The sequence below is a fragment of the Haemaphysalis longicornis genome, unplaced genomic scaffold (genome assembly GCF_048455015.1).
Source record: "Haemaphysalis longicornis isolate Haplotype H1 unplaced genomic scaffold, Haemaphysalis longicornis Haplotype H1 scaffold_1, whole genome shotgun sequence".
Lineage (NCBI taxonomy): Eukaryota > Metazoa > Arthropoda > Arachnida > Ixodida > Ixodidae > Haemaphysalis > Haemaphysalis longicornis.
This window is the reverse complement of record NW_027526203.1, coordinates 80800733-80872821: the sequence shown is the minus strand read 5'-3', so window position 1 is coordinate 80872821 and position 72089 is coordinate 80800733. Positions and strand designations below refer to the sequence as shown.

General features: G+C 48.0%; 1 non-coding gene across 1 annotated transcript; it reads right to left on the bottom strand.

Annotated features, from left to right (window-relative positions):
* Nucleotides 1-41427: 41427 nt before the first annotated feature.
* Nucleotides 41428-41500, bottom strand: Trnaa-ggc (transfer RNA alanine (anticodon GGC)). The gene has a single exon. It is a non-coding gene; the product is annotated as a tRNA-Ala (tRNA).
* Between the last annotated feature and the right edge of the window lie 30589 nt (nt 41501-72089).

Sequence of the window (72089 nt, the reverse complement as noted above, 5' to 3'; positions counted from 1 at the left end):
TGGCAGCTCTCGAGAAGACCATTGTACTCTAAGAAGTACACAAGTCTCCTGTTTATCATCTTCTCGAAGAGCTTACACAGGCAGCTTGTCAGGGCAATGGGGCGATAACTGGCAGGAGAGGAAGGGTCCTTCCCTTCCTTTAGGACAGCCACTACTATGGCCTCCCTCCAAGAGCGAGGAATGTGCCCCGAAAGCCATATTTTATTGTATAGGTGTAAGAGTGTTTCAAGAGTGTCTGGGTGTAGGTGCTGTATTATGGTGTATGTAATCTTATCTGCGCCTGGAGCTGAAGGTTTGCACGTGCTCAGGGCAGCCCTCAACTCATAGAGAGTGAATTCAGAATTGTAAGAAGTTTTTGATTTGTCTTTGTCGTGTAAGGGCTTTTTTCTGCAGATGTTTTGTGTTTCATGAAAGTTTTTGTGTAGTGTGCTGAACTAGACACGTGTTCGAAGTGTTGTGCAAGTGTGTTAGCCTGGTCTTCCAGTGTGTCCCCTGTTGTGCTAACCAGGGGCAGGCTGTGTGTCTGTTGTCCTTTGAGCTTGCGTATACGTGTCCAGACTTTGTGTGTGTCTGTGTATGAATTAATGGATGTCAAGAAGGTGTGCCAACTCTCTCGTTTTGCCTCACGGCGCACACGTTTTCCAAACGCCTTGGCCCGTTTGAACAAAATAAGGTTACCCGACGTGGGGTACCGACGAAGGATACCCCACGCCTTGTTCTGGGCCTCTCGCGCCCGCCTACAGTCCTCATTCCACCACGGCCTCCTCTGGTTGCACGGGGCACCAGAGGCGTGGGGAATGGACTTTCCGGCGGCGTCGAGGATGTGCGCTGTGAGCAGTTGGGTAGCTTCTTCAACGTGTAGGTGTCCTATGGATGTGTGGTGTAGTTTCGATGTCTCTGTAAATGTGTTCCAGTTAGCTCGTGCTTCATTGAACCTATTATGAGAAGATGAACTGCTTGGGCCTTTACCTATGTATGTTACTGACGTGGGGAGGTGGTCACTGCCATATGGGTCAGTGCCCACTCCCCACTCAAGACATGGAAAGAGAATTGCGGAACCAATAGCCAAGTCAAGATTTCAGCATGTATTGTGTCCTATGTTACGGTATGTAGGCTGTTTCTTGTTGAAAAGGCATGCTCCAGAGGACGTTAAAAACTTCTCTATCAGGCGACCTCGGGCATCCGTGCGAGAAGAGCCCCAAAGAGAATTGTGTGCATTGAAGTCGCCTGTTAAGATATACGGTTCAGGAAGCTGGTCGACCAGCGCCTCAAAGTCAGAGCTCAGAAGTGCAAGATCAGGAGAGATGTAGATTGAGCATACCGTTATCAACCTATTAAAAATTATTGTGCGGACGGCTACAGCCTCAAGGACAGTGTTCAAGGTGACAGGGTGGCATGCTAAGGATTTGCGGGCGATTACGGCCACACCGCCAGAAGAGTGTGTGCAGCCATCCCTGTCTTTCCTGTATACCAGGTAACTATTCAAGAAATTTGTGTGTTTGGAATTCAGATGTGTTTCGTGGACACACATTAAACTTGGCTGGTTGGCATGCAGAATCTCATGCACGTCGTCAAGATTATTCAGAAGGCCTCTGCAGTTCCATTGAACTACGTTTTCTCTTCCCATTATTATGTGTTCAGAGCTACTGGAGTGTGACTATTTATGTAGGGTCTTTCGGGGCTTGGACTCTTGGGAGGGGTTTTAGGGCTTTCTCTACTGACCTGGACGTCGCAGCCCGTTCCTTCCGCTGCGATGAAAGCCGGAAGGGCTCGACGTCCATGTCGTCATCTGAAGGCAAGGGGGTGCCCAGCGGACTGGGCCCCCTTGACGTCGTACCCTTTCGGGCGTTCCTTGCCTGCGCTGGCAGTGCCGAAGGCGTGGGGAGCACGACAGGTGGCACAGGCAGCGAGGCAGGGGAGGGCGTCGCTGCGACTGCCTCCGTCTCCATCTCGTCCGGGCCCTCGCGTGTGCTTCGGGCCGGTAGAGAGGGGGAAAAGGTGGGTGCAGCAGCATCCCCACCGGACGTGGATGCCACCACAGCCGCTGCTGGCTCAGCGAGCGGTGCGGAGGCGGGTTGGGCTGCCAGAGGCAACCCAGGGGGGGGGGGGGGGGGGGGGGCGGGGGCGGGACCAAGTCCGACTCGCGGTACTGGGTCCCCGCCGAAACCAGACGCCGCTCCGCCCCCCGGCGAGCTGCGTCGGCGTACCTCCCCAGAGGGAAAGAGGCGAACCTCTTCCGCGCCTCTGGGAAAGTGGTGTTTTCAGTGACCTTGATGTTAATGATTTTCTTTTCTAATTGAAACTTTTCGCATTTTCTGGAGTAGGCCGCATGTGGACCCTGGCAGTTTACACAAAGAAGTTGTTGCACGTTGCAGTTTTTGGCCGGGTGATCGTGCTGGGCGCATTTTGCGCAGGTAAGTCGGCCGCGACAGGTGTTTGTGCCGTGCCCGAACCGTTGGCACTTGAAGCAGCGCCGTGAGTGCGGGATGTAAGGCCGGACTGAACAACGGATGTAACCTGCGTTGATGAATTCAGGAAGGGTCGCCTTGTTGAAGGTTAGGATGAGGTGCTTGGACGGTATTTGTTTATCGTCTCTGCGGATGGTTATGCGCCTGACCGCTGTTACGCCCTGACTACGAAGGCCCTCCAGCAGGTCAGCTTCAGATTCATTGATTAGGTCATATTCGGAAATCACGCCCTGGTAGCTGTTTAGGCTGCGGTGGGGCGTGACTCGGATGGCCAGATCGGCGATGCGGGTTTGTGCAAGTAGTTTATCAGCCTGATCCTGGCTACTGACTTCAACAATGATATCACCGGTTCTTTGTTTTTTGGCTTTATATGATTCGCCGATGACACCTTCAAGAAATTTGGAGACGAGAAATACTGACTTTGAAGCAAGAGGGTTCAACTGGTCAACTGATTCTATTACTAAGAAGCGAGAGTAGTTGTGCGGTTTCGGAATACTCAAGTCGGGAAGTGGTGGAAAGGAAACTTCGGTGCGGCCCCTCTTCGGGGGCAGATAACGTTTGGGGGGGGGGGGGTTGGAAAATGCCATATGATACATTGGAAAGCAGGGAGACCGGGGTACTTTCTCCTTTGACCTTACCCTGGTAGTCAAAGAGGTCCCGGAGCTCCCTGCCTGGTAGACAGGCAGGGAGCCCATCGGCCGGAGCTTGACCAAGGCTCCGACGGCCACCGTTCACGGCTTCTAACCCTTCACCTTTCAACTTCTAGCCACGGTAGGTGACAGCTTAAGTATGGGGGGCTCGGGGTACGCGGTGTCGCCACTCACCGTCACCAAGATTACTCAAGGTGCCCCGTGCGGGGAGAGACGCAGAGTCGTTTTAGAAGTTCCACCTGCACAATGAACCGAATAAGAAATTGACGGAGAGAAACCTTGCGCATCCCAAAAACATTAAAAGCATGCAGGAAATAAAAGGCGTCTACTATAAATACTACACATTTTGGTAAATAATAAGGAAGCGATGTGGAGACAATCTTTTTGAATTATGTAGCACAAAGGAAACGAAAAAAATATACTCGGAATTCTCAAGTGAAAAGCCTGAGAAAAACATTTTCGATAAAACGGCTTCGATGAAACGACCGTCTATAAAACGACGTTCGATAAAACAACTTCGATAAAACGGCGTTCGATAGACCGCCTCGGCATTCCCTGAACTGGTACCATGCGCCGGCCAGATGCATACTACCTGCTGCCGTGTCATACGCGTGAACCTGCCTGTTTTCTTTCTTTTCATGACTTGTTTGACCTTGTCTTCCTTTTTTCCCCGCTCTTTGTATACCAATGTACACTCATTTCCTGTCGAAACTGCCTTTCTTACTGCTTTTGGGCGCGACCCTTGCCTCCCAACAACAGAAGCCAAGTGTCTCATGTTTCAATGACCTTACCCTGATTCTTAGAACGGGTGTGAACGGGCTGATGTTCGCCCTTTGTGCATGGGCATATCTTCTTTGGACCTTCTTCGTTCCGCGTGACTAATTGTTTTGCCCTTGTCAGACACGTGCATGGGAATATCTTGTTTTGACCCCTCTTTCACACCTGTTGCCACGGGGGAGGGGGGAAATACCTTGTTAATTTTTTCTGTTTGGTTCTTCTCTCTTTCGTTCCCATGTTCGTACCGCGTGACTGTGTGTTCTTATTATCAATTTTATAATTTTTTTCCTTTTCCGCTCTCTCTTCATTTTTTTGCTACCCACCAACCATGATCCAATTGTACACACTCTCCCTTCTCTGACCTTGCCCTCGCCCTTGCTACATTTTCTGTATATATATAACTGTGAAACGAACTTATTCTGTACTCTGAAGAAAGGAAGTCCTCTTCCTGAAACGTCAGTAAACTTATTTCTTTTTTCTACGTCTTTCTCGTGTGTCTCTGTCTCTACTAACCTTATTTTTTCGCGCTCTGTGTGAGTTTTTATCTTTCCAGACTATATATATATATATATATATATATATATATATATATATATATTGTAATGAAGATATCATGGCCACTTCCTTAAATGGGTGTGTGCCGTGCACGTCTCGCGTCAGACGATGTATGTACTTGGATATGGGACAATCCACCACAAGTGGGTATGTGCTTGAATCTGCGCTAGACAGCACCATCGAGAGCGCTGTGCGCGAGACTGGTGCCCCGACCCGAGAGCTCGCTTGGACGCGTTTGGACTCCGCGATAGTCAGGCCTTGCTTTGCCTTCCTGCCAATAAACCCCACTATATTTTGGTGAAGGTCGTACACCATATAAGGTCCCCAACCTGGAATTACGCAGCAAGCGAGTGCTTACACCCGCAGCTGGACGAATCGACGAGGAAATGGCGTCGCCGCAGCCCGCGCCCATCATGTGCTCCGGTGTTCTGCCCCAACGCGAACCTCCCCACTTCAGCGGCAAGGACGATACCGACGCAGAGGACTGGTTGTCCTCCTACGAAAGGGTGAGCGTTCATAATAAATGGGATGACGCCATGAAGCTCAACAACGTCGACTTGTATCTGGACGAATTAACCCGCATGTGGTTCCGTAACCATACAACCGATGCGCGAACTTGGTCGGATTTCAAGGCCCGATTCTTGGCGGCGTTCGCTCGAGCCGCTGTCCGCAAGCTTCACGCTGAGCAACGCCTACGCACGCGAGCCCAGCAAGAAAATGAGACATACACAAGCTATATAGAAGACGTCGTGGACCTGTGCAGGCGAGTGAATCCTGAGATGCCCGAGTGCGATAAAATCAAGCACATTTTAAAGGGCATTGAGGACTATGCCTTCCAGATGCTGCTGGGAAAGAACCCGCAGACTGTGAGCGAGGTTACAAATTTGTGCCTCAGCTACGACGAACTGCGAAAGCAGCGCGTTTTCACACGCCAGCGTCCGTCGCCGAATGATGGCTTATCTCGAGGGTCGCTATCGTCTTTAACCTGGCCTCCCGACCTTTCGTGCCTTTTGCCCCACATTGAGCAGTTCGTACGCGAAGAAGTTACGCGGCAGCTGTCCCTGCTCCCCTGTGCTTCTGAGCCTGCGTGTCCTTTGCCTGCGAATGTGCGCCGCCTAGTCCGAGAGCAGGTTGCTGAGACGCTCCCTTCAATCGGCCAACCGACGCCTGTGCCCGCGCCTGTGACTTCCGCCGCAGCAGCCCCGTTTGCTTCGCCTTCCATATAGTGGGGTTTATTGGCAGGAAGGCAAAGCAAGGCCTGACTATCGCGGAGTCCAAACGCGTCCAAGCGAGCTCTCGGGTCGGGGCACCAGTCTCGCGCACAGCGCTCTCGATGGGGCTGTCTAGCGCAGATTCAAGCACATACCCACTTGTGGTGGATTGTCCCATATCCAAGTACATACATCGTCTGACGCGAGACGTGCACGGCACACACCCATTTAAGGAAGTGGCCATGATATCTTCATTACAATCACCCCCCGGCAAAGAGAGGAGCCATCCTGGCGACTCAAGGGGATGCGACGACGAGGGGGTCATAGTAGGGCTTCATACGCTGGACGTGCACTGTTTCGCGCCCTCGGCGACGAAGATCGGTCGTGGCAGCGATCGGCTCAACTACGTAATTGACGGGGGACGTTTTCTCAAGAACTCTGTAGGGTCCATGGTAGTTAGCTTGGAGTTTCGGCGAAAGACCGGGCGTCTTGGACGGTATCCACAGCCACACGAGAGATCCGGTGGCATAGGTAGGCGAGGTGGCTGAAGCGTCATGACGAGATTTTTGGCGCCCTTGATCCGCAGCGGTAAAGGATCGAGCCAGTTGACGGCACTCTTCGGCATGCTTAGCTATCTCGGAAATGGGCCTGCACTCGGAGGCGTCGGGTCGGTAGGGCAGTATGGTGTCTAGGGTGCCGGAAGGCTCACGCCCATAAAGTAGAAAGAAGGGCGAGAAGCCCGTCGTCGTCTGTGTGGCCGTATTATACGCATACGTGACAAATGGCAGAACTAAGTCCCAGTTGGAATGATCCGAAGAAACATACATTGAAAGCATGTCGCCAAGCGTGCGGTTAAATCTTTCAGTCAACCCATTGGTTTGCGGGTGATACGCTGTAGTTTTTCTGTGAACAACTTGGCACTGGGTCAGCAGGGCTTGTATTACGTCCGACAAAAAGACGCGTCCTCTGTCGCTCAAAAGCTCCCTGGGCGCACCGTGGCGTAAAACAAACCTCTGAAGGAGGAATTGTGACACGTCATGGGCTGTAACGGTGGGGAGTGCGGCTGTTTCCGCATACCTAGTCAGGTGATCCACTGCAACAATAATCCAACGGTTGCCTGCAGTTGTGGTGGGGAGGGGCCCGTAGATGTCGATTCCAACGCGATCGAAAGGGCGCGCGGGGCTTGGTAGTGGCTGCAGAGGTCCTGTAGGATGTTGCGGCGGAGACTTGCGGCGCTGGCATTCGGGACACGAGCGGATGTACTTCGTAACAAACGTGTACATCCCGCGCCAATAGTAACGGATGCGCAGCCGCTGATATGTTTTTAGGACGCCAGCATGGGCGCATTGCGCATCAGCGTGGTAGGACGAACAGATTGCAGAACGCAAATGACGGGGAATAACTAGCAGCCATTTGCGGCCCTCGGCGATATAGTTGCGCCGATACAGAAGGTCGTCACGAACAACACAGTGTGAGGCCTGGCGACGCAGTGCACGGGACGCCGAAACGGTGGACGGACTCGACAGGTAGTGCAGTATGGACGCGATCCAGGGGTCTTTTCGCTGCTCTGCGGCCATGTCGTGTATGTCAAGTGACGCCAGGGCGCAGTCCGTCGAGGAAATGCAGTCATTTTCCGACTCGACGGGACACCGAGAAAGGGCATCAGCGTCCGTGTGTCTGCGGCCGGACCGATACACAACGCGAATGTCGTACTCTTGGATGCGAAGAGCCCAACGACCAAGTCTGCCGGACGGGTCTTTCAGTGACGAAAGCCAACACAGCGCGTGATGGTCCGTGACAACATTAAACGGGCGTCCATAAAGGTAGGGGCGGAATTTGTGAATCGCCCAAATGATCGCCAAACATTCTTTTTCCGTCACTGAGTAATTTCTCTCCGCCTTTGTGAGAGTACGGCTGGCATAAGCAATTACGGACTCCTGGGCGCCTTCTCTGCGTTGTGCGAGCACAGCGCCGAGACCGACACCACTGGCATCAGTGTGCACCTCAGTTGGCAGGAGGGGGTCGAAATGTCGCAGTATTGGGGGCGACGTAAGCAAACGCCGTAAAGATACGAAAGCTTCTTCACAGGCAGGCGACCAGTCGACAGGTTCTTTACTGGATCCACTGAGGAGTTTCGTCAAAGGTTCGATTATGGTGGCAAAGTTCCGTACGAAACGCCGGAAATAGGAACATAATCCGATGAAACTTCGGAGGTCTTTAATCGTGGTTGGTTTCGGAAATTGGGCGACTGCGCGAAGCTTCTCCGAGTCGGGAAGGATGCCATCTTTTGATACGACAATATATATATATATGGTGAATTATGCCCGGGCACGACGAGGCCAGAGGAAACTCTGGTGGAGGTCGGAAGCGATTCTGACGTGCAAATCGATCGTGCGATCCGGGTATAGGGGCGAAAGACCAATCGAACCATCTAGTAGCTGGTTCCCTCCGAAGTTTCCCTCAGGATAGCTGGCGCTCGATGGGAAGCAGTCGCACCTGGTAAAGCGAAGAATGGGTTATATATATATATATATATATATATATATATATATATATATATATATATATATATATATATATATATATATATATATATATTGCCGCGAACCATACATTGGGTTTGTTTATTTGTGTTTTGCTTTTACCGCCCGGCTGTGCCGGTCTGTGTTATCTCTGCGCCAAGGAAAGCGCGTGTTCAATTCTTTCTTTCTGTGCCGCATGTGTTATCTGTTGTGATAGGGAGAGCATTCCGATCTAACGTGAACAGCCCAGAATAATCTTCTTGGGTCTACTATGTTCTCGATGCGAATCGACGTTTCGAGAACCACGCGCGCCAAAAGATAAAAAGCCTGCGGTGCGGACGTCGGGGCATTCGATTCTGCGACGCTCGCTGACGCAAGTCACTTTGTTGACCGCTGCTTCGCCGCCTCTGTATTCTTTTGAGTTGTTAGGGGAGCACAAGTTCGCTCCAATAAACTTGTTTCTCCTGCAAGACAACTGCGTCGTCCTTGGCTTCGTGACATCTGGTGGAGGTGCTGGGTACGCACCCTTCATGCCCACTACAACCTCAAGAAGCCGCCAAGCCAGTCCAACAAGAGCCAGCCCCCGCCTGCAAGATTTACCACCCGAGTTCGGTTTGATGCCAGAAGGGCCCAAGAAAAAGAACGCTGCAACCAACACCATGGTGCAAGAAAGAACATCGCCAATCGTCCTGCAGCAGCCCCGGGAACCGCCATCGTTCCGGGGAGCCCCAGCTGAAGACCCCGAAGAATGGTTGGAGAAGCTGGAGCGCGTCCGCATCTTCAACAGGTGGGACGACGAAGAAACTTTCCGGCATGTCTTCTTTTACTTAGAAGATGCTGCTCGAACTTGGTTCGAGAACCATGAGAGTTCTTTGACCGACTGGACTCACTTCAAAAGGGAGTTCCTGAAGACATTCACTACCGTTGTGAGAAAAGAGCGAGCTGCGCTTTTGCTTGAAACTCGGACACAACACCCCAACGAAGGGGTCGTGATCTTCGTTGAGGAGATGAAGCAATTATTTCGCCGCGCGGACCCCGAAATGACGGAAGAAAAGAAGTTACGCTTCTTGATGCGCGGTGTGAAGGAGGAGCTGTTTGCTGGACTTGTCCGCAACCCGCCCGAAACCATCGCTGAATTCGTGACCGAAGCCAGCACGATTGAGAAGGCTCTCGAAATGCGTGCTAAGCAGTATGACCGGAACTTTGTTGGCGCGGCCAGTGCGAACTACATCGACAACATGCGGGTTCCGGCTGATAGCATACGCGAGGCTATCCGCGAAATAGTGAGGGAGGAGCTGCGGAAACTGCTCCCGACGCCGCCGCAACCACAAGTCGCTTCTCTTACCGACGTCATTAGAGAAGAAGTGCAGCAAGCGCTGGGAACTTCAACGACGCCAGTAGCACCTCGCGAGCCGCAAGCCATGACCTACGCGGCTGCTGTACATCGCCCTCGCCCACCTGCACCCTATCGTCACGAGGCTCCGTACCGTCGTCCCCTCTCGCCGGCCCGACCACCTGCGGCGCAACCCCCTGCCCCAAGGAAGACCGACGTGTGGCGAACGTCCGACAATCGTCCGCTGTGCTACCACTGCGGAGAGGCCGACCACGTCTACCGTCGCTGCCCCTACAGGAGGCTCGGTTTGCGAGGGTTCTCCGTCGACGCACCCCGCCCCCGAAGTGGCCAGCACCCATCGGAGATCGAAGAGTACCTGTCCAACACCAGCCGTCGACCAGCCCGTTTCAACCGTTCGCCGTCACCCTACCCATACCAGTCGCCGAACCGCCGTAGCAATGCTGAGTTCTCACGTGGAAGGTCCCCCAGCCCACGCGGGGGAAACTAAAAGCAGCAACTTCTGGAGGTAAAGTTGCACGATCGCGGAAAAATGAAAACCCTCCAACGACGCAACGACTCGCGGAAGACAGTGACTCACAACATGCCCTCATCCCGACGACCCGACCCAGACCTGACGAGACTCCCGTACACGACGAGACGTCCGCTGAGAAGACGATGACAACGACGACGCACAGTGCCCGACCGTCAACACGCACAAGCCGAGATGCGACGCCCCGACGCACCCGGAACTCGAGGAAGGCGGCATCCGACGTCAAGGTGTCCATCGACGGCTTTGACGTAGTCGCCCTCGTAGACACAGGAGCCGACTATTCGGTAATGAGCGGACCATTTGCGTCTAAACTGAAGAAAGTTATGACCAGATGGGACGGTCCGCACATACGCACAGCAGGAGGCCACCTCGTGACGCCAAGTGGAATGTGCACATCGCGCGTCACCATAGACGGCACAACGTACCCTGCGGCGTTCGTCGTTCTGCCTAACTGCTCCCGCGACGTGATTCTCGGAATTGACTTTTTGACGGACAACGGCGCAATAATTGATCTGCAGACCAAGTCGATAACATTTTCCTCCGATCACTCCACGACGCCGCAACCGAACCCCGATCACCGTGCTGCTGCCGACGATCACATCACCCTGCCACCCCGCGCAAGCTTGATGATCGCCGTCTACTGTGAGGATGCTGCTTCTGACATCGACGCTATCGTAGAGAGTGATCGAAGGTTGCTTCTCGACCGCGGCGTCTCCGTCGCAAGAGGCATTGCGCACTTTAAGCAACGCCAATCTCACGTTTTGGTCACTAATTTCACCGAAGAGTACCAGCATTTAAACAAGGGAGCCGCAATTGCGTTCCTCGAAGAAACGCAAGAAGCAAGTGATGTGATCGCAGTCGCCGACTTTGAACGCACACCCGTAGAAACCTTCAAGCTCCCGCAGCCATTCGACATGAATCCGGCGCTACCGCAAGAACAACGGAAAAAATTATTGGCTTTGCTGCGTCGCTACAGCGAATGTTTTTCGTCGAGCGCAAAACTACGTCAGACCTCTCTAGCGAAGCACCGAATAATAACCGAAGATGGAGCCCGACCTACCAGACAGTCACCGTACCGCGTCTCTTCACACGAACGGCAAGCCATCCGGACTCAAGTCGACGACATGCTGAGCGAGGACATTATACAGCCATCGAAAAGCCCCTGGGCTGCGCCCGTCGTACTCGTAAAGAAAAAAGACGGCACATTAAGGTTTTGCGTTGACTACCGGCGACTGAACAAAATCACGAAAAAGGACGTGTACCCCCTTCCCCGAATCGACGACGCCCTCGACCACCTCTGCCACGCGAAGTACTTCTCATCGATGGACCTGAAGACCGGCTACTGGCAAATCGAAGTGGACGAGAGAGACCGAGAGAAGACTGCATTTATAACCCCAGACGGCCTATACGAGTTCAAGGTGATGCCGTTTGGGCTGTGCACAGCACCAGCGACGTTTCAAAGAGTCATGGACACTGTGCTAGCTGGCCTTAAGTGGCACACCTGCCTCGTATACCTCGACGACGTAGTGGTATTCGCCCGGACTTTCGACGAACACCTTGCAAGGTTGGAGTCTGTACTCGAGGCCATTCGTACGTCGGGGTTGACGCTAAAGCCTGAAAAGTGCCGTTTCGCATGCGGGGAACTGAAGTTCTTGGGCCACGTCGTCAACGCCGCGGGAGTCCTACCTGACCCGGCAAAAACTTCAGCGATTGCGAACTTCCCAAGGCCGAAAGACAAGAAGGGCGTGCGAAGATTTCTCGGGCTGTGCGCATACTACCGGCGCTTCGTGGCAAACTTCGCACGCATTGCAGAGCCACTCACGCGCTTGACGAAAGATAGCACCCCTTTCAGCTGGGAAAACGACCAAGAAAAAGCATTCTGCGAGCTGCAAATACGCCTGCAAAGCCCGCCCGTGCTCGCTCATTTCGACGAAAATGCCGAAACGGAAATGCACACGGACGCCAGTGATATCGGCTTGGGTGCCGTCCTTGTCCAAAAGCAAAGCGGCTGCGAAAGGGTAATCGCCTATGCCAGCCGTGGTCTGTCGAAGGAGGAGAAAAACTATTCTGCCTCTGAGAAAGAGTGCCTGGCTATTATATGGGCGATTTCAAAATTTCGCCCATACGTGTATGGAAGGCCATTCAAGGTTGTAACAGACCACCATGCGCTGTGTTGGCTCGCCAATTTGAAGGACCCCTCTGGCCGTCTTGGGCGGTGGAGCTTGCGCCTGCAGGAGTTCGACGTTACCGTCGTTTATAAATCCGGCAGGAAACACTCCGACGCCGACTGCCTGTCCCGCGCCCCCGTCGACCCACCACAAGACTCTGATGAAGACAGCGCGTTCTGCGGGATCGTGACGGAGAGCGACCTAGCCGCCCAGCAGCGTGCCGACCCCGACTTACGCGTCATAATCGAGTACCTCGAGGGATGCAACGTTGCCGTTCCTAGGACCTTCAAACGCAGCTTACCAGCATTCAGCCTGAGAAACTCCGTCCTTGTGAAGAAGAATTTCTGCCCCGGAACAAGAGCGAATTACCTCCTCGTCATCCCCGCGGACCTTCGTGACGAAATTTTGGAAGCGTGCCACGACGACCCGTCTTCCGGACATCTGGGCACAGCCCGCACTATACGCCTCGAGCGCGGCCTGTAGGGGCGCCACTGAAATCCCCCTAGCGGCCCGTTTCGAAAGCAGGAGCGGGAGTCCCCGGCCCGCTCCCCCCTGTCGCCGTTGCTTTTGGGGCTCGTTCAAGACAGCGATTTACCGTTTGTCCCCGTTCGAAATACCGAATAACGTGGAGCAGGCACTCTGTTTGCAAGCCTGGTGGGTTCACGAGAGTATAAACGTTTATGACGCGATTTTAGAAAGATCTATATGAGCGCCGGGCGTGTGTCACAGGCCAGCGTCCCGAAGCGAGCATTTGCATGCAGCTGATTGCAATTCCGCTGCCCTGAAATTTAGTGGCAGTGTCTCTGTAAGCAGTGTTTCCTCCGATGGTCATGTTGCAGCTATACCCACTATGATGTAAATCAACTTTGTGCACTACAAAATCTAGCGGAGCACTCATACCTGACAGCACGCAAGTTACGCCTGCCAATACCACATATCAGATATTACTCAGTACCCTGAACAAGCCAATGCGGCATAAATTTCGCAAACATTGTACCAAAGAAGTACGATGGATAATGCAAAATTACACTCCGGAGTCAGCACACGACGACAAATTTAATGCTGGGTCGTCTTGTCCCGAGGTGAGCGCTCGCAAAGATTCATCTGTTACATTTATCCTCCACGAGAAGCGCGAAGATGGGCTTATAGAGTAATCCGCGACCGCGACCAAACGCTCTTCGAAACATCGTCGTATGACACAGGGAGACTGCAGAATCTAGCATAAACCGAAATCAGAGACCCTTATCATATACGACACTCTTCAAACGAGCCCGTGTGTACGAGATTTCGGCGCACGTTAAGGATCTTCAGGTGGTCAAAATTAATCCGGAGCCCTCCACTACGGCGTGCCTCATCGTCTCCGTTGCGTCGGCGTGTTAAACCCTGCAATCAATCAATCAACTCTTTCAACGACACCTCGTATTTCTTGTGAACTGCCTACCCTGTATTCTTCGAAAAATGCGTCCGCCGAGTGATCAGCCGATCGTTGAAGGCGAAAAACAAACGAAAAGTGAACACGCAGCTTGTGTGTGTGATTACTAAAACGTTCATTCGTTGATTTCGCTCCGCATTTGTAAACAAACGATAGTTGAGCGCCCTCCTCCTCACCCCCCCCCCCATGCCTAGCGAAATATCAGTGCATTTCGCATCTAGTTGGTCTGGTAAATACTACCTTGCTCAAACAAACGTCTTTAGCATTTCAGAAGCTGCTCTCGTTTTTTGTTTTTTTTTCCCGTACGACTATTCTTTTTATTCCTGACTTGCAGACCATTCATTTTCCCGTGGTTTCATTAACATATACCTTGGTTCTTACTATACGGCATGAGTGGGCACATATCTGACAATGCACAGCCTTTGAGTGTACTTAACATTTTCGCGTGGCTTATATTCCCATAAAAGGCACAAGTTTCTCTCAGCTATTAAGTTATCACATCCCCGAAATATATTTTTCTACGACGTACATAATCGAAGCAAAGCCGCATTTGTTGTTTGCGCTGAAAAACGAACCAACCTCTTACAGTGCCAATGTCAGGTCTAAACGAGGTGACAATAAATAGAATTCACTTGTTCTGACGTGTTCGAAGGCGACAGCGGTGATATGCTGCTGCCGTCGCCGACGACCGCAAGAGCGGCCAAGAAGCGCGCAGAACCGCCTCCCCGGGTAGCTCTTGTTGGCGTTCGAGCGCTCTACCAAGACGCAGCTGTTTTTTTAAGCGCCCTAAACGTTCAGTTAGCTTACAGACGTCACCATAACAAGTTATTTAGTGCTCGGAAAGGCAAAGAGAAGCGAAAGAGAACCAAAACACTGCATGACCACCTATCAGCCACGCAGCGCTAATCCCACAAACGCCGCGGAGAAGCGGCGGCAGGCGGCGCAGCGATCGCGAATCTCGAGGCGTATTGGAAAAATCAAGGCGAGGTACTACTGGCCCGGCCTTACCTCTGACGTCACCCACTACGTCCGGAGCTGCCGTGACTGCCAGCGACGAAAAACGCCGCCGACAAGACCCGCCGGACTTCTGCAACCGATCGCCGTCCCATCGAGACCATTTCAACAGATTGGAATGGACCTTTTAGGCCCGTTCCCTACGTCACGATCACAGAACAAGTGGATTGTCGTAGCGACAGACTACATGACGCGCTACGCAGAGACCGCCGCTCTTCCGAGGGGGACTGCACAAGAAGTGGCGAAGTTCTTTATAAGCCAAGTTGTGCTACGACATGGAGCCCCGGAAGTCCTAATCACAGACCGCGGAACGGCATTTACTGCAGAGCTGATGCAAGGAGTATTACGCTACAGCAACACGGATCACCGAAGAACGACCGCGTACCACCCCCAAACGAACGGACTAACAGAACGTCTGAACAAGACAATCGCAGATATGCTGTCAATGTACGTTGACGTTGAACATAAGACTTGGGACGAAGTTCTCCCGTATGTCACGTTTGCGTACAACACGGCTATCCAGGAGACGACGCAGCTGACGCCGTTCGAGCTTGTCTACGGTAGAAGGCCGACTACGATGCTCGACGCCATGCTTCCGCACGTAGAAGACGACGACCTCAACGCCGACGTCCACGGATATCTTCAACGTGCGAAGGAGGCCCGCCAGCTCGCTCGAGTTCGTATAACGGGCCAGCAGCTGGTGGATGCGGGCCGCTACAACCTCCGACGCCGAGACGCCGAGTACCAACCAGGGGATCGTGTGTGGGTTTGGACTCCCATCCGACGACGCGGACTCAGTGAGAAGCTCCTGCGACGGTATTTCGGACCCTACCAGATTCTACGACGTGTTGGCCAACTTACCTATGAAGTGATCCCCGATGGTGACTCCGGCACATCACGACGACGCACGCGGCCTGAAGTCGTCCACGTGGTTCGCTTAAAACCTTTCTACGCACGATGACGAACTCTTATTTTCATTTGTTCGGACTGTCGCTTATGTTAGCATCGGGTCGATGCACTCTTAGAGGGGGGGTAATGCCGCGAACCATACATTGGGTTTGTTTATTTGTGTTTTGCTTTTACCGCCCGGCTGTGCCGGTCTGTGTTATCTCTGCGCCAAGGAAAGCGCGTGTTCAATTCTTTCTTTCTGTGCCGCATGTGTTATCTGTTGTGATAGGGAGAGCATTCCGATCTAACGTGAACAGCCCAGAATAATCTTCTTGGGTCTACTATGTTCTCGATGCGAATCGACGTTTCGAGAACCACGCGCGCCAAAAGATAAAAAGCCTGCGGTGCGGACGCCGGGGCATTCGATTCTGCGACGCTCGCTGACGCAAGTCACTTTGTTGACCGCTGCTTCGCCGCCTCTGTATTCTTTTGAGTTGTTAGGGGAGCACAAGTTCGCTCCAATAAACTTGTTTCTCCTGCAAGACAACTGCGTCGTCCTTGGCTTCGTGACAATATATATATATATATTCTACTGGACATTCTACCTGGACCATGGCTTGGAATGGCTCCCGGCGGCACGGGTACTAGCTGCCGACGGCCTTCACGTCAGTTTTGAGGGAGTCGCCATCATGGCCAGTCATATCCGGCGCCTGTGTTTTCGAAGACCCAGCGATGATACTACGTGGTGCAGCTTCGCTTCAGCTGATCCACGGAGCCAGACAACCCAGGACTCCCCCCGACATAATAGGACGCCATCGGTTCCACAGAGACACACGCCATCGGCTCCAGCCGTGGGCCGTCTACCCCAGCCGTCGGCTCCGCACAGACCCCAGCCAAGCCCCCGCCGCTACAACCTTCGGAGCAGCAATGCTGAGCCCTCAACAAGCAACCGCCAAAATTGACTTCCCACCTTAGACACTGGTAAATCTGCTCCTTTAACCGTGTCTAGGAACTTCCAAAATGCTAGAAAATTGGCAGAAAAACGCATTCGCTTTGAATTGCACGTCACCTCACTCACCCACTATTTGAATGAATCTGCTGTTCCGAAAGGTCTCATGTTGAAATTAGAACCCGCTACGTCTGAATTGTCCCCTCATAACCAAGCCAGATGGAAAAATGTCCTAACTTCTGCATCTCTAGAATTAACCAGTATTGTTTTAGATCACTACAAATCGGAAGTTAAATCTGTGCATGAGCAAGAATCGACTTTGGTGCCTCTTCTCACCAAACATGAATCTGATTCTCTAGCTGTCTTTGAACTCAAGAAAAAGTCTTCAATAGCCACGATGAAGTCTAAAAAAATGTCTCGCGACATGCTCCCTCCTCCGAAGCAATTCGAACTACCCCCTCCTATGCCATCATCCTCTAAAATGACCGAGAAGAGTGACTTCCCCACCAGTAATTTAGTGAACTTGTCCAGTGTTGTGCTGACAGAGATAGAAGTTCGCACACTATCCAAAGGCCTAAGTTTTTGTCCAGCAACGGGAGGTTTCAGCGAATTCCAGCTTCCTAAAGATTTAGACAATTTTGCTCGCAACATGAGATTGCGTGAATTCTTTCATGGGCGCCCTAACACGGACAATGCCGGCTCTTTACCCAGCTCCAAGCACTGTACGCCACCGACTCAGCGCGATAAATGTCTAGATCTATATATTAGAGCAGTACAACATGACGTGCTTGAAGCCTATAAAAAGCAGACGCCTTTTAGACCCAACCTTTCAATTAAAGAGAAAGAATCACTTGAGAAGTTGGCATGTCGCCACGAAATTGTAATCAAGCCCGCTGATAAAGGTGGAGCAATAGTGATAATGAATCGAGATGATTACATCAAAGAAGCAGACCGACAATTATCCGACACATCCTTTTACAAAATTCTTCAATCTGATCCAACTTTTGAATATAAAGAAATTGTCAAGGAAAACCTCGAAGCACTACTGGAGGCCAAAGAAATAGACAAAACGACGGTGCGTTCTCTGATTCCACTCAGCCCAATAGCAGGCAGGTTCTACCTTTTGCCCAAAATTCACAAGGCACATGTCTCTGGTCGCCCAATCGTATCTGGCATAGGCACGGTTACCGAAAATATTTCCCTCTATGTCGACAACTTAATCAACAAAATTCCCCCTAACTTTCCTTCATACATACGAGATACCAACCACTTTCTCTCTGAAATATTAGACCTTGAGATTCCCAGTGGCTGTCTGCTTGTCACCATGGACGTCACGTCACTATATACCAATATTCCCCACTCTGATGGAATACAAGCGGTGATCCACGCTTACAGTGAATCACGGGAGCCTAAGCCCGTCGAGAATTCCACATTGGCCTTATTACTGAGATTGATTCTTGAGCTAAACAATTTCGAGTTCAATGGCAAACACTATGTTCAAGTCAGTGGTACATCCATGGGCACAAGGATAGGGCCAAATTATGCAAATATTTTCATGGCAGTCCTCGAGGAGGAGTTTCTTGCAAGCGTCGACTTGAAGCCATTTTTTTACAAGCGCTTCATCGATGATGTCTTTCTGATTTGGCCACACGGAGAATCCAATCTCCTAAGATTTATAGCCGAGTTTAACGCGGTCCACCCTAACATTTTTTTCTCACACCAGTTTTCCGCTACCAGCATCAACTTCCTCGACGTGACGGTATCTGTCTCGCGGAACAAATTAGAGACCACCCTTTACCGAAAACCGACGGACGCCCATCAATATTTGCATTTTCAAAGTAGTCACATTAAGCACTGGAAAACGGGCATACCCTACAGTCAAGCGCACCGCTTCCGCCGGATATGCTCCAAGGAAACAGATTTTCTTTCCAACTGTGAGGGACTGAAAAACGATCTGCTCAAACAAAAGTACCCGCTCCAATTAATTGACGATTCCATTCGCCGAGCAGGAGCGCTGAGCCGCAATGAACTCCTTAACTCCAGGAAGCCAGCCGACCGACGCCCTTCAAGTAACCTAGTTCTCACTCACTCCGCATCTGTGCCGAATGTTTCTGGCATACTTCGAAAGCATCACAACATATTAAGTCAAAGTCCTCGACTAGCATCTATATTTTCCGAACCACCACGTGTTGTCTATAGGCGAAACAAAAACCTGCGCGACATTCTGACATCTTCGAGGCTCAGCCATTCACCAGTGACCGGTTGTGGGCCCTGCAACAAGCCTCGTTGTCAGGTATGCCCCCACATGACGAAAACAAAAACCGCCTCTAGCACCGCCTCGCACTTCTCTGTAAAACTGAAGGGAAATTTTAACTGTGACAGCGCCAACGTAGTTTACCTGCTCGAGTGCAATACCTGCCACCTGCAATATATTGGCCAGACGGCGAACCCTTTTAGATTAAGGTTCAACAATCATAGGGCACGCGCCAAGTCTCTTCCTAACCTTCCTTTGTCCCGTCACGTCGGAATCCCGGGTCATTCATTTAATAATTTGAAGGTAACAATAATTGAATCCAATTTCACCAGCAACCACGCACGCGAAGTTCGCGAATCATATCTCATATTTAAGTTCAAAACCGCATCCTCTGGGCTGAACGAAGGCGTGGGCGCGTTGACATGTTTGCCACAATAATTACTCGCCTTTCTTCCATTCGCTTCTTGCGTGACCAATCCTCTTTTTAGGCATACCAGCGCCGGCTTCATCCCTCCAGGTTCACTCAATTAGCCTCTTAGCGCCGGCTTAGCCACATAGCGCCGGCTTCACGTGACACATTCCTAAGACGAAAAGCGAAGGCACGCTGACGCGTGCTCCCCAGTTCCTTATCTCGTTCTGCCGCTTCCCCCTCCTCCCCCCCCTCTTCTGTTGACACATTCCTAAGACGAAAAGCGATGACGTGCTGACGCGCGTTCCCCACTTCCTTATCTCGTTCTGCCGCCTTTACTCCTTTCTCTTCCCCGCCCCCGCTTCTTCTGTTAATTCCTATGAGGAGAGGCGCCAATTTACCTCCTTCCTAGACGTCCCCTTGCATTTTTCTTCTCTTTGTTGTACCACTTGCCAATAACTACTTCTAAACAGGGCGCATTGTAGCGCACCTTTTCTCCCAAAAAAGAGGGAGGGCAGTGCATTCCCTCTTATGTGTATGTCTTGCGTTTTTTCTTGTTTTGCTGAATGATGACGTATGATTTCTTTCGAAGAGGGCGCACTGTAGCGCAACTTCCTCCTCTCTCTACACGCACCTATAAAAGCGTTCTGCAGTGTACTGTAAATGTTACTCCGATGAAGACTGGACCACCAGTCGAAACGTTAGTAAACATGTTTGTTTTTGTTTTTTGAGACTTAAATGCGTCGGACTCTACTTTTTGATATATATATATATACATGTATATATATAGAAATGTCGGCAGTCTACAACGCCAAAGAAGGCATAGGGGAATGGTTAGACGATCTTTTACCGTTAGTGAAGTTACATTATTTTATTTTATTATTAATTACGTGAGAAAGAAAGAAAGGAAAACACGCGCCCAGAGTGGGGACCGAACCCACGCCTTTCGATTAGATCTCGAATGCTTTACCAATTCGGCTATCTGGGCGACTGCGTTCTGCTTCACTTTCTTGGGTATTTATATTTACTACAACTGTATCTGACGCTTGAGGGTGGTGCCAGCGCCACTCAGACTACACGGGGAGAAGGGGACCTTCTTTTCAACCCCCGGGGCGTGACGCGAGCGTCTACAGACTGTCATAAGCGGGTAACTGGCGGGAAACCCTCTTATGCTACCTTGGCATCAAGGCTGCCAGAACCGAGGCCCTCGCTAAGCTTTCGCAGGATAATATGGTTAGGAAATGAGGGGCTCGTTAGGAAATACAGAAAGAAATGTCGGTAGTCTACAACGCCAAAGAAGGCATAGGGGAATGGTTAGACGATCTTTTACCGTTAGTGAAGTTACATCATTTTATTTTATTATTAATTACGTGAGAAAGAAAGAAAGGAAAACACGCGCCCAGAGTGGGGACCGAACCCACGCCTTTCGATTAGATCTCGAATGCCTTACCAATTCGGCTACCTGGGCGACTGTGTTCTGCTTCACTTTCTTGGGTATTTATATTTACTACAACTGTATCTGACGCTTGAGGGTGGTAGCCATATATATATATATATATATATATATATATATATATATATATATATATATATATATATATATATATATATATATATATAAATCTAGAGAAAGATAAACTCACAAAGCGCGCAGAAATAGTATAAGTAAAGAGTATCCGACTCTTTGCTGATACTATATATATATATATATATATATATAGAGAGAGAGAGAGAGAGAGAGAAGTAAGAATTAGCGGGAGTTAAGAAAAAACGGGCTAAAGAGATGGTAGGCAGCCCGAGTGGGGAAACCGAAGTCGAGGGCCCCAGATGCGGCAGCGCCTTCACTTGCCCACTCCATGACCTTACGGTGATCTTGAGCCAATGGAGTGGGCAAGGAGTGCGCTGCCTGTGATGTCTCGGTCGAAGTGGAATAGTTGACGTTTGATTTGTTCTTCCCTGAGCATAGTTGTGAATATCACGAGGTTGCATGGAAAACATTTATCAAAAATAGGGGAAATAACTACACTTCTTTTCTTATTGGCCTTGTAAAACGTGAATAATATTTTTACTCACCTGGAATTCATCGACGAAGCTCGTGTTAAAATTCCATCCGAGAAAGATGACGTGGGGTCCCTTCGCAGAGTAGGTTTAGTTCAGCTGGGGCGTTTGGGGTACTGTTTTTCGTTGTTGTAGTGGCGACACAAGGAGGAGAAAAATAAAAGCTGATTAAATGCAAGGTAAAATTTTGAACATCGCTACAAGGTTGGGAATATCCCACATACAGTTGCAGCCCGAAATGTGGCTCAGTCCGCACTGCTGCGCACAGTTTTACAGGCCAAATTAGTTCTAAAAATTACTAAGCAATTGAAGTGCGGACTATACAACCTTTGACCCCCCCCCCCACACACACTTTGTGGTGTGCTAGCACGCAGTGGGGGGAATACACTAGTTGCATAGAATAGCTGGCTTGGGCACTTTGGTATCTAAGCGTCCCTAAATGTAGTTGGCGGTGGTTTACGGTTCTGGTTCGGGCGTTTGAACAGTACACCTTGGAAGTTTGAGGAACAGGACAGCTGGCCCTTTCTCATGAGCTCTACAGAAAAATTTGAATACTTGTGAAATGTTCCTTTAGTGTCACTTAAAAGTGTTACCATCGTGCGCTTGAAGTCACCTGGATTGACGTTTCCCAATTTTACCGTCCTCTGAAGCTTCGAGGGGTAGTGCACCGCTGCCCCTAACACCACCGGAGGGGCTCAGCGTCACCTATAGATGCCACGTCGCCGCAATAGGTAGCTTCAGAGGCTTCGTCGTTCATCGTTCCAAGCCAAATACCATTGCCTGACGACGTAGACAACATGAACCAGCAGTCCTCGGAAGCATTTTCTGCACTAAAGAAGACAACTAAAACAACACTGCACAATGGATAGAAGTCACCCGACGTGATCAATGCAAGAAGCAAAATCCCACCGCTGCAGATGCAGGCACAACGCCACTCAACCCGGCGATGAAACCGACCAGGGACTCCATCCTAGTTCCAAGGATGCCAAGGCCACGTCCACTTCCGGAGAACGACTACAATATGGCGATTTACCCACGAAATGGCCTAGCACTGAGTAAAATCAGCCCTTACACGCTTCCCAGCTGCATTCTGCATGAAGCAAAGCTCACGTGGCGAGAAACGGATCTCAAGACCAGAATTAATGAGGTTCAAAACATACTGGTATTTACCACCCCCTAAATCGCGGCGGCGAAAGCACTAAGCAAAATTCAACAGCTGAAGATTGAAGATACATTTTTTTCAGTAAACACCTGCGGAATCTCACCCGAAAATTCCTGTAAGGGAGTTATTCACAACATCTCTCTTGACGCCACACCAGAGCAAATAATGGCGGTTCTCTCTGCCCCTGGTTGTGAGCCTCTCACGTGCAGAAGTCTTGGCACGACGGGCACAATGCTATCACATTTGCGGGAAAGTCTCTTTTTTCGTGTACACCGGAGGAGTTGAGACCAGGTGCTACTTATGAAAGTGGACCAACGCCTTCAGCTACTTGTGCCACTCAACAGGTCACAGAGCCCATGTTTTCCCCATGCCTAACGCCATCACAGACGCCCACTCCAAACGATGGGGCCTGCTGAGACAAAAGGACGTTCCGCACCACTGCCAGCCCAAGTGTGCACTCTGCGCCGAGGAACACGTCACGGCTAGCAAGGAGTGCCAGAAAAGCTATCTTCCACCAGTCAGTCGGAGGAAAAAGCAACGCGAGTTCATCAAGGGTCACCGCACAAGCCGGGAGTCAAGATCCCGGTCCAGATCCAGAGGGCCCTCCAGGGAGAGAAGGAAGACCGCATCCAGGTCCAAGTCCCGAGGGAGAACACCTACCGCCAGGCGAAGATCTGCTGAAGACGCCACGGCAGTGCAGGTGAGCTGGGCTCCGATGCTCTCTCCACGTGCTCCCGCCCTTCCTCATGCTCCCCCAACCCCCCAACCGTGACGAGCTGGCGGAGCTAAAACAACTAAACACTCCGCCTATTGCCAAGATTAAACAACGGGTGGAAAGTCGACAGCTCCATAATGAGCTCCTCGCACTCACGGGAGAAATCAAAAACGCAAAAAACCCGACCCCACCACACCAGAGCCCGCACAAATACCCCCTTCCGGTTCAACTTCCCAACCCCCAGTACGACAGAATTCCAGCTAGCACAAGAGAAATCCGAAATCACCGAAACCTTAACACAAATGATAGTCATGTGTAAGCAAATCACACAACGTTTAGATAAATTAGAAGGACAGGGGCAGGCAGTCACTGCTCGTCACTGCTCGTAACTCTAGTCGAGACCTCAAGCCTTACAGCAGGCCATCAACCCTGACAGACGACGCCACCGCTCAAGATGGCACCTTGTCATGAGTGAAAACGAAGAAAACGACAATGCCAAAGGCGCCAAGACGCAATCTACGGGGTATGTTTTAAACACCCCGAGGTCACCATCACCATCAGGGTCTTTTGGGGTCGTTCACCCCTCACTCAGAAGCCGGCCAATCAAAAGTGGCCAGCGACAACAGCTGGCGGCAGAAGGGGACGAAGAATAACACCCAGGGGATGAGAAGAGTGGAGCGTGACCGGGAGCGTGACCGGTGGAGGACCTCATGGGACCCGTGCCGTGCCCCATGAGGTCCTCCACCAGAACAACCTCCAAGATATCTTCTCCACAAGCGCGTCGTATTGCCGGGCAACAATAAAAAACAGCGGCCCCCAAGACAACTGCGTTCGCCACAACGGTGAGGGGAGCTAGGAGCGCGCTGCACTGCCACGGCATCGACCCACTACGTGGATATTTCAATGCTGCCACGGACCTGTGCCGGCAGTATCCACGTACTGTGGCCTTTACTTTAATTCGCGGGCCGTGACTTTTTCTTGTTTGTTCGAACCCATTTTGGTTTTCAATACCGCTTTTGCAATAGTCTCTTTATTGTTCCCTATTTTTTATTAGTTCCGCTTTGCTCTTTGCTCTTTGGAGGTCAGGTCGACTCCCGGAAGAATGGAAGATGACAATAGTGCGCCTTATTCCGAAGCCTGGAAGACCACCGAGCACAGAAAATCTATGCACCATCTCTCTAACCTCGTGTTTGGGGAAGCTATTGGAATACATCATCCAGAAAAGGCTACAGAACTATCTCGAACACCACAACATGTTTCCTCATACCATGTGCGGATTTCGCAGTCATCTCTGTACCCAGGGCATACTTCTTCAACTTTAGGAAGAGGTCATGCTTAAAGCCTCCCGGGACCACCTAAAAGCCATACTAGCCCTAGATTTAAAGGCGTTGTCGATAATGTCAGCCACAGAGCCATACTCAAACAGCTAAATGGCCTAAACTGCGGCCAACGTACCTACATTTACGTTCGAGACTTCCTTGACGGCCAAAAAGCTATTCTCAAGGTGGGCGACCTGGAACAAGGGCACACCCCAGGGTGCCACCCTGCCCCCATTGCTATTTAACATAGCCCTTAATGGTCTCCCTCCGATCCTGGCTGCCGTACCAGGCATACGCCATGGATTATATGGGGACGATATTGCCACGTGCCAGTCTGTGGGATGAGAGCATTATCAAGTAGGACGGACTTGCTAATCCCCCGCGTGTGTACGTGCCGTGTGATGCGGCACAGCAGAGGACGACGAAGGAGCGCGTTAGCTACCGGCTCAGCGTGCTCGGTTCTTGGTCGCCATATTGGTAGCCACCAACCGGTGCTCTCTGAATGTTTCCCCTGACAAATTAGGCACCTCGCCTAATATATACTTTACCCCTGCGTCTTCGCCAGGACAGCTTCCCTGTGTCCCTGTTTGACAGGACGCTACACTAAAATGTCACGTGGCGGCAGGACACAGATGAGACAAAAGATGGGATGGGGTGAAGCGATCTATTCACAGAAAGGGCAAAGCGGCCATGACACCGACCTCGCACAAGATGGGCGCCAGGAACGTCGTCGTCGTCGTCGTCATCATCATTCTTAGGTCAAGGGGCTGTGAGGCATTGCCCACCTTAGTCCCGTAACATCACCCCCGGGTTGAGGGCGACCGTCCCGGTCGATGCCAAGGCACCGTGAGGATTGCGACGTCCCTGTTGATGCTTGGCCCCACAGAAGCGATGTCTTCAAGCAGGAACGAACCGTCGGCGGAATTCGAACCACGTCGGGCGAAAGGGCTGGAGACACGGCGTCTTCTTTGGTCTGTTCTCGGCTTGTATCGGCTGGCCTTCAGTGGCTGCACACGGGCTGGCGACACGGGGTGGGGGACTTGGTCGAATGAAGCTCACAGTGGGCCGGGGCTGCCCGACATGGGCGGCGGTCCCTCGACGATTTTGCCCAAGGCCGAGACAGTGCGATACGGAGGCCAGGATGGGGATGATGCCGCACCTCACCAAAATGTTGTGTGGTGGCAGGACACTGATGAGACGAACGATGGGATGAGGTGGAGCCATCTATTTACAGAAAGGGCACAGCGGCCATGACACCGGCCTCGCGCAAGATGCGCGCCAGGAACGTCGGCGTCGTCGTCATCATTCTTCGGTCAAGGGGCTGTGAGGCATTGCGCACCCTAGTCCCGTAACAATATTGGCTATGGGTCATTCATGAATCAGTTGGGGACATAGAGAACCATCTAGAACAGGCGGTTGACATAGCCATTCAATATTCAACGCCTTGCGGCCTAGAATGCTCGCCGCAGAAATCGGGGCAGCTGATCGTCTCAGCAAGGAAAAAACTCTCTTCTGGGTCGCCAACCATCTCCCTACACATGGACGGCCTTGTAATTGTTCCGACTCCACAGGTTAGAATTTTGAGCATGCTTTTCCAAGCGGATCGATCGAACATCCAACTGCTAAACATTCTTAAGAACACCACGAAGCAAGTATCCCACATGATCCGCAGGATTAGTACCAAGACGAGGGGCATGCGAGAGGACGATGTACTCAGGCTGGTTCAAGCCTTCGTCGTGTCTAGGGTCACTTACTCCCTCACCTACGCCAAACTCTCCAAGACCGAAAAGAACAAGGTGGAAGCCCTGATACGCAAGTCGTGCAAACTAGCATTAGGACTACCTGTTACCACCTCAACGCAGAAGCTCTTGCGGTTGGGAGTCCGCAATACCGTAGATGAAGCCCAGTATTTTAGTCAGCTCTTACGCCCCAGCTCTACTCCTACCGGTACAGCCATTCTGTCTCAACTGCACCTGCGCTCTCCTCTGCAACACTCGCAGGCGGATGCGACTCAGCTTCCCGATGAGGTTCGCAAGTTCATTCATGTGGCCCCACTACCACGCAACATGGATCCGACACACCACGAGGCTTGTAGGGAAGGCAGAGCGACAGCTATTCTTAATCATACGGCAGAAACTCTGGCACAGTCGATACAGACGCCGCTTCATATCCCGGGCGAAGAGATATGACCGCTGTGGTTTCTACTACGGAAGACATCATTACATGTGCATCAATTCCCACCATCCATTCTCTGAAGGCATAGGAAGCGGCCATCGCCCTAGCGACTGCAAAAACTTCTGCAGAAATAATAATCACAGACAGCCAGCAAGCATGTAGAACCTCCTCCAGCGGTTGCATACCACGACCTGCCAGAACAATTCTTCTCCACCACCCTCCTCGACATCCCGTAAGGATTATTGGGGCTCCAGCCCACTACGCCCTGTCTGGCAACGAAGCTGCCCACCAGCGTGCCCGAGAATTGACCCACCGGGCAAGCCAGGAGTTCTACGAGCCGTGGCAGGTCTGCCCCTTCTTGTCGTTCCACGAAATCACTCAGCATTACCGTCTGGAACGAACGCTATATCCTCCTGCGCACAAAAGCCTCACGAAAGAAAAAAAGCACCACCTCCAAGGCATTCAAACAAACACATTTCCCCGCCCCACTAGCTCCCACATTCTAGCCCCCACCATGTACTCCTCGCAATGCCGCTTTTGCGAGGCTCCGGGCACCTTATACCACATCATATTGGGCGGTGATAAACCCCCCCCCTCTACCCCCCTGCTATTCCCATCCCCTAACCACTGGGAGAGAGAACTGCCCAGCTCGGACCCGGACGACCAGCTTTGGCTGGTACAGCGAGCCCAAGAAGCCGGACGGACTCAAGAGGTCCTAGAATGAGGCCTCTTCCCCGGGGCTGACAACTTTAGATACACGTCTGTTTCTCCTCCTTCTTCGGTCGTTTCATCGGGCGCGAGTGAAGCGTATCTTCAGTAATGTCATACCAGTACGCGAGAAAAGGAAATCTTCAATAACGTGGTACCAAGAGATTCCAAAGAAAATCTCACAGTGTCTTTTGCCATGAGAAGGACGGCGCTTACATTTGGCGGTTTGGAGTTGGAAATAGATACGGGGGAGCAGAAGATTTGCCTATAGCACGCACTTTAAATTTAGAACTGCTTGATTAGGAGGTGCATTAGTGGGTTGTAATAACACCGTATTACCCTCCCCCCCAAACAGTTACCCGTAACAATCCGGACCTACGGCTGATTGAATCCTCTCCATTTTAACCTCCTTCGTTGTCCATCTGCGTAGTTGCTTGTCCGTACTGCGTTGTTCCTACGGCGTACTCGTTGTCCCTCTGCGTACCTGTACTTCCGCTTAATGTCTTATTCACTTCAAGGTTATCTACATTGATGTACCGGCCTATTTATCCCAATTTATGCATTAAAGGGCTATCTACAAGACATACTGTCAACACAAATATCACTCGGCTTTCATCTTTTCCCAACTCTGTTCTCCCTAAAGTGCTTACCCAATATAGGATACTAACTGTAAAATTTACGGGTGAATGCATCTGGAACACTATTGCCGTTGAAATAAAGTAAAGTCGTGTTCCGGTCGAACCCAATTGCGTAATTGAAAGTGGTAGCGTTCGGTTATTTAAAAATACACATCGAGTTGGTTGGTTGTTGCGAAAAAAGCGGGAAACCTGATATTATCGCTAAAAATCTTTTAAAAAGAGGGGAGATAGTACGCAAGCATTCAGGTGGCATCTATCCTCATTATCGGGCTGGGACCAAATCGCACGATTTGCTCCTTGTTTCTGCCCTTTTTCTTAGAGCGATGGGTTGTGCATCAAATGCACCTTCCCGACATTTATTATAATTTGGATTTATTTCACATTTCTCTACTCTTGCCCTGTTCTCCAGTTATTCCTGGGAGAGCCTTGGCTTAGGAATACCTTTGCGGTTGTTTCACCTAATTTCCAGTTGCTTTTTTGTAATTTGAATACTCATGAATTTTTTCGTTTCGACGGACAACTGTTGCCGGGTTCGGCTATTGATAGCTGCCCAATCAATCACGTTTTCCTTACGTTTCATCCAAGCTGTTCATATTTTGTTTTCCGCGGTTTCTTTTGGAGCAATAATTGCATTACGCTTATAGAAGAACGCCCAGGGAGGTAACGACGGAGGCTGTCGCCGATAGAAAGCTAATATATTTAAATTACGTACAGGAAACCGTTCATCTACGCAGCAATCTCGTCGCCTCTCCTAGTCGTCTTCATCTTCTTCGTCCATACGTGTGTTGAGCAGGTGCCTGCATAATTGTCCCGTCCACTCTTGGACGCTTGTCCCGTCCAGTCCTCGTCCTGTGCTTTTATTTAGCGCTTGTTTTCCGCCTGAATTGGCTTTTTCATCTACAAATTCTCCCGCCCGACAAGTATTCGTGTATCGGGATAAAACAAAGCGGTTAAGGCACTGTCCGAGTCCTTGCAATGGTGTTTGGTCCCTTCATGTCCAGCCGGTGTCTGAGTTTCTTTTTTTCTTATCTTCGGCCTTCTCTTTCTTTGTGACTTCGCCTTTTTTCTGACTTTCGGCCTATGTTTGTGCATGATGATCATGTCTGGCGATGAACCACGCGCATATTTTTCTGCATAGTCCTGTGTGCGCGTAGTCTTATGAGATCCTTTCATCGAGGCTGGGTTATGCACCAAATACCTCAATCAATATTCAATATTGCAGTCAATATTCCCGTCAAACATCAATATTCCCGTTGTGTCCAGCGAAAACTGCCATGGCACCACTTCTTGCGTCTCTTCTTGAATTTTAAACCAGTTCAGTGTGGCCTGGTTAATCGTCGACTTCAGCCTTACCGGGGCAGCATTCTTCTTTAATTCATTTCCTGATGATGTGCCGTGTTTTACAGTAGGTTTTAGACCATTGAGAAGTTCTGCGGTCCCTGTTGAATGGACCATTTTTTACGAGCAGTGATATTAACCAGTTTCTTTTTTGTTGCCGATCCTTCGTAAAGGTGAAGGTGATGCACTTTTGCCGCGTCCGTCGTAGCTGAAAGTACATCTTGGGGTGTGAGAGTAGTTTCCTTTGATATCTCGCAAAAATTGCTGCGTGAATCGGTCAATAGGCTGTGTTTATGTATTTTGCCGTTCGCACCTCGGGTGCAGCCACACGATCAGGCTTGCCTCGTAGTGGCGAATCTCAGTTGCCGCCTGCAGAACTCATCTCAACTGTTTCGCTTAGCCCATCTTCACGTAGCACCACATATGCTCTCTTAGGAAAGTCCTTCTGTATAATGTCTGTACGATGCCTTGAAGCCGCAGTGGAGCTCTCGGAGACTTAAAGGGTACAGAGTTCGCTGGTAACACCTTGCGTACCTGGTGCGTCATCCAAGATGTCATTTTCTGGTGCTGATGCGGTCGTCATAGATTTTGGGAACATCAAATGACCTGCATTCCGTTCCTGCGGTGGCGCTTCCGGCATCCTGGCGTCTCCAGATCCGAGCGAGATGTGCGCAGTGTCCCACAAAAAGCCTTCTCATTTTGAGTGGCCACTCATATAGGTGTGGGGCGTTGTTCCAGCTGGCGATATAGCCATGGGTGAAAATCTTTGGGGCTGATCGATGGCCTATTACTGTAATACCCACCGATGACATTGTAGTAGTTTGTTCGTGGTAGATTCCAGCCTCTTCCCCAGGTTCACTAGTTTCGCTGGTACTAATCGATACACCTTCAGGTCGCTACTGCTCTTCTCTCACAACTTTCTTGGGTGGTGCGTTCTTTCTCTTTTCGTTCCTGAAGTCTTATTTTTAGTAAGGCGATAATGCGGTGCTCTTCATTCACCGACTCTAGGGCGTCGTCGAGTTGGCCATCGATTCTGGTTCCGCTTGTCAGGGCATCCAGCTTCTCGGTGATTGCAGCAAGTCGGTCGGCGATGTGCTGGAGCCTGGCGGTCGAAACAGCGGCTTCGACGTCCTTGGTTTGCTGAAGAGTTGGCGTTATTTCGGTGATGAGCTTCCGGTTGAGGTGGAGAAGGCTTTTCTGAACAATACTGAGCCTGGTTCCTCTGCCTCGACGCCTCTTCCTCGCTTCGGGGTGAACAATGCGGTCGAATATTTGTATTCCGCTCCATGGCTCACCTCGTAATGTCGCTAGAGGTCCTGGGTTTCGGAAACACGTGGAAAACGGCCAGGGAGGCAAGGGCGGAGATCATCGTCGTTAGAAAGCCAATATCTTTACATTATTTAAAGAGAGCCATTCAATGCACAGCCACCTTGACGCCTCGCCTCGTCGTCGTCTTCTTATTCGTCCATGCGTCTGTTCAGCTAGGCGCCTGCATCGTCTTCGTCTTTTGCAAAAGTTTCAACAGCGCTGTTATAACAATAAAATGTTCTACCTTATCCAAATTAAGCAGTTTTGTGCCGGTGCGAGGCATTTCACTGCTCGCGTTCGGGTACTGCGCAGAGTATGCTTCCGCATTAGAAGTGATTGCATACTGTATCTATTGCGGCATATAAAGTGCAGCAATGGCTCCCGCGTAAACCTTCTACGAGGAGCGCAGACGACGCAGAACCAGTGCTGCCCCTCGTTCTTAAGATGGCAGCGGTGACGCCGAGGGGAAACGGCGACCAAAGGAGGCGGCGCAAATCGCCGCAGTAGCTAGAATCTAGGTAGCAGTGCTTGTCGCAGTAGTGACGTCTAGTGGCGGCTGCAGAATGAGTCATCACCGATATGAGGTAAACGCGACCAACTGGACCACACATAGGTCTTGCCAACAAGAACTGCATTTGCGCGAAACAAACCGGAAGCAGTAGAGCTGCATGTTTATAATAGAATTTTAGACGGCAGGCATTTTTCTTGGCACCATACAACTGCAATAGCAGAAAAATACATCTCAAAATTTGTATCATTCATACCAAACCGTGTGTCACTAATCATGATGAAAAGTTCTCATTCAGCACAAGTTTGAATAGCTACCCAAGATGAGTCAAAACCTCTCGCAGCATGCCCTCGCCGTAGACCTGCATTTGAATCTGCAGAAAGAAGGTGGTGACTATCTTACACCAGACGAAAGAGGACGCTTGTGTGGGGATAGTGTGTTTGCAGCACTTGCACTTGTACCTGAGTTTTGTACTGAAACGTAGTTATACTGATCGATGTGTCATTATGGAACATGTAGCAAGGTCCATAAAGCTGCGCTACAAACGTAAACCAAGCAGCAGTGCTCACTTGATGCCGGTGTGGAGAAGGCCATTGTGGCGGCGCTTCCGCATCCTGTGTTTGAACACGCCTGGACGGCGACGTTGTAACTTTGGAACGGAGAAAGGTCCTTCAACAGGAAACTGTAGCTTGGGGAATAGCGATGCGACACGCCCAACTTGAACATGCTGGTCGCACCACTGCCGAGCTGGTCGCTGTCGCTTTAGGCGTCCCCAGTGATTAGGGAAATCTGTGGAACGGGAAGAATAGAGCCGACCGTTGAAGTGTCTTCTTTCTTGTGCAGTGAAAAAAATTAACTCGCCTTTCGGGGCCTGCGAAAGTATATGACCAGCAAAGTTTTTTAGAGAACGCCATAAAAACGGCACCAAAGGAAATTTAATTTCGGCGAAAGGAAATTTAATTCCTCTAGAATGTTGTCGGCGTTCAACCCTTAAAATACACACATGCACACCATTTTATTTTCACTTGCCGTGGCCCTGCATGACGATACCTGTGGCGGCAAGCCAAAGCGTCAGCGGCAGCGGCGTGACGTTGGACAACGAGCGTGCTCGCCCGCTGGACGGCTCGCGCGCACCTGGGATCAGCAGAAGAGACCCAACTGCTTTCGGAATAAACCTCCTTGACTCTGCAATCTGCTGCCAAAAGTCTCTGTGGCACTCGCTGTACTAATCTTGAAAAATGGGTGCCTGTTAATGGTAGTTAACCCCCTCTTCCTGGAAATCCGAGTGATGAGACCTGTAAGCGCCAGGTCGAAGTTATGTTTGAAATGGCGTGAAATTTTGTCAGCGACCTCGTTTAAATACCGCATACACCACGGGACGTTCGTTTTTTTAAAGCAGCGAGCTCGGTCGCCTTGTTTGGATTACGCACGACTTCGCCCATTCGCAGAGCGTCGACCCGAGCGATATGCGCTTGCTTTGGTGACAAGCTTGGTCTTCGTAAGCCAGTTTTCCCACACTACGTTTTTCCATGCGTGCGCAGACGCCACGAAATCTGGCATCATAGCCATAGAAGCTTAGCTTACAAAATTTGTCTCAAGCAGAGTGTAAAGGAACCAGCTCAACTAAGGAGCCGAACCTGAACGCGGATTCCGGTTTTTTCACGTGCAGTTGGTACAGTGGTGGCAGTGAACACAATAAACTTTTTTACAACCTTTTGGTTGGCCGAAAAAGGTGTCGAAATCTTGTCCCATGGCGCACACCTACAAAAGGTGTTTCGGATAAAAAAGGGCGTAAGCATGAAAAGGGTGTTCTTGTGAACACCCTAAAAAAGGGTGTAAGGTTGCTTAACGCCCCAAAATAAGGGTGTATGCAGCGCAGCCACGCGTGGCAATGTGGATCGGCTGAGCGTGCAGGTTGACGCACAGGCATACTCAACACGCACAAGTCATTCTTGGTGAGAATGTGTGGTGAGAGCAAGATTGGCCCAGTACCATGCCACGGGCAAGTGCCCCCGAGATGCCATGTCGAGGCCGTGTCTCGTTGTTCGACAGTGCGTGTTGTAGCGAAACAGCTATAGGGCGCGGGCGCAACTTGGCCGCATGTGTCCTCAGTAGCCACTTTTATGCTGCTTCACGCAAGACTTTTCGTACCTGTCAGCACAGTTGTTTTCGCGGGAGAGTTACGGTTCCAACGGCGCTGGTCATGTGAGTTTCTTTAAGTCAAGGCGGGGTGGGTCTGGTAGTGATTGATTTCCTAGATGCATCGGTGTGAAAGGTGTAACAACTGCATAAATGTCCGGCATTCTCTGGGTTAATCGTTTTTTTGTCATGTTAAAATGTGTAGCTGGTAAACAGTGTAACGAGCAGTGGTGTAATGCCATTTTGTGCGATTGTGAACGTCCACGACCGGTGGAACGTAAAGTTGCAGCAGTGGTGTTCGGGAGCGAGCGAGGCTAGAGTCCACGCACTCATTTAATTTTGCTTTCTCTACACTTCCACTTCCCTTTTTTTATGTACTCAAACAGTGTACGTAGTAATACCTTTTTTTTCAGTACGCCCTCAATGCTTAGTAGCCGTACAACGAACATTGTTCTCCCCCATAGGGACCAGGCAGCTGGACGGGTGGCGCCGCCCTCGGCACTGCTTATGTTAGTTGAATGGGCCAGACCAATGAAGTGCGCAGCATTTCGTTTGTTTTCGTCGTGTTTGCCCCGGCACATCTGATGCTTATGTTTTATGTGTTGTTGTGAACGGATATGTCTGGCGAAACGACGCCTGTACAAATGTGTTATGTTGTTGGCTGCAATAACAACTATGGAAATTCGTTGGATGCTTCTCGGGACACTTCGAGGGGCACGCATACCTTGTTGGCGTGGGCAGTTCTGCCTGTTGCGACATTTTATGCCTGGCTCCACCCGCCCTGAGTAGGAATATCGGTATTGGCATTCATTTTCAGCGGTTGAATTAGAACAGCTTCTTCACCAGCTTGAATGGCGGGATATATAGATGCGGTTTGTGAGAAGGAAGATGCACTTACGTACGAGTTCGATTACTGCGTGGTCGGGTAAACGCTGTGGAAGTTTACAAAAACAATAACCAAACGAAACAAAATTTTGATGCTGATAGCCCAGTACCATCCTTCGTGCGAAACTAAAAAACACATGCAAAGAAAACGTCTTCAAAATGAAGACCAGGGTTGGAAAAGGTATGTCTATGCATTTGTCTAAAAAAAAAGTAAAAAAGTTTTGCGAATGAAATCAACAGTGAGTACTCAACATCTATAAAATTAAGAGGTGATGTTTGGGTTGACGAATTTATTGCCACTAAGAAAGTGCGAAGTCGGTGAAGCGGGCAAGCGGTGTAACAATATTTACGCATTATTAAACAATTCTCAAATTTTCTGCCCCCTTTTAAAACTTTGAGCGTTTTGCGAAAACAAACGACTTGTGACAGCGTTTTCAATGCTTTGCATGCTGAGCAGTGTCTGTTTTTTAAGCCTAAGTGATAAAAACATGTGGTAAGACGCCACCACATCAGTCATATGTGCAACTAAAAAAAGCGATTTGGCACCCTCCTGACCATCCGCTTGTTCGGTCATGCAAGGCCATGAACCAACTAGCCAGCAACCAAGTTTTATTACAAGCATAAGGCATTGCATTTCCACATGAAGCAAGAAGCTTTACTAGTCAGACGGTATTTATTACATGGAGGCATCCCGCTGGCCCTTGTAAACGTATTTGTCTCAAACTGATTCCGCTTCTACCATAAATAACGAGGTTACCTAGCAGCGCCCCTTGAACACATTTTTTCCTTGGGGTTGACCTTAAAAGCCACCCCTCCCCCCCCCCCCCCCAACTTGGTCTTTTGCTCGTGTACGAAGCCTTTTCTTCAACTGCGAGTTCCAGCGCCGCAGCATGCTTCAGTCGGCCGCTCATGGCAGCTTTGCCAGACCATTTAGCTGCAAGATGTTCCTCGATGCGCTAAACTGACCGCAGATAACCACTCGGGGCTCCTCCTAAAGGTTGTATCCACTCTCAAGATTCAACGATCTAAAAAGGTCTCTGCGGATGGTTAGGTGCCGCAAGCCGCATCGACGAACGGCGGAAAGCCATGCACAAGTATAGCGCGCTGACCGCCACCGGCATTCCACTGACGAGGGGTTTGCAAACGGCGGCGCTGTTCGCTGAAGCGACGGTAGTGTCATACAACGGCAGCCTTTGTCCCTAAATGATTTGTGAAGATAAAGTTCCTTCCTCTGCATTGAAAAACCAGGTAAAATATCTTTTCAGACAGACAGACAGACAGACAGACAGACAGACAGACAGACAGACAGACAGACAGACAGACAGACAGACAGACAGACAGACAGACAGACAGACAGACAGACCACGTATTTCGCGGTTGTGTAGCCCAAGAAGGACTATCATCTTTAAAAAGCCTCGAACTTACCAAAAATTCTTTGGGTAATTGAAGCCGCGGCCAGGTGAGCAGAGCTGTGTTCAAGCTCAGCACGGTGATTGCAAGGCCTACCGGGGCTGCGGGTCAGAAATCATGAGCAAGGGTTAGAGATTGGTGGTACAAAGACGAATTGGTGCTGTAGAGGCAGCTAAAACTACCCTGGTCAGAGCCCACACACGTCTCTTACTTGCCACGCCGTTCATTGGTGTGATACGTAATTTTTATTAAAAGTACGATTCGTCGTGTCGTTGTCTGTACGTTCCACATGGACGACCTGTGTGACTGAGCGCAGGATATATTAAGACAGATAAATTAGTCCAATAATGTAGTATAATTGTTAATTAGGCGTCAGAATAATGAACTTATGTCCATCGTTTCAACGTGAAATTTAGGATGCATTCTTAAATAATGTAGCAACTTATCTGTCTTAACATTTCTGCAAAGGAAGCGCAGGGAAAGGGGACAGCCATACTACAGCGAGGGACCATGAGGCGGGATATTTTATTTTCAAACCGTTTATTTATTCCTACGTGCAACGTTCATGCCAAACTAGGATACCGTTTGCATCTAAATTGTTGCTCTTACGGGTTTTCCTTCCAGGGCTCTTCATTTTTGTAAATCCAGTGCGTAGTAATCGGGCGTTTTGTCTGAATATAAAACCCATCCATAGAAAAACCATGCTGTTGACGTCTTTGAAGAATTTCGGATTTATTTTTAGATAAAGAGATTTTTGCAGAAATGATGCATCTCAAGAAAAGCGAAATCCCTCTGGGCAATTTTTTGTTGCTGCGCCGCGGGTTCGCGTCTCGGTGTTGGCTGCCTTTTCTTCCTTTGGCGCGAATTGCTTCCTAAGCCACACTGAAAAAACTGCAGCCCCCCCCCCCCCTACATCTGGTTTATCGCCCTTTAAATCATTAAAAAAATACCTGCGACATGTCTACCTGAACACTACTGCAGCGAGCGTTAGGTAATTGTTAGTAGGACGTAAAAAGCCAACTGTGAGTGAAATATAGCCCAACTATAGAAGAGCGCTGCCGTTTGGAGCGTGTCCTATGCGGAGACGACACTCAAGTTCATGGAAGAGGCCCAGCAACGCGGAGAGGCGCTCATCTCCGTCCACGCGGCAAAATGACGATAATGGCGAATAATGGGGCTTTCAGAAAGGTTTTGTCTTTATAGATTGTCTACATAGGAATGGTCTTGCCGTGCTAATCGCCTACTTTGACGGACAATATTATAAAGTACGCATAAAGAAACGTTTATTTAAACCGAACACGTGTTTTTGCAACATCGTTATGAGGCCTCCGTGCACGTAGCTTACTCAACACCTGACGTTCCTCCGAATTCTCGCATTTCTACGGCTCACATAAAACTCTTTCGAGTTACAGTTGTGAGCTGAAACAGGGTTATTACTGACACGCCCACTGGTACATCGATTCAATCCTGTATTCTCTTCGAAAATACAAAGGACAGGGGGGGTTATATTTTCTTCCATCATTTCTTGTTTTCTTGCGTGAATATCCAATTACGAAGTACAAATGAGCCGTCGCGAGAATCGTTTAAGGACTAGTTGAAAGATTTTAGGGGAAGTTTTGTCAGCCTATAGATTTAAATGACAAATTGCAAGAATAAATTTATACTCCAAACATTTAAAAATATTGTTCGCCAAAATCTCTGGCTGCAGCACCGTCATCTTAAGTTCCACTGATGAGTGCCGAATTTTCTGTTCTTTCTGGTCCTATGCTTTACGGGGATTGTATAAGTTGTTTGGCCATAGTTACGTTTCTTTTTACTTCTAATTTCTTCTACGTATTTTTATACGTGATTTTTATAAGTAATTTTCATAGATGTGTGGGAACCGTAGTTCTTTTATCGTACCTTTTCCGGTCGTGCCAGTGATAAAGAAAGCTGAAGTATATGAAAACTAACCCAGCGTTTTCTGATAAATTCGAGTAGGTAAGGCATTAAGGATGATAATTTGCCTGTAATGTGGGAAGCGTTGCAGCACATGATTTTGAGTTAACCGCTTGACAATGCGTTACAAGCAGCCGGCAAAACAGATGATTGCAAGAACGCCTCCAACTTGTAAATAACACCTTTTCGCTTTCAGAGTGGTCATTTCGTTCCCAAAGGTGCCGTGTTTTGGAGGTATTTGCTAAATTTTAGGTGGTTGTACTGCTGAGCCCAAGCACGTCGGTTCGATTCCCGGCCGCGTCGTCCCATTTTTATTTGGAGGCAAAAAGCAAAAACGCCCGCGTGTTTGAGACGCGTAAAAGACCCCCTGCAGGTAGTGCAAATAAATCTGGAGTAGTCCTCTACTAAGGTGCGCCTCGTAGCCTAGGTGCACTGTCGGCGCGTTGAACCTCACAATCAAGCAATCAACTTTAGAGGCACTTTCATGCGGCGGGATCTGGACAGTTTATCGAACGCCGTTTTATCGAACGCCGTTTTATCGAAGCCGTTTTATCGAACGCCGTTATATCGAACGCCGTTTTATCAACGGACGTTTGATCGAAGCCGTTTTCGAAAGTGTTTCTTCCGTCATTTTCTTGTAACAAAATTTGCAGTACGTTTTTTTAATTTCCTCATCGCTATATAATTTGCAAATCTTCTCTCTGAAGTAAGCCTATTTAACAGAATTTGTAGTCTTTGTACTTGTTGGTTTTTATTTCCAGCGAGCTTTCTTTTTGTTTTTGTGATGCGCGAAATTAGTCTCCACAATTTGTTTTGTTCTGTTCATTGCGCAGGTGGTACAGCCATAACGAATCTCCTTGTGTCTCTAGTCCCCACACCGATCCGAAGCATATCACAGCATTGTGGTGTATAAACTAGAATGCCTCGATATCGTACTTTCTTGTATACACTGCTTTCGTGTCGACACGCAATTTAGTTATTTCGCCGCGTATGTTCTACGTCAGTAAGGCACTTCTTGGTGCTTGTGAGTCCAATGTCAAAAACCTAACTGGAACGCCAGCAAAAGTCTTTCTCGATTTCTGCCTTCCTAATTCTTAATGGGCCCTGAGTTCAGTTGCTAAGTGGTTACCAAGCCTTGTCCTACTGTTCTCGATGCCTTGCTTAGAACTAACGTGGAAAACGTTAGTTACAAAATTAGTCACCATACTAAAGGTTGGTTCGTTTTCATCTCTCCCCGCCTCGTTGCACCCGAGCATGTCTGGGGTTTTTAGCCCATTTCCTTTTACCTTTTTATCATAAGGCATAAAAAACATTAAGATCATAATAGTTAACCCTAAAGAGGGAGAAATCGTGAAGGTATACTCAACCGAGCGCCGTCACCCGATTACCTGGAAATAAAAAAGTAAAATAAAAAAATTCACAACGAGCAAACAAAATCTAATATGGCCCGTGCGATTAGTTGAACGAAGCACACAAAAACCAACAAAATGCCCTGTTTGGTCCGGCGTGTTCCTCCAAGGCGACCAAGGAAACGTAAGGTTGGTTCGAAGGAGGGACGTAAGAGAGCCGACGCATATGTAGAAAATTATACTAAACCCTGTATTTTTTTTTATTTGAGCATGATCAACAGAGGCTATGACTACCTGTCCTACTTGACCAGTTCGCCTATGACGAGTTGCCATTAAGGGGTTCACTTGTGACGAGTTCTCTTAGACTCTCACCTCTGTTGGGGCCTCACTTAATTTCACTGTCGAAACCCCCCCTCCTCCCGCTGTTCCATTTGTATAGCAGTAATCTTTCCGAAGTTCTTGGCACGATATTTCTCCAGATACAACAATGCGACCACATGGGCCGAGTAGGAGTCGTGTGCAAACCACGTGAAAAATTGGGGAAGGACAATACTGGATCACGTAATGATGAACGATGGCGCAGGGCATTTGGCAACACCAACCTAAATACACTGATACTGTACATGTAAGGAATATTGCGCACGGGGTTGCTATAATAGTTACTACTATAGTTTCGAATTCTGTAATATAAACAAGTGGGACATACATGCTTGAGTGCTTATCAAGGAAGACACAAATAAAAAAAAACGAATAAAACAAAGGTGACCAAAAACGCGGGAAAGACACGTCAACATACATAGGCAGGTTTTTGTATGCAATGCACCGCAGATCAATGTAGAATGAGGCTAGCTGCAGGTTAGGTTAACGCGATGGCCAGTTAAACAAAATAAACCCCGAAAATTATAATCAAAGCGGCAAAACAAAACTTTCGATAAAACGGACGTAGGTGGTTCGATAAAACGGCATTCGATAAAACGGTGTTCGATTAAACGGGCATTTTTTCGATAAAACGGCGTTCGATAAACCGGTGTTCGATAAACTGTCTGGGAACCCAAGGGACACGTTTACTTTTTAATGCATCAATGAGCAATGGCCCTCCAAAATAAAATAAAACAAATGCCAGATTACTTCAATGCCTAAATTGTTGAAGTTTCTAGAGCATCCGTGCACTTAGCGCAAGCAGTCCCACATTTGAGGTAGTTGAACGTGTTTTTATACTGCCACTCGCAGAAGCTGGTCGATTAGAGGTTCCTTATTATCGCGCATAAATATTATTATTAGCGCGATGGCACTGACAGGCCTTACACGCTGCCTTATCGTCTGCCTTACCGTCTGTTGCACCTACAGCATAGTAGCGTGATGCTAACCCTGATTTGAGAAGCTACGCAAAACCGGACATGACCATCGTATGCTTACATCCTAGCGCCGGGAGGAGAATCCAGCATTTGTTAAAAAGATTTGCCTGCTCCGAATTCGCAATAAAAAAAACTGCATTTCTGCCGGATCTTTGAAGGATTGTCTTGTCAGCTGGTGGTCGCGATGCAATCACACCCAAGTTCCACCTCTCCTACCTTTCGCCGTGTTTAGTTACCGCTGATTTCTCATTGCACCTCTTCGCAGCTGGTCTGTAGCTTTGAGTTCATGTTTTGTCGGCCTCAGCGACATATTGGACTACAAAAAGCGGCCAATATCTGGATGTGTTTTTCGAACCTTCACAGATGCACTCTCAGACTCAGTCTTCGCCTAACAAACGTTCGCAATAACAGCTCCAACTACGCCAGTAACAAGTATTTCCCTACCACATTTCTTTTCTTTCGTTTTCCGCAGTACGAACAGTCAGAAACTGCTCGCATTACAGCGCAGCCAAAGACCGCGAGTTTCTGTTACCGGAGAAGGACAAGGGAAACGTCGCCTGAAGCAGAGTTTCCCGACTTCATACAGTCGACTGCCGTAAAACAAAGTACAGGGGGACCACATAAACGGGAATTAGCCCAGCTTCCAAGTAAGCGCAAAGCGCTGCAACAGCCTTTCGATTAGTAAGCAACACGTTTCCTTCTTGATCTTTTTCGTAATATCGACCCCCGTTGGCAGTTCGAGAGTACGACACGGTTTGCCCTGATCGCACAGACCCGTCGCTAAATTCGACGCCTGAAGCGCTCTCCATGCAAACTGCGTACACGGAGTCACGGAGTTGTGCGCAACAAAGAAGTCTGAGAACCTTAATACACACACACACACATATATATATATATATATATATATATATATATATATATATATATATATATATATATATATATATATATATATATATATATATATATATATATATATATCCTGAGGAAGACCTGTCTCAGGTCGAAACGTTGGAAATAAAGTCTAAGAAAAGCGTACTTCTACTTTGTGCGTATTCCTGCAGCAACTAAGGACTCCACTTCACGACTATATATATATATATATAAATGAGGGGCTCGGTGAATTAAGACAGAATAAGGTGTTGGCAGTCAAGAAAACCTCGGAAAGCAAAGGGAGGAATGCGGTAGGTCATAGAAAGAGATGAAGAATTTTTTAGTGAGAAAGAAAGCGGTGAAAAACTTCCCGCCGGGTGGGATCCGAACCCACGACCTCCAGAATGCCGGTCTGGTGCGATGACCACCACGCTGCCGGCGGGGCTGTTTCCCCACCACTTTTTCGGGTACTTATGTTAAGGTATTTTTGTTTCCTGTGCTTGGGGTGGTAGCCAGCGCCACTCGTACTACTCCGGGTGAAAGGGACCTTCTTTTTAACCCCTGGGCTGTGCCTCGAGTGTCTACGGCATGTCGAGAATGGTCGGCCAGCGTTGAACCCTCTTAAGCTACCTTTGGCCAGAACAGAGGCCCTAGGTATGCATGTAGCGAGTCAGAAATGGGAAATGAGGGGATCGCTGAATTGAGACAGAATAATGGTTGGTGGGCAGCAAAAGAATGAGAGGAGTGTAAGAGGGGGAAAATAATCAAAAATGTTAACAAGAACCCACAGTGACGGGATACGCACATGAGAAAAAAGGACCAAACAAGAAAAGAAACAACGAAAAAATATTAATTCCCCCTTTCCCCCGTGGCAACAGGGGTGAAAGGGGGGTCAGAACAAGATATGCCCATGCACGTATCTGACATCGGGAAAAAAATCAGTCACGAGCAACGAAGAAGGTCCAATGAAGATATGCCCATGCTCGTAAAAGGCGAACATCTGCCCATACACACCCGTTCTAAGAATCAGGGTCAGGTGATGGAAACATGAGAGTACTATACTTGGCTTCTGTTGTAGGGAGGCAAGGGTCGCGCCCAAAAGCAGTAAGACAGGCAGTTTCGACAGGAAACCAGTGTACAACGTATACAAAGAGCAGAAAAAAAAGCATGAAAAAAGAAAAGGAGTAAAAACAGGGGGTCAAACAAGTCATGAAACGGGAGATAACAGATGACAGGTGCACGCATATGACGCGGCACTGGGCGGTGCGCATCTGGCCAGTTCAGGGAACTCCGACGCGGTCAGCAACGAATATAAGAAAACAGCAACACAAAAAAAGAAATGGGAAAAGAAAGCAATTGAGAACAAGGTGAGAGTTCAAAGCTAACAATGGTACCGCAGCCTTCTACCCAGAACATAATGCCCAGACTTGTTTGCCAAATTTGGTTTAGTGAAGCCAATGTGCTAAAAATCCCGGTGCTAGCACAAAACTGTACCCATTTACGGGGGGTCGCCAACTGATAGGAGCATATTATCCAGGGAAAGAAATGAACAGGCATAACACAAGCCTGAGAAATGCAGCCGAAATTTTAACCGGAGGAAAGACACGTCAATTTCCCGTAACTTTCAATGATGCCAAACGACGCTGACTTAAACTTATAGATGAGTTAGGACTCGCGAACCTCGCGATCATGATGCGTTTTAAAACTATATTCAAGGATTGTGGCCTTCAATTGTTCAAAAGAATGACCAGGAGTGTTAACATGCTTTGATAGAGGCAAAGAAGGGCAGATCTTTGCATGAGAACGGTGATTGTTAAACCTCAAACGAAAGGGTGTTTCAGTCTGGCCGACATATTGTTTGCCGCAGAGGGTGCATTCCAGCAGGTATACGACGTTGGAGAATACCGGTTAAAGTTCCCTTTTACATTAACAAAATAGTTTGAAGCTGGGCTGTCGGCGCGCTGTGTGGTGGTCATTTGTGGGCACCGTGGTTTGTTACAGAGCATGCAACCTGTAGTCTCTGGTCGGCTGATGCTGGATTTGGTGAGAACGTCCCCCAAATTTTTGCTGCGTCTGCAAACAACGCGTGGCAAGTCAGGAAATATTCTTTTTAGGCGTTCACTTTGAGCAAGGATATTGTGATGTTTCCTAAGTACGGATGCGACTTTCGGAGAAGAGCCCGAATGGGTCAAAACGAGGTTTGTTTGTGGATTGGGTTGTGGATTGTGGATCGCAAATCCTTGCTGCAGTACCATTGTTGCGGTACCATTGTTAACTTTGATACTCTCACCTTGTAATTAATTTGGGCACGCGAGCGTGTGTGATTGCTTTCCTTTCCCGTTTCTTTTTTTGTATTGCGGTTTTCTTATATTCGTTGGTGACCGCCTCGGCATTTCTTGAACTGGCCAGATGCGCACCGCCCGGTGCCGGGTTATACGCGTGCACCTGCCTTCTGTTATCTATCTTTTCGTGACTTGTTTGTCCCCCTCTTTTTTTGTCCTCTTCATTTTTCATGCTTTCTTCTGAACTTTTTGTACGTTGTACACTAATTTCCTGTTGAAACTGCCTGTGTTACTGTTTTTGGGGGCGACCCTTGCCTCCCAGCAACAGTAGCCAAGTATAGTACCCTCATGTTTCCATCACGTGACCATGATTCTTAGAACGGGTGTGTATGGGCAGAAGTTCGCCTTTGCGAGCGCGGGCATGGACTTTCTTGATTCCGCGTAAATGATTTTTTTGCCGAGGTCAGATATGTGCATGGCACATCTTGTTCTGACCCCCCTTTAACCACTGTTGCCACGGGGGAAAGGGGGAATTACCTTTTATTCGTTGTTTCATTTCTTTAGTAGAACAGACAATTGGGTTAGTTGGTACTTGTTCATCTTGAATGTGGAAGCGCTCGCACAACATGGACTACCTTTTGTCTACGTTTTGTACCTGTTGTGGGAACGCTTCCACCTTCAAGATGAGTTTCTTTTCTTCTTTGGCTCTTTTTATTCATATTCGTACCGCGCCACTGTGGGTTCTTGTTATCCGTTTTATTATTTCCCTTTTGTTACACTTCTCTCATTATTTTGCTTCCCACCAAACATGATCCCATTGTACAAACGCTCCCTTCCCTTGCCCTGCCTTCACCATTGTTATATTTTCGGTGAATATATAACCCGGAAACCAAATTCTTCAGTACTATGAAGAAAGAAAGTCCGCTTGATGAAACGACAGTAAACTTTTATTTTTATTTTGTAATGTTTTTCTCGTGTGTCTCTGTTCCTACTTACTAAATAGATATATATATTTATACATATAGTGGTGAAGTGGAGTCCTTAGTTGCTGCAAGAATACGCACATAGTAAAAGTACGGTCTTCGGAGACTATTTCCAACGTTTCGACCTAAGACAGGTCTTCTTGAGGAAGACCTGTCTCAGGTCGGAACGTTGGAAATAAAGTCTCCGAAGAGCGTACTTTTACTTTGTATATATGTATATATATATGTATATATATATATATATATATATATATATATATATATATATATATATATATATATATATATATAAGAGAAGAAAAACTTCGAACACGGTAAAAGCATGATTGTGGCCTACGTGCTTTCCTCATGGCAATCTCTCGCCTGGGAGGCACGATTTATATAGGGGTAGGACCCCAGATGAAAGGAGAGGGAAAGATGGAAGGGAAATTGAGCAAGCTGATTGGTTTGGGAGTGTGTCGGGGGAGAGATTGAAGGGCCAAGAAGGTTGTCTTGTTTAAGCCGCGAAGTAGGTCACACGGAAGTCAGCTGGTGGTTGATATTCGTGGAATTTTTGGAGAGAAAGGATGAGAGGGTGTTTATTGACCCGCCGCGGGGTATAGGGAAATGATCTCAGAACCGCCGGAAGCAGACCAGGCGGTGAGGGTGGGGTCCTTATCAGAAACTATCTGCAAGCCTCAGGTCAAAAGAAAAGATAGAGACGGGGGGAAAACTAACTAGGTCAAGGAAAAAAGGAAAAAAAAAAAAAAGACAGGGAGGGAAACCACATAAACCCACACACAAAAGAAAACGCAATGACCCGGCAACTGAAATGGCACGTGTCACCCACGGCAACATTCCTGGAACAGGCCTGTCCTGAAACTCAAAAACGAAAAAATAAAGTTAGAGTGACGTACGGGGCACAAGACCACGCGGAGTAAAAAAAAAGACAGAGAAATTAAATAAATAAAATTGAATTCCAAAAGCAAAGGTGGGAGGGATGAGGGCGAGTATTAAGCTAGATGCCAAGGAATGAAAAAAAAAAGAAATTAGGTGACCAGGTACAGAGCAGAGTGAACGGTCATAGTCTGGATGAGGTATATGCACGAAAATGCCTAATGCTGTATTCCCGGTGAATAACGCAAGGATTCCAAGTTGCCCTTAGACGCATTAATTCCAGCAGGTTCCATGGAGTTGAATTTGTGAATTAAGTAGGATTGTCGGTATTTCCTGTCCCTAGGAGACTTAAAATTTGACTGAAGTATATATAACTTAAGGTCATCAAAATTGTGGCCTGGTTGGTTGAAATGCTGCGCTAAAGCTATGGAGGATTTGCTAAGAGTATCTGCCCGGTGACCATTAAGCCGTAGGCTCATAGGTTGGCTCGGTTCGCCTATATACTGTTTGTGGCACATTGAGCATTGTTTCTGAATCATCACTTCTTCCTTCTTCTTCATTTCTTTCTTCTTCCTTCATTCTTTCTTCTTCCTTCATTCGTTCAGGACACCCCCCACTTCCTCCGCATAATAGAAGAGATAAATATGGGCGGGTGCCTACCCAGTGGAACCCTCCTTGTTACTCTTGACGTTGCTGCATTGTATACGAACATTCCGTTCGCCGAAGGAATTGAAGCGATTTCAAAATCTCTATCAGTGAACCCGCACCAACATGCACCAGAAGTGTACATAACTTTGCTAAAAATAGTTCTAACTCTCAATTATTTTGAATTTGACTCTTCTTACTTTTTGCAAGTTTTTGGAACTAGCATGGGTACTCCATTCGCACCGACCTATGCCAACATTTTTATGGGGCAACTTGAAGCTACCCTATTAAGCTCTTTTCCGCATAAACCTCAGGTTTACCTCCGCTACATAGACGACATCTTCATGATTTGGGAACACGGTCGCGCGACTCTAGAAACGTTTATATCCCATCTCAATTCTTCGCATCCGACTATTAAATTCTCCTGCCAGTATTCTGAAAAAGAAGTGAACTTCCTAGATACTTCCGTCATTCTAGACAACGGTAAACTTAAAACCACGCTTTTTAGAAAGCCAACAGACAGGCAGCAGTACCTAGATTATAAAAGCCATCACCCCAGACACTGCAAACAAGGGATCTTTGTAGGACAAGCCACCAGGCTTAGAAGAGTATGCAGTGATGACAGTGACTACGTAGAGCACCTAGACGAACTCAAGGCCACCCTTATGAACAGGAACCACCCCAAAAGCTCGCTCAATCACGCGTACCAACGTGTGTCTAATCTCAAAAGGGATGACGTTCTCAACAAACAGCGGCAAAACGAAAGCGCCAGGCCACACCTGCCCTAATAACTAAATTTTCAAACGCCCTACCAAACGTAAACAATATACTGCGGAAGTACTACCCCATTTTAGCCAGTAACGACCGACTTAAAAAGACTTTCCCGGAAGCACCAAGGGTTACCTACCGGAGAAACAGGAATCTAAAAGATATTTTAGTGCATGCTAAAACAGGGCCTTCAAAGCAACCAGTCATAGCCAGCTGCTCCCGCCCCAGATGCAAGACTTGTAGGCACCTGCAAACAGACTGTGTTGTAAAAAGCACAGCCAGTAATTATGTCCACAAGATTAATTCAAGTTTTACGTGCACTTCATCCAACATTGTGTATATTTTGGAATGCTCAATGTGCCACAAACAGTATCTAGGTGAAACGAGCCAACCTATGAGCCTACGGCTTAATGGTCACCGGGCAGATACTCTTAGCAAATCCTCCATAGCTGTAGCGCAGCATTTCAACCAACCAGGCCACAATTTTGATGACCTTAAAGGGACAATGAAGTGATATGTAAACATTGCGGGATTACTAGCGCAAATTGTAGTCCGGAGTCCCCAGGCCATGTTTCGACCACTTTAGGCGCGTTTACGCGATTTTATTTAGTAGAAAAACTAATTCGAAAACGCTGTCCTCCTCTCTTTACGCTCGCCCATTTTCTGTGGCGTTTTCGTGTGACGTCAGGAGGGGTTGAGCTGGCAATTGGCTGCGCCACGGCTGCGCTACTGCATGGCTCCCCGGCCGACAGAGTCAGTCGGCCCAGCGTTTCGTCCGCCGGCCGCCGGCGGGTCGTCGCAATCAAGGAGGTTAAATAAAAATTGCTTGGTCGCAATTCGTTCGCTTAGTTGAAACGAAGCCAGGACACGTTTGTGAATGGAAGAATGTGCCTTTCTTTACTTGGTTTGTTTGTACACTGTATCTAGCTCCAAGTCAAGGTCGCTTCACACAAGCGCTGCACATGCGACGCTTCGCTGACTGGTACGCCAGTAGGAAAATATAAGGCCTCTTGAAGGCGGGAGAAGAGTCAGCGAAGTCAATATAAGTACTAAGCAAATAAAATCAACTGATATTTTTACCGTACAGCGTAAAACTAGGGCGCGGGAAGCACTTTTTTGCGCTGGGCGAACAAGCACAGCGGTCAGCAGCACGACTACGCATCTGCGAACGCTTTTCCGTCTACGAAATGCAATTGCTAGACGTGAGCTACTGTGGAAACTCGGGCGACGCTTACTGCACGATCGCAGTACAACAAATAGTCACCTAAGCGGCTTGAAATGCCAAAACTAAATAAAAGTGTAAACCGGTTGTACAATATATACCCTATATTAGCAAGGCTTTCGCGTCCCGCTCTGTAGCCTAGCAGTCTGGGGCGCTAGATATTCACCGCAAATGTTTTGCGAGTCACGAGTTCGAATCCCCGCGGGTACGTGCTTTTTTTTTTTTTGTAAGTTAACTTTTTTGTTTTCCGCCGATGTTTTCTATATTGAGTTCACCTTTTTTGGGGCCGCAACGTTCATGGCTACACGAACTAGTTCACAAAACGCGCGCAGGTCGGCACTGGCGCGCTAGCGAGTTCTCGTTGGCGTGCTGTTGTCATAAGCACCGACTGCTTGCAGGCAGTGGGCACAGGCCAGAATGAACAGACCCTTGGCCTGGTGCGAACACGCTTTTTACGATACAGGCACGAGGGAGGCAAGCTCCAAATATGGGGGAAAAGCGCATGACATTTGGGCGTCTGCAGGAACGCGGAGGGCGTTCATGCACTGCGTAGGTCTCGGCTAGTGAATGCTACGACTACAAGCCGTCCTGGGAGGCTTATCTTGTGCATTTTACAGCCGACAACATGGCAGAAGCGCGGTACGATGATTACTGAGATATTGAGAATGCCCATCCAACAAAGCTATTGATTATGTTTTACAGAACCGAAACCGAAACTTGTGTGATTGCTAACCTTGGGCATCGTCCAATCACGGCGCCCCTCCTCTCAACGTCACAGCCTTAGTTGGTGCGGCCGCCGCAAACCGCGCATGGTAGTTTTTCTTCTTTCGCGCTTTGTAAAATAATTACCGATTTCTCAACCGGATAAACGATGAAAAGTGTGCTAATTTGAGCCAGTCTACGCAGTGCAAGCAAAAACGGGAGCTTGACAAATTCACTTCAGTGTCCCTTTAAGTTATATATACTTCAGTCAAATTTTAAGTCTCCTAGGGACAGGAAATACCGAGAATCTTACTTCAGAATCAGAATCAGAATGTTTTATTTATTTTCCTCAGTGGAAATACGGACCTCAGACAAAAAGCTGCTCATTCAGCAGCTTGACGAGGCCTGAGGCCCTACACACAAGGTGGCAGCGGTAGCACACAAGACACTTGCAGGCTCGAAAAAATAGGAAAGGAGATAGAGAGAAGAGAAAAAAAAAGTTCCCAAAAACGGTGTGATCAACAACAACAGCAAACTAACAGAAATGATTTCATACGCACAAACGTAAATATAACACCACAGTACACTTACATATAGTATAAACACATGTACACGCGAAAAAAATTCAACAACCGTGATCATATACACACCGGCATAAACACGGATACAGGTGTATGACATGTGCACAAAAGTCCAATGCACGCATGCATACCTGCAGGGAAAACGACAATTTATTACAACTTACTTTCGGGGAAAACAAACGACAAAAAAGCTTGGTACGCTTTGTAAAGAAATAACGACAAAAAAACCCCCGGTAGAACCAGACGTTCACACAACCCTGTGAACAACGTAAAAAAAAAGAAGAAAAAAACACGCACGCACATATATGGAACTCAAAGGCAAATCCGACAGGTCTTTCTGGACAAATAAAAGTAAAGCAGTGTAGCACGCCACGTGATAACTCGCTGCTATCTTCTACCCTTCAGAAATTCTGCTTAAAAATTGTTCAATTAGATCAAGCCTATTTATTTTGGGACCATCAAAAAAAAGTTATATTACTGTTCAGGGTGTAGGGTATTATATATTTTAACATTTGTTGGCCGTAGTTTGTGCGCGTTCTGGGAACAAGCCACTTTTCTGTGTTTCGAGTGTTCGCGGCCGGTATGCGTTCTTGCAATGCTGACATTTTCATTAGGAAAGTGGTGCGGAGTGAGGCTTTAGAAGTGAACAATGAAACAATAATGTACTGCAGCATCATGCGAACGGGTAGACATTTGAAGCGAATGAAGAGTGGTTTAGTATGAGCACAGTACTGTTCGCCCGCAACGATGCGAATCGCTTTCTTTTGCAGGCCTACAATTGTATTCATGTTAGTGTGTGAGGCTGTACCCCAAACAAGATGACAATATGTAATATGAGATAGAAATAATGAATCGTATATCTGCTTTTTTATGTTTACCGGAAGAATACCGTGACACCGAAAAAGGGCTCCTACAGCTTTTGACAAACTTATGGCTACGTAATTAGTGTGTTGAATCCATCGAAGGTGCTCGTCAAATATAACTCCCAGTGTTTTATGGTGGCTAACCACCTCAATAATATTGTTACCAAGGTTAATAAATAAATTTGTTTCTACGCGCCGATTTATTGGGCGGAAAAGGACAGCTTTCGACTTAATCGTATTTATTTTTAGATTGTTCATGTTAGACCAATTTAAAAGGCATTTTAGGACTTCATTTGCTTTCTTAAATATTTCTGAAGTTGTAGAACCAGAGATAAATAGGGAGGTGTCGTCAGCGTAAATTACAAATTGAGTTTCTTTAGAAATCGTTGCCAGGTCATTATTGTAAACATTAAAAAGAAAAGCTCCCAATATACTGCCCTGAGGAACACCGCATTTTGGGTAACGTTTGGATGAAGAAAAACCATCGATATGCACTATTTGCTGACGATCTTTAAGGTATGACCTGAAAATTTGGAGTGTCATGCCTCTCACTCCGTACTTGTTTAATTTATCTAAGAGAATATCATGGTTTAAACAATCAAAGGCCTTACTGAAGGCCACAAAGACTCATCATGTTAAAAGTTTGTTTTCTATGTTCTGCAATAAAATTTCTTTTTGGTATAATAAAGCCGATTCTGTAGAGAAACCTTTACGGAAACCGAATTGAGATTGTGAAATTAACTGATTCGCATCAAAGAAGTTTTGCAAACGTGCAAGTAGGATTTTTCACAAATTCAACTCCATGGAACCTGCTGGAATTAATGCGTCTAAGGGCAACTTGGAATCCTTGCGTTATTCACCGGGAATACAGCATTAGGCATTTTCGTGCATATACCTCATCCAGACTATGACCGTTCACTCTTTTTTTTCATTTCTTGGCGTCTAGCTTAATACTCGCCCTCATCCCTCCCACCTTTGCTTTTGGAATTCAATTTTATTTATTTAATTTCTCTGTCTTTTTTTTTACTCCGCGTGGTCTTGTGCCCCGTACGTCACTCTAACTTTATTTTTTCGTTTTTGAGTTTCAGGACAGGCCTGTTCCAGGAATGTTGCCGTGGGTGACACGTGCCATTTCAGTTGCCGGGTCATTGCGTTTTCTTTTGTGTGTGGGTTTATGTGGTTTCCCTCCCTGTCGTTTTTTTTTTCCTTTTTTCCTTGACCTAGTTAGTTTTCCCCCCGTCTCTATCTTTTCTTTTGACCTGAGGCTTGCAGATAGTTTCTGATAAGGACCCCACCCTCACCGCCTGGTCTGCTTCCGGCGGTTCTGAGATCATTTCCCTATACCCCGCGACGGGTCAATAAACACCCTCTCATGCTTTCTCTCCAAAAATTCCACGAATATCAACCACCAGCTGACTTCCGTGTGACCTACTTCGCGGCTTAAACAAGACAACCTTCTTGGCCCTTCAATCTCTCCCCCGACACACTCCCAAACCAATCAGCTTGCTCAATTTCCCTTCCATCTTTCCCTCTCCTTTCACCTGGGGTCCTACCCCTATATAAATCGTGCCTGCCAGGTGAGAGATTGCCCCGAGGAAAGCAAGTTCTCTTTGCTGAAACGTAGGCCAAAATCGTGCTTTTACCTTGTTCGAAGTTTTTCTTCTCTTGTGTTCTCTACCATCTTCAAAGTTCTACCACTCCCTGGATTTTATATATATACAGGGTGTTGCAACGATAACTGGAACACTTTAAAAATTTTTCCTGAGCGATCCGCCGCTCTGTTCGCGCTCAAACTTCACACAAAGGTCGCATTTTGTGGTCTATTTTGTTTGACACCGGGAACAACAACGGTACTTACCTGTTTATTCTGAAAATAAATAAAAACGATTTTCGCCTATGGGAAAATGGCCGCTGATTTGAACGTGCGAGCCAGCGCAAGTTGATGTTGGAACGACGGGACCACCTGCAGAGTGAAACGCACGTTTGGGATTCACGTACGGAGCCAAATGGTGCAGCAGACGATCAGAAAATGCACCTAGAAATGAGCTAACAGACGATCAGAAAACCCGGCTTTCGGGCTCGCACGTCCAAATCGCCGCCATTTTCCCATAGGCGAAAATCGTTTTTATTTATTTTCAGAATAAACAGGTAAGTACCGTTGCTGTTCCCGGTGTCAAACAAAATAGACCACAAAATGCGACCTTTGTGTGAAGTTTGAGCGTGAACAGAGCGGCGGATCGCTCAGGAAAAATTTTTAAAGTGTTCCAGTTATCGTTGCAACACACTGTATATATATATATATATATATATATATATATATATATATATATTGTAAAGAGCTGCGACCGATTCCTAGGACGTCATGTTTATTCTCTATCAGAACGCGCTCCCCGCTTCTTCTTGACCAGGAAATCTTCACGGCTTTTTCGAGAATGATCAGGTCTCGCGTTTGAAAAAAAAAAAAAAAAGTCGCGTTACCCCGCCGCGGTGGCTGAGTGGCTAAGGCGTTGCGCTGCTGAGCACGAGGTCGCGGGTTCGATTCCCGGCCGCGGCGGCCGCTTTTCTGATGGAGGCGAAAAGCAAAAACGCCCGTGTGTACGAGATTTCGGCGCACGTTAAAGATCCCCAGGTGGTCAAAATTAATCCGGAGCCCTCCACTACGGCGCGCCTTATCGCCTGCGTTGCGTGGGCGCGTTAAACCCTACAATCAATCAATCGAAAAAGTCGCGTTTTGCTGCCAAAGCGGTTTGTTTGTCTGAGGGTGTTCCTGTCGTTCGTGGTGATCTGGTCGTCTTTTCCATGAATGAATGAGTCTATCTTTTTATCCGCATGCTTGTCTACAGGATTCTCGTCGTCTGCTTCGAAAATTGTCGCTAATACATCCGTGTTTGCGGCAAGTGCATCCTTATGTTGGAATAGCTTTTCGTGTTTTGTTTGGACTTTTGACACTAGCTCGTTGCTGGCTCCAGCGCCATCCTTTTGGACCGACACGATGGCTTTGCCTTTAACGGAGTCTTCATAGACAATTGCTGAGAAATTTCTCCAGGTGTCGTTCTCGGTCGTCTTCTCGTGTTCTGGTCGACACAAGAAGAACTTCTTTGGGTAATTCGCGGTACTCATCCCGGAGAACGTTAGCTCGTCTTTCGGCATCATGTCGGGGGATCCTTAAACATGGTTCCCCGCCTTCTATGACCTTCAGGGTCGTCTGGCTGGTCACATCTTCTTCTCTCAGTTCTGGAATGATCTCTTCGTTGTTCCAGCTCTGGGAGGCTTCGAGCTTGTTTGCCTCCGCAGGTTCTTCTTGGCCTTCCAGATGCCAGAGGTTGAGTGACGGTGGTGACCGGCTGTCTGGGATTTCACACTTCTGCGGCGCGACGCAAGTCGAAGGTGGCTCACGGAGAAGACAGACCTGCTTATGTACACAGGAAACCATCGCCGGATCACTGGAGTGATAGGGAGATTTGGGATTCAGAGCGCTGTCTTCAGTGACGGTCAGGGACGTAGCCATGTTCCCGTCCTCATCCTTTGCTGACGTATTGTTCATCTCCAGTTTGAAGCCAGCAGACTATTCCAGGGACTGCGACGGCGCTTGCAGGTAAGGCTGCGGTGACCACCGGGCGGTGCTCTGCTGCAGTTCTGCTGCCAGGCGGATGAACGCTTGTAGGCTTTCTTCTGGCGGCTGCACGGTAAGAACTGCAGCATGAGCGGTTTCAGCCAGGCCGTCAGTAACATACTGCCTGGAAAAAGGAGACACCCAGGAGAAGTCACAATCTGCGAGCAGGCGCAGCTTGTCGTATATATATACGTCATGACGTCTTCTTTAGGGCCTTGGCGACGAGCACGCATTCTCATGAAGCGTGCGTCATAGCTGCCAGTCCAGTTACCGAATGCAGCGTTTAACGCTCGCCTCCAGCTTTCCCACGGCAAATAGGAGTGACCGTAAAGGTGCCATGCTCGAGCACCATCGCGCAGACGTTCTTGCGCAACTGACAACCTGGTGTGCCCTGGCCAGCCGTGGTGGGTGGCAAGAGCGTCGGTAAGCTTTACCCAATAAGCAGCATCCTCCTGGAAACCTCCCAAGACAGGGACGACTGTGTGGGCGGGTGATGGAAACGGGCTTGGAATGACGTCGCGAAACTGGCGACACATTTCTGTGAGGGCTTGGACAGCCCAAGAAGGGTGGCTGGCGTTCGAATCAGCGGTCGTCATTGCGAGAGGTTGGTCACTCACCAGTGTCCGCAGAAATCAAGGCGCGAATGGCGGACGCAGCGGCGAGTCAAGAAAACGTCGGCCGCTAGGGAAGGTCGCGCCCAAGGCTGCCTCGCCTGGGGGCTGGGCTGTCCTTGCGTCCGGCGCTCGTGCTGGGACCGCGGCCCCGCTGATGAATCCGGGCAGCAGGGCTGGAAGGCGTGCCAGGCCTTGGCCGCTGCTGGGCCGTCCCTGCGGCTGGATCGCCGCGAGGGAAAATAGGTCCGGAGGCTGGGTCGCCTCGGGCTTGAAGACTGGTCGGCTGCGCCACTTGTAATGAACTGCGACCTATTCCTAGGACGCCATGTTTATTCTCTTCCAGAACGCGCTCCCCGCTTCTTCTTCCTTCGCTTCCAGTCGGCGGCCGTCCTCCTCGGTTTGGTAGTGGATTGGCCGGCGACCTTGGTCTCAGGTTTGGCTTGATGTTTCACGTCTATATATATATATATATATATATATATAGATACGGGACGAGGGACTCGGTAAAGATACATATCAAGGTTGCAGTCGTCATTGCCAGTGCTATTCGGCTTTTTTTCGAAATATTTAATAGGGCCGAATGACGTGTGCTTGTCACGTTTCTTTTTTGATTCATTGATAAATAACCGAAAATATAAGTCGAGAAAAAATCCGCCGTTTTCCGGGAGCGGGACTCGAACCCACATCTCCGCATAACCGGTGCGGTGCGTTAGCCATTACGCTATCCCCACAGCGGCTTCTCTCTCGACTTTAAAGCGGGGGTTTATATTTACAAGAGCTCTGAGGCCGGTCAACTAGCGCCGCCCCTCGACTACCGCGGGAGACGTAGAACGTCTTCTTTCCCAGCGGCCGCCACGTAGAACGTGGTCGGAGGTCGGGGTTAGCAATTGGCATATCCGAACTGCTGGAGCCAGTGCCTCGTAATGCATGTAGCAGAACAGAGAGATACGGGACGAGGGACTCGGTAAAGATACATATCAAGGTTGCAGTCGTCATTGCCAGTGCTATTCGGCTTTTTTTCGAAATATTTAATAGGGCCGACTGACGTGTGCTTGTCACGTTTCTTTTTTGATTCATTGATAAATAACCGAAAATATAAGTCGAGAAAAAATCCGCCGTTTTCCGGGAGCGGGACTCGAACCCACATCTCTGCATAACCGGTGCGGTGCGTTAGCCATTACGCTATCCCCACAGCGGCTTCTCTCTCGACTTTAAAGCGGGGGTTTATATTTACAAGAGCTCTGAGGCCGGTCAACTAGCGCCGCCCCTCGACTACCGCGGGAGACGTAGAACGTCTTCTTTCCCAGCGGCCGCCACGTAGAACGTGGTCGGAGGTCGGGGTTAGCAATTGGCATATCCGAACTGCTGGAGCCAGTGCCTCGTAATGCATGTAGCAGAACAGAGAGATACGGGACGAGGGACTCGGTAAAGATACATATCAAGGTTGCAGTCGTCATTGCCAGTGCTATTCGGCTTTTTTTCGAAATATTTAATAGGGCCGAATGACGTGTGCTTGTCACGTTTCTTTTTTGATTCATTGATAAATAACCGAAAATATAAGTCGAGAAAAAATCCGCCGTTTTCCGGGAGCGGGACTCGAACCCACATCTCCGCATAACCGGTGCGGTGCGTTAGCCATTACGCTATCCCCACAGCGGCTTCTCTCTCGACTTTAAAGCGGGGGTTTATATTTACAAGAGCTCTGAGGCCGGTCAACTAGCGCCGCCCCTCGACTACCGCGGGAGACGTAGAACGTCTTCTTTCCCAGCGGCCGCCACGTAGAACGTGGTCGGAGGTCGGGGTTAGCAATTGGCATATCCGAACTGCTGGAGCCAGTGCCTCGTAATGCATGTAGCAGAACAGAGAGATACGGGACGAGGGACTCGGTAAAGATACATATCAAGGTTGCAGTCGTCATTGCCAGTGCTATTCGGCTTTTTTTCGAAATATTTAATAGGGCCGAATGACGTGTGCTTGTCACGTTTCTTTTTTGATTCATTGATAAATAACCGAAAATATAAGTCGAGAAAAAATCCGCCGTTTTCCGGGAGCGGGACTCGAACCCACATCTCCGCATAACCGGTGCGGTGCGTTAGCCATTACGCTATCCCCACAGCGGCTTCTCTCTCGACTTTAAAGCGGGGGTTTATATTTACAAGAGCTCTGAGGCCGGTCAACTAGCGCCGCCCCTCGACTACCGCGGGAGACGTAGAACGTCTTCTTTCCCAGCGGCCGCCACGTAGAACGTGGTCGGAGGTCGGGGTTAGCAATTGGCATATCCGAACTGCTGGAGCCAGTGCCTCGTAATGCATGTAGCAGAACAGAGAGATACGGGACGAGGGACTCGGTAAAGATACATATCAAGGTTGCAGTCGTCATTGCCAGTGCTATTCGGCTTTTTTTCGAAATATTTAATAGGGCCGAATGACGTGTGCTTGTCACGTTTCTTTTTTGATTCATTGATAAATAACCGAAAATATAAGTCGAGAAAAAATCCGCCGTTTTCCGGGAGCGGCGCTAGTTGACCGGCCTCAGAGCTCTTGTAAATATAAACCCCCGCTTTAAAGTCGAGAGAGAAGCCGCTGTGGGGATAGCGTAATGGCTAACGCACCGCACCGGTTATGCGGAGATGTGGGTTCGAGTCCCGCTCCCGGAAAACGGCGGATTTTTTCTCGACTTATATTTTCGGTTATTTATCAATGAATCAAAAAAGAAACGTGACAAGCACACGTCATTCGGCCCTATTAAATATTTCGAAAAAAAGCCGAATAGCACTGGCAATGACGACTGCAACCTTGATATGTATCTTTACCGAGTCCCTCGTCCCATATCTCTCTGTTCTGCTACATGCATTACGAGGCACTGGCTCCAGCAGTTCGGATATGCCAATTGCTAACCCCGACCTCCGACCACGTTCTACGTGGCGGCCGCTGGGAAAGAAGACGTTCTACGTCTCCCGCGGTAGTCGAGGGGCGGCGCTAGTTGACCGGCCTCAGAGCTCTTGTAAAAATAAACCCGCCCCTTTAAAGTCGAGAGAGAAGCCGCTGTGGGGATAGCGTAATGGCTAACGCACCGCACCGGTTATGCGGAGATGTGGGTTCGAGTCCCGCTCCCGGAAAACGGCGGATTTTTTCTCGACTTATATTTTCGGTTATTTATCAATGAATCAAAAAAGAAACGTGACAAGCACACGTCATTCGGCCCTATTAAATATTTCGAAAAAAAGCCGAATAGCACTGGCAATGACGACTGCAACCTTGATATGTATCTTTACCGAGTCCCTCGTCCCGTATCTCTCTGTTCTGCTACATGCATTACGAGGCACTGGCTCCAGCAGTTCGGATATGCCAATTGCTAACCCCGACCTCCGACCACGTTCTACGTGGCGGCCGCTGGGAAAGAAGACGTTCTACGTCTCCCGCGGTAGTCGAGGGGCGGCGCTAGTTGACCGGCCTCAGAGCTCTTGTAAATATAAACCCCCGCTTTAAAGTCGAGAGAGAAGCCGCTGTGGGGATAGCGTAATGGCTAACGCACCGCACCGGTTATGCGGAGATGTGGGTTCGAGTCCCGCTCCCGGAAAACGGCGGATTTTTTCTCGACTTATATTTTCGGTTATTTATCAATGAATCAAAAAAGAAACGTGACAAGCACACGTCATTCGGCCCTATTAAATATTTCGAAAAAAAGCCGAATAGCACTGGCAATGACGACTGCAACCTTGATATGTATCTTTACCGAGTCCCTCGTCCCGTATCTCTCTGTTCTGCTACATGCATTACGAGGCACTGGCTCCAGCAGTTCGGATATGCCAATTGCTAACCCCGACCTCCGACCACGTTCTACGTGGCGGCCGCTGGGAAAGAAGACGTTCTACGTCTCCCGCGGTAGTCGAGGGGCGGCGCTAGTTGACCGGCCTCAGAGCTCTTGTAAATATAAACCCCCGCTTTAAAGTCGAGAGAGAAGCCGCTGTGGGGATAGCGTAATGGCTAACGCACCGCACCGGTTATGCGGAGATGTGGGTTCGAGTCCCGCTCCCGGAAAACGGCGGATTTTTTCTCGACTTATATTTTCGGTTATTTATCAATGAATCAAAAAAGAAACGTGACAAGCACACGTCATTCGGCCCTATTAAATATTTCGAAAAAAAGCCGAATAGCACTGGCAATGACGACTGCAACCTTGATATGTATCTTTACCGAGTCCCTCGTCCCGTATCTCTCTGTTCTGCTACATGCATTACGAGGCACTGGCTCCAGCAGTTCGGATATGCCAATTGCTAACCCCGACCTCCGACCACGTTCTACGTGGCGGCCGCTGGGAAAGAAGACGTTCTACGTCTCCCGCGGTAGTCGAGGGGCGGCGCTAGTTGACCGGCCTCAGAGCTCTTGTAAAAATAAACCCGCCCCTTTAAAGTCGAGAGAGAAGCCGCTGTGGGGATAGCGTAATGGCTAACGCACCGCACCGGTTATGCGGAGATGTGGGTTCGAGTCCCGCTCCCGGAAAACGGCGGATTTTTTCTCGACTTATATTTTCGGTTATTTATCAATGAATCAAAAAAGAAACGTGACAAGCACACGTCATTCGGCCCTATTAAATATTTCGAAAAAAAGCCGAATAGCACTGGCAATGACGACTGCAACCTTGATATGTATCTTTACCGAGTCCCTCGTCCCGTATCTCTCTGTTCTGCTACATGCATTACGAGGCACTGGCTCCAGCAGTTCGGATATGCCAATTGCTAACCCCGACCTCCGACCACGTTCTACGTGGCGGCCGCTGGGAAAGAAGACGTTCTACGTCTCCCGCGGTAGTCGAGGGGCGGCGCTAGTTGACCGGCCTCAGAGCTCTTGTAAATATAAACCCCCGCTTTAAAGTCGAGAGAGAAGCCGCTGTGGGGATAGCGTAATGGCTAACGCACCGCACCGGTTATGCGGAGATGTGGGTTCGAGTCCCGCTCCCGGAAAACGGCGGATTTTTTCTCGACTTATATTTTCGGTTATTTATCAATGAATCAAAAAAGAAACGTGACAAGCACACGTCATTCGGCCCTATTAAATATTTCGAAAAAAAGCCGAATAGCACTGGCAATGACGACTGCAACCTTGATATGTATCTTTACCGAGTCCCTCGTCCCGTATCTCTCTGTTCTGCTACATGCATTACGAGGCACTGGCTCCAGCAGTTCGGATATGCCAATTGCTAACCCCGACCTCCGACCACGTTCTACGTGGCGGCCGCTGGGAAAGAAGACGTTCTACGTCTCCCGCGGTAGTCGAGGGGCGGCGCTAGTTGACCGGCCTCAGAGCTCTTGTAAATATAAACCCCCGCTTTAAAGTCGAGAGAGAAGCCGCTGTGGGGATAGCGTAATGGCTAACGCACCGCACCGGTTATGCGGAGATGTGGGTTCGAGTCCCGCTCCCGGAAAACGGCGGATTTTTTCTCGACTTATATTTTCGGTTATTTATCAATGAATCAAAAAAGAAACGTGACAAGCACACGTCATTCGGCCCTATTAAATATTTCGAAAAAAAGCCGAATAGCACTGGCAATGACGACTGCAACCTTGATATGTATCTTTACCGAGTCCCTCGTCCCGTATCTCTCTGTTCTGCTACATGCATTACGAGGCACTGGCTCCAGCAGTTCGGATATGCCAATTGCTAACCCCGACCTCCGACCACGTTCTACGTGGCGGCCGCTGGGAAAGAAGACGTTCTACGTCTCCCGCGGTAGTCGAGGGGCGGCGCTAGTTGACCGGCCTCAGAGCTCTTGTAAATATAAACCCCCGCTTTAAAGTCGAGAGAGAAGCCGCTGTGGGGATAGCGTAATGGCTAACGCACCGCACCGGTTATGCAGAGATGTGGGTTCGAGTCCCGCTCCCGGAAAACGGCGGATTTTTTCTCGACTTATATTTTCGGTTATTTATCAATGAATCAAAAAAGAAACGTGACAAGCACACGTCAGTCGGCCCTATTAAATATTTCGAAAAAAAGCCGAATAGCACTGGCAATGACGACTGCAACCTTGATATGTATCTTTACCGAGTCCCTCGTCCCGTATCTCTCTGTTCTGCTACATGCATTACGAGGCACTGGCTCCAGCAGTTCGGATATGCCAATTGCTAACCCCGACCTCCGACCACGTTCTACGTGGCGGCCGCTGGGAAAGAAGACGTTCTACGTCTCCCGCGGTAGTCGAGGGGCGGCGCTAGTTGACCGGCCTCAGAGCTCTTGTAAATATAAACCCCCGCTTTAAAGTCGAGAGAGAAGCCGCTGTGGGGATAGCGTAATGGCTAACGCACCGCACCGGTTATGCGGAGATGTGGGTTCGAGTCCCGCTCCCGGAAAACGACGGATTTTTTCTCGACTTATATTTTCGGTTATTTATCAATGAATCAAAAAAGAAACGTGACAAGCACACGTCATTCGGCCCTATTAAATATTTCGAAAAAAAGCCGAATAGCACTGGCAATGACGACTGCAACCTTGATATGTATCTTTACCGAGTCCCTCGTCCCGTATCTCTCTGTTCTGCTACATGCATTACGAGGCACTGGCTCCAGCAGTTCGGATATGCCAATTGCTAACCCCGACCTCCGACCACGTTCTACGTGGCGGCCGCTGGGAAAGAAGACGTTCTGCGTCTCCCGCGGTAGTCGAGGGGCGGCGCTAGTTGACCGGCCTCAGAGCTCTTGTAAATATAAACCCCCGCTTTAAAGTCGAGAGAGAAGCCGCTGTGGGGATAGCGTAATGGCTAACGCACCGCACCGGTTATGCGGAGATGTGGGTTCGAGTCCCGCTCCCGGAAAACGGCGGATTTTTTCTCGACTTATATTTTCGGTTATTTATCAATGAATCAAAAAAGAAACGTGACAAGCACACGTCATTCGGCCCTATTAAATATTTCGAAAAAAAGCCGAATAGCACTGGCAATGACGACTGCAACCTTGATATGTATATATATATATATATATATATATATATATATATATATATATATATATATATATATATAGAAAGAGAGAGAGAGAGAGGGAGAGGGGCGCACGCTGGCGTGAGTCTCAGCGGTCCTGCCTCTTTACGACTGCGTGCTGCCTATGTTTTGGTGGCACCGACATACTGCAGAGCCCGACGATGTTGTGACGCTTACAATGTTGAAATTTTATCGAAATATGACGGCCACCATGATGTTTTTTATTCGAAATAACTTCCATTCGACCGGTATATTGGGTTTTAGCTTCCAATTATTGATCGCTCTCTTCTCTTGAATTGCACCTACAATAGCCGGGACCAGAACACCACCAAAATATAACCTAAAATTATAATCAAGCGACTTCGAATTATCGAGAGTCGACTGTAAAAGGACGCGTAGCATCTGGAAACGATGGTCACCTGGCTGTGGTGTGGACAGGGGCAATGAGGACTCAGGTCCTCGAAGCTCGTTGCCCAGTTCATCAATGCATGTGGCACTGGCGTAGAACGTGAAGTCGCTTCTCGCTCCGGCCTGCACGGTGACCACAACATCGTGGCCTACGGGGTCGACGTCGACACTTCGTTCCTTGGAATTGAGGTCCGTGTGGTAGCGGTAGCCCAGCAGCTGGCCATTCCACGCCCTTGTACTCGAGAGCGCCACTGTGACTGAACCCACGTCAAACGAGGCCATCTTTAGATGTCGGGGCGCAGAAGGTGCTGTGGGGCGGGGGTGGGGGGATGGACCAAGGTTAGTAAGCCCGGGCCCCGGTATGGATTCAGGCACCGAAGCCACCATACTGTGGTAGCAAACGTCCGCTGGAAATGCCATATAAATTATGTTCACGTTGCATCATTTGTTGGCACTTAATGTGTGCACTCACAATTGTTGGCACTCATTTGTTGGCATTTGTTGGCATTCGCAGCATAGCCTTTCATGTTTTTTATGCATTTAGCCACTGTACTTTTGTCATTTGTAGATTGTATTTAACGAATCCCAACACACCTCAGCGGTGTCAGGATCAATCCCATATCGTCTGATGCGGGGCAAAATTTAGGCACGGTATCACAGGCATCGCGACAAAATGAGCACCGCGGCAGCGCGAGGGCGCAACGCGACCTTAGGCAGAAATAACTTTTCGAACGCTCCTAAGACACGCCCGGTGCTATGAAGCAATCAAAAAGGAAAGCGGGCTTCACCGCACTCGAAATGGGGGGCCAGATTAGCAGGCGACGCAACCGAATCAAGAAATCGCAACAACTACACGACGCAACTGCCTATTCAAGCCCCTGGAGAAGGCTGCGTACACTACCGGCACTTACCAATAGTTGCGGCGGAATGTTGCAAAACGGAAACTGTAGACACTCCTAGCAAGATGGAGAAAATCAGAGCGCCTGTGCGTCGTTGTATTTAAAGAGGTGGCGCTGCACACAGCAGTCACAAGTATATGGACATATGGTTGAACGAAGGTCAGGCGTATCTAAAAATTTATGAGGAGCATTTAAGAATGAAAGGCAGAAGAAACGCCTCTATCATGAAGCACAGAGCACTGTGGGGATATAACAGATATAAAGTAGTGAAAGGAATCTGGAAGGGAGTAATGGTGCCAGCACTCACCTTTTCAAACGCAGTAGTGTGTGTCAAATCAGATTCAATCAGGGCTATAAGTAAATCAGAGGGCCGTAGGTCGATTGGCATTAGGAGCACACAGTAAAACAACAAATGAGGCAGTGCAGGGAGACATGGGATGGCCATCCCTCGAAGTGAGAGAAGCACAGAGCAAAATATGTTTTGAAGAACGACTTAGAAATATGGATCATCAGAGATGGGCGGCAAAAGTGTTACGGTATCTTTACATGAAAAGCGTGGACACACAATGGAGGAAAAGAACCAGAAGGCTCAGGACAAAGTATATGAAACCTGGAAGTGCAGGGGAAACGACCAAGGCAACAAAAAATGAAGTGAAAGAAACAGAGACAACGACCTGGAAAAAGAGGATGGATGCGAAGAAGTCCTTAGATATCTACAGAATCGGGAAGCAGGAGATCACAAGGGAAAAATTATTCGATAATACCAAAGGGAGTACATTGCTTTTTCGATAATACCAAAGGGAGTACATTGCTTTTTGAAACCCGGGCGGGTTGCTTGCGGACAAAAACGCTTATCCGCGAGCCGGTACAGGAAGAACTATGCGCAGGCTGCGGCAATGAGCCAGAAATGATCACAATGAGCCAATGATCACATCGGAGCAGTCCAGGCAGCCGCTGGGCGGAATCGCTACTAAAACCACTGCATTTTTTTCGCAGCCGGAATCTTCAGCGGCACAGCCTTTGAACAGTCATGGCCCCTTCATCGTAGCATCGCAAACGTGCCGGCAGCAGAGAAATCGGCATCCGAGCGACGACAGCGCCTGCGCAGCCAGAGAGACACGGACGTCAGGGCATGAACGGCTACATAAGGGCTTGCTGACCAGGAAGGGCCATCACAGCGGAGCAGTCCAGGCAGCCGCTGGGCGGAATCGCTACTAAAACCACTGCATTTTTTTCGCAGGTACGTGCAAAGGCTATCGCAGCCATTAAGTTATACATTGGCTACTGGACTGCTCCAAGTGTGTGCTAGAAATGGGCGACAGACAACCCTCCACGATTAAAGAGCTTTGTAAGGCACTCGCGGACATGGTTGAGAAGTTTCAAAAAAGTCAGGGCGAATTAAAAGCATATCTTACTAAGGTTTTTGAAACTGAACTTGGCGCTGTGTAAAAAGGCATGGATTTCATCAACAAGATGTTTGAGGAATTCAAAACCGAAATTACAGACGTCAGGAAAGAACTTGCTGATGCTAGGGCAGAACAGCAGGCGGTGAGGATAGAAACCAGCCGCCTCATGAAAGAGCTGAACGAAACGAAGAAGGAGCTCATTGATCTGCAGCAATACAGCCGCCGGGAAAACCTGGAGATAAAGGGAATACCGGAAGTTCAGAATGAGGATCTTCTGGCCACAACTACAGCCATCTCCGCCTGTCTCAAGGTTCCGGTCAAAGAATCGGATATTGATGTTGTTCATCGTGTGCCTACCAAAGATAAAACTAAATCCAACATCATTGTCAAATTTACATCACGTGCAGCAAGGGACAAAATACTAAAGGAAGCAAAAAAATTACGGTTGAACACATCCAACTTGGGTCTCCCTGGAACAGAACCAATATATATAAATGAGCATCTCTGTCCTGCAAAAAAGGTTCTTCTAGGGTGTGCTCTGAAGGCGAAACGCGATAAAAATTGGAAGTTCACGTGGGTGGCAGATGGAAAAATCGTGATGCACAGAACGGATAACTCCAGGGCCGTTCACATTTCATGCATGGATGATATTGCTCAAGTGGTATAAGAACCATTCAACTGATACGAAGTGAAAGTCGGAATATGGCTTACACCACAGCTCAAATTGAACATATGCGACTTGAGCATGGTTATCTGACCGTTTTGCACTGTAACGTACGTAGCATACGAAAGAATTTGGACACTTTGATTGCTTATGTGTCTAAATTTACGTTCAGCTTCAATATAATCGCGGTTACGGAAACTTGGCTTAGAGAGGGCGAGACAGCAGAAATTCCCGGTTACTATATGCATTCCCAACCTAGAAAATGTTCGGCACGTGGAGGGGGCGTAGCGCTGTTTCTAAGACGGAATGTAGATAGCTACTATCTCAACGAATGCACGTTTACTAAAGACGCAATTGAATCCCTTTTTGTTCGCATCAAAGGCGGTATCACTGTCGGTGTTATCTACCGTCCTCCAAACTCAAGCAAAAGCGATTTCATTTCGGCCATGGAAAGTATTTTGTTATCTACTACAACATCGAATGATTCTTTAATTATTTGTGGTGATTTTAATATTGATTTGTCAAAGGATGATTGCCCCGATTATACATATTTGCTACCTTCATTTCACGTCCAAAATGTTATCGCAGAACCTACACGAATAACCAATAACTCGGCCACTTTAATTGATCACATACTATGCAACATTGATATGAATGTATCTGCTGGTGTATGGGATGTTGCTATCGCTGACCATTGCCCAACGTTTGTGTTTTTGCCCCCAAAATACCAGAATTCCGTGTCTGATGTTCCCGTGAAACGGAAAACTCGAGTAGATTATGATCTCGTAAGAACGTTACTGAATTCTGTCTCTTTTGAAGACACGTATGATGAGGACGTACAGATAGAATGTGAAACCTTTGTGCAAAGCATTACAAGGGCAATTGAACAATCAACGCGTCAGTGTTCCCGACATAATTACCAACAAGCAATTTGTCCTTGGTTGAGTACTGCTATACTTGACGTGCTCAAAAAAAAAGGATTCATATTACCGAAGATGGAAGAATAATAAAACAAATGACTACTACCATAGTCAATTTAAGTATTACCGGAATAAGTCGGTCGCAACGATGAGGAAGTCAAAAAAACAATATTACACAGATCTTATCGCTCGTCAAGGGGGTGATAATAGGAAGTTCTGGAGAATTGTAAATGATGTTATCGGAACGAGCCGGAAAGATACTGTTGCACCCGACCACCCCTCTACTGATGTCTGTAATTATTTCAATACCTATTTCACCAACATAGGTAAAATTGATAGCAACGGACCTATCGCAGACGAAGCTGAAGATTTTCCAATGACCAATAATGTTTTCTATATTAATACAGTAACGCAGGGAGATATAATAAATATCGTAAACCAGCTATCGGAGAATAAAGCTGTCGGTTATGACGCAATACAAGCGAAAGTAGTGAAACAAAACATTGACATTCTGTCGGTTCCTCTTCATCATATAATTAATCATGCAATTAACTCCGGTTCTTATCCAAATGTACTTAAAATTGCACGAGTTGTTCCAGTTTATAAGACTGGAGATCCGAACAATCCAAATAGTTACAGACCAATATCTGTGTTAAGCGTAATTAATACCATTTTCGAGAAATTAATATCTATACAGCTTAAAAAATATCTCCAGGAAAATCACGTAATTTGCCCGCAGCATAATGGGTTTGTTCCCAACAGGACTACTTCCTCGGCCGTTGTAACACTTGCTCAAGTTATAAACAGCGCTCTTCACAAAAATCAGTTGGCAATAGGAGTGTTTTTGGACATTAAGAAAGCTTTTGACTCGGTTAATCATTCAATTCTAATAAATAAACTGGAAAAATATGGTATAATTGGCAACTCCCTTAAATTCTTTGCGAGCTATCTGTCATCTAGAAAACAGAAAGTGGTAATCGATAATCACCATTCTTCATACAGTGACTTAACATGTGGTGTTCCGCAAGGATCAGTTTTAGGTCCTATTTTATTTTCCTTGTATGTAAATGATCTCCCACTCGCAATACAGAACTCCAAAATACTAATGTATGCGGATGACACCGCAATTATATTTTGCGGTGATTCTCTATCTGAAATGCAAGATACCATACTAGCTGAAATGGACAGTATCTACTCATGGTTTTTGAAAAGTAAGTTAACCATAAACGCCGACAAAACTAAATGTGTCATCTTTCACTCGAGGAGAAAAGTAATTGATAATAGTTCTGTTAGTGTGTATATAAACGACAAACCAATTGAGAATGTAACTTCCTTCAAATATCTGGGTGTTGTCTTTGATTCACACCTACATTGGAAAGAACAAATACAAAAGGTGTGTAAAAAACTTGCGTTTAGTTGTTTCACGTTAACCAAAGCGCGGTCTTTCTTCCCATGTAGTATGTTACGATCTTTATACTTCACTTTATTTCAGTGCCACATTATTTATTGTACGGAAGCCTGGGGGCTTACCTATGAAACATATTTTACGCCGTTATATTGATTACAACGACGAGCACTAAGAATAATATCATTTTCTGCATTCAACCGTCCTGTCAATACAATTTTTAAGGAATTTCGTGTACTTTCTTTTTCAACTATTCGGGAATACAAAATATCTCTTTTAGTAAACACAATTATAAACCATAACTTTCCTGTACCCTTAGCACGTTTTTCTATCCCTGTTCGGAGCACTAGGCAAGCATCCAACGCCAACTTCAACTTGCCAATGTGTCATAACGTTTATGGCGAAAGGCTTATTGAATTCTACGGTGCCAAAGTGTGGAACGATGTACCTATTCAGGTGAAAACTGCGAGGAACTTCAAATTGTCTTGCAAGATGTTTTATTTGGATAAACAGAATGTAGTTTAATGATGCGATTGTGATTATGGTGGATGTTTATACTGTTTTGTGTTTCATTTATTCTTTGCCTATTTTGTTCATTTTCTTTATCTTCGAAACTTGGTGGATACCTGCGACTCATTTGTATGTGTATTTTTGTATTGGACCGGAAACTAGCCTCCTGGCTATCGGTCCAAATAGTCTGTAAACCTTTTTCCTGTCTTGTGATAATAAAGCTCTTGATTGATTGATTGATTGAAAACCATGCGACATATTGTAACGGAGTGCAAAAGTACCCGTCCAGTCCTCAGTGATGGAGCCATCCAGCTTCCGGAAGCCCTTGGTTTTAAGTTTAGCGGAAAAGTGAATTGGGCAGCAGCAGAGGTTAGTAAAAGAAGGTTAGAATGTTGGTTGGAAAAGAGCAGAGAACAATCTGGGAAAACATGCGAACAAAGAAGTCAGTCTAGCACAAAAATTTTATAAAAGGATCTTCTTTTTATTTTGACATAATTTTCTTATTTATTTTGTTTGTATGTTTTGGCGAGGTGTTTGTACAGCGGCGTTGCGACTAAGGCCGCTGTGCAACGCCACCCCGTTACAAAGGGGACGCCACTAATCATCATCATCATCATAATCACTTTGTTTATCGTTCCCCCTTGACCAATTATCAATGCTCGTGGGTGTTTCTTTATTGCATGTACATTAAAGTTTGCAGCCTTCTTTTTTTTATTTGCGATTAGAAGCAGGATTCTGAAAGCCTAACTACATTTGTAAATGTTTGCAGCTGGTATATATTACTCTTCTGTCCGCTTTTCTCCCGCCATCTCGTTTTATTCACCACCAAGGCTTTCAATTGACCTTCCCAATCATTAGTCACGAATCCACCTCGTACTGCCGATCCATCTACGAGTGGCACTACTGAGAAAGACTAACCGGTGTTGGTGGAAAACCAAGCCCACCCGACAGCAAATTCTTTCGCCACCGGTCATACCTTATGAAAGTGAATTCCAAACTACATATAACTCGTCCAAGCAAGTGTCGTAAACTAACCTAATGAAAGTAAACTATCTACGCCGAATCTTCGAAGTGCATACGCTTAAAGGAATTACCTTAAAACAAAGCGCCAACTGCCGATGTCAATGGCGGTTGTTTAGCGGCCGCCTACTGTTTTTTTTCTGACAACCAGTTTGGTTCGCGCAAGATTCCAACCTATAATCCAGCATGGTAGTATTCTTGCTAAAAAAATATTAGAAAAGATCATCTTCTCCGTTTAAAATGGAAATTGAGGCGCATGTGAACTGGGTAATTTATGCACAGCGTATACTCACGATCCGCTTTTGTATGTATCCTCAATGCTTCCGCCCGTCCGAATCGCTGGTCTTGCTCGGCGGGGGCGTCGCTTGCGTAGAACGGCCTCAGTATGATGTCGTAGCGCGTCCACGGCTTCAGCTCTGTAGCGTTAAAGCTGGTGAGTTCATGCTCCAGAGTGGTTTTGAAGGAATGCACTATTGACTCCGCTGTCAGGGTGTAACCAGCGAGCTTCTGCGGGGCGAGACCACTGTATTCGGGACGGGTCCATGCCAGTATAACGGACTTGGATGTCAAGGAGCCGCTGCTAAGTCCCAAGGGCTGAGTTGGAATCTTTATGTCGGAGACTGTGGAGAAAACAGACGATAATAAAATGACACGTTCACAGTTCTGAGTAGTTTATTACCGGAGCAAACACGTGAGCGCATCGGCTCTACCGTGCCTCAGCCGAGTGGCTATCAATTCGAAATTTTTAAGGTTAGGATAATCAAAGCCATCTTCCTACCCGAGTAGCGGTGGCTCCCCTGCGAGGTAGCATGCATTGAATTGCATTGAACTTTATTCTGATTGCGAGCTCCGGTTGTTGCGAAAAACAAAATTTCCCTGGATCTTCACCCCCGACCAATATCGCCATACCGTATATTAGACTAAACTTGGCGTTTATTGGCATCTATATGCTGCCATAGCTTTCCCCACATGTGACAGAGCATGCAGATGCAACCTATGAATTCAACACACCATGTCCAAGAACATGCTTCCACTTGGGATATGCTTGTACGGTTAAGATTAGAAATCTATGATCGAGTCACAGACACACACAAGCGTTGGGTTCTCGCCTTGGACGCCATGGACATGTCACCGATCCAGCGATTCTCCATACCAGCTCTCTCCCATTGCCGAAAATATAGGTCTAGACCTGCACAAGAACAGGGGATAAGCCGGGATCAATTTCCTTTGAGTAAAGATTAAAAAAAACAATGTACGCCGACAACGAGACGTTTTGAAGGGCGAAGGCAACACTTGTCGTGGACTGCCGAACTACCTTGGCAATTGTCGTGTCTTCATAACCCTCCCACACCGGAATGAAAGAAGCGACAATAGAGCCATCTTATTGGCGATTTCCCTAGCGGAACTCCTGAATAGAACGTTAAACACCCTTGTACACTCCTAAAAGGCCGCTGGACCGTTGGTTTTGCGCCGAATGCCTATATACTTGAGACAAATTCTCTTACCCACTATGATGAACGTTCAAATCCCATTTACACCCAGACTCTAAAATCTGGAAGGGAACAACGCAGCTGAACAAGAAGCACACGATTCCGCATACCGTGACCTCTGTGACCACAGCTACCTCCTCACCTCCCAGAAAAATAGGGAGCACGTCTGTTCATACTACTCGTGCGACTACCATCATCCCCGCGCCACATGGGTATCTCAACACCCAAGAATCGAAACATCTAAGCAGGATAAAACCCCCAAATCTAGACGGCGAAGTTATTTGGTAACAAATATCTGACGTTAACAGAAACTGTGCGGAATACTTGGAAACATCCACCTTCTTCTATGCATCCTGGTCATATCCAAAGGTATGCTCAAGGGAGAACAACTCGAACTATGCAATCAAAACATGGGAGGCAGCCCTGACCAGCTCGCCACCACAAAATGAGCGCGAGTTGATTGAAAGTACAAGGAGAGAAGTAGCTGCGTGTGGGGCCTACTTTCCTTGTAATTTCACACATATTCATCATATTCTCATCACGCCGCATCATCAGTTATATGAAGAAAGAGGCAATACAATACGACACATACAAGTTACGAATTAGGAATGCAGAACAAAAAATACAACCTTTGGGAGAAATTCTCCCCGGAAATTATTTCCCTACAGCCACTGATATTTAATGCAACAAATTTTGACTGGGAATTTTTTCATTTTGTTTAAATACGTAGCACTCATACACAAAGCAACCGTTATTGATATTTTACTGTTCAAAGCATCCGCTGTTTTTTACCCCCTACTGTGCCAGTCACTGTTTTACGAACTCTTTCTAAGCGGAGGAGGCAAGAAAAATGGAGGAAACAAAGGGCTTACCGCAAATAGTGGAGCTTTCATCCGAACTATCGGATTCATGCTCGGCATAGATGCTCCTCAGTGGTAATGGACAAGCCGGTATTCCGTCGCAGACCATCACATTGGGAATTATTTTTCCTCCTCCTATGCACTCGAATCCGTAATCTTCAAAGCCGTCGGAACCTGAAAAGAGACAGATCTCCTACGTGGGAGATTGGTTCCTACTGTTGTGGGTGCTTCGTCGCAACGACCTACCTCCTGCACTTCGAACTGAAGTAAATGGTTTTATGGTACCAAAATGTTGACGCTGGGCGTTTAACCGAAGTTCGTGTTTAGAACTTGTTATAAGAATCAACTACAACATCACAAGAATTTCATACGAAATTTAGGTTAGGCCCCAACAAAACCGTAAGGTAACGTTATTTCAGAGAAGTTGCGAACGCCCTGATGTAGCCTGAAACTGCCCACGGGCAGTAGTACATAAACCTATTGTGAAATAGACTACTAGTCCTCTTTGAAAATTACTTCGCGCTGAAATGACCGTAATTAAGCCTTCCACGCCTATGTTTGGACTCTGCACAACACACACAACACAGGATTGGTGCTAGCACCCCTCTTGTACAAATGTGCAGGTGCCCAAAATTAAACGGAGCGCTGCTTCGTGAAATAAGAATAATTGCTTTTTATGCGGCTGCTAGAATAAATAGAATATGTGCAGCCAGATTGTATTTTAGATTGACTTTCTTGAAAAGTCAGTTAGAGGTTGCTGGCTAGGAACAATCCGGAGAAATCCCCTCAAAATCAACCACCCATGCTCCGTTGACTTTTTGGGGCACCTGTACATTCCTCGTGGCCCCCTTCATCGGTGCTTCTTCCCACTGTTTCTTTGGTGGCTAACGAATGTTACGCGAGCCGCAGTGCTTCAGCCGTGGACGGCGGAACTTCGGCATGCACGCCCACTATTAGCTCTGGCCGTATACGGGCCTTCGCCTTGACGTCAACTGCTTTTAGTCTGCAACCTCAAATAAAAGGTTTAAAGAAAGCGCTGCAGACTGGGAGAAATTTAAGCAGAAATCTCAACTCTCACACACCTCCATAGAACACTTGGGTATTGATGAAGCGTGTAGCCTTGTCACAGCCCATATTCTTGATGCTGCATAGAAATTCATTCCCCAGACTTCTGGTAGCTAAAGTAACCTAAAGCGACCCTGGTGGAATGAAGAATGTCGACAAGCGCGCCAGGCAGAGAACAAGGCCTGGGGCATTCTTCGCAGATATCCAACTGCAGACAACCTTGTAGCATTCAAGCGCGCCAAAGCCATGGGAAGGCGCATTCG